This window comes from Anser cygnoides, chromosome 19 (assembly GCF_040182565.1).
Source record: "Anser cygnoides isolate HZ-2024a breed goose chromosome 19, Taihu_goose_T2T_genome, whole genome shotgun sequence".
NCBI classification, from domain to species: Eukaryota; Metazoa; Chordata; class Aves; order Anseriformes; family Anatidae; genus Anser; species Anser cygnoides.
Window position 1 is genome coordinate 6,812,104 of NC_089891.1, and position 59,307 is coordinate 6,871,410.

Below are 59,307 nucleotides of genomic sequence, written 5' to 3' on the forward strand. Positions count from 1 at the left end.
TTAGGGATGAATGGCAGAGCTAAAACTATTTTTTTAGGACTTAACAGCTCTGCAGCAATGCTGAGTTCTCTGTGTTTCTTCATTTCCGAGAACAAGACCTCTTGTTTTCAATGAGGCCTGATCGGTTTGTGTCAGAAAACCTGCTCTGTTACTGGGAACGTGGTTCAGAAAGCATGTTGTGCTTGGCAGGAGAGGTTGGTTTTCCTGGGGTTTGGAATGGCGATCGTGTGTTTTGTCAGGGGAATGAAGTCAGCTATTTCAGACACTGTAAATTTGAGAACATCTACAGAGATTCAAAAAAAAAAAAATTAGAGAAGCTTCACGTTCTTCATTTTTATCGTACTATCCACGTTTGGGGAAATCACCATTTTTCATTACATGAATGTAGTTCATGTGCAGTGGAGCTAAGGAACCAGGTGGCCTAGCAGCAGTACGGTAACAAAGAAATCAAAAAATGCAAAACCTTGAGAAGTGATGAAACTTCAACTGCAGTGACTGCAATAATTTCCACTGGAGTGCAGCAGAGGTTTGCACTGTATTCTCCCTCATTTGGGCTGATTCTAAGGCAGTAAATATGCTTAAATTCATATACTGCATTGTGTTTACATACTAAGCTAATGGCTCTGCACAGGAAGGACAAAGATAAACATTTCAGTCCCCTGTGTTGGGTTTACCTGTGAGTTCTGTTCAGATATAACTAATAGTTCATATTTAAACTAAGGTAATATTTAATATAGTGCAGCCAGTACAGCTAAACTACACATTTGTTTGTAAACATGGCAAAAGGAAAGAAAAGTTGTTTGCCTTTGAATTATGACCAAAAAATTAAGTCATTTTAGCTTAAAAAAAAAAGTATACTGTCCTACTCAAACCATCTCAAGTGAAGTTTTCATTTAAATTATTGGAAATGACCCCTATGAAAATATTATTTTGTATTTCTCTTTAGCAGTTGTCCAATGAGAGAAAAACTGCAACTTCCCCATGTTTACCAGCTGTCTGCCATGGATTACTGTCTTTACTTGATGCCGGGGTGTTGAGGGACAATGTCTTTCAGAATTTCTCTCTCCCTTTGTACCACAGTTTCACATTTGCCTCAGTTGTTTGTATTGAGGAAGACGCTGAAAGCCTTTGGGGTGGGGGTTGCTGGCTTGTGTTTGTTATTTTTCTTTAAGTGAGCCTGAATAAATATTGTAGGAAGAGTGCAGATATCCAAAGTAATTCCATTCTGCTCTCAGGACAAGGTTGGTAGGCCATATCTAATTGCATCTAGACCTTACTGCATTATTCATGTGTAATACTGAATGACGTGAGGACATCTGTAAACAACTGCAGATGATTATAAGGATAACAATACTGATCATCTTGAATTGTTGCAAATGCTCTTTTGTCTATATGGTTTTATAGTTATTGTCATCATGCTTGGCAAATTGCACAAATACATTAGCTCAAAAGACATTCCTTTTGGCAGTCAGCAAAAATGGGTCAAGGTGTCCGCTGACGGCCTTTAAGGGAAGGGGTCTCTAAGGATATACTATTTTTATCCTCTTTCTATTAGCAAAATTGATAGATGTGGTTTTCTTTCAAATAGCTGGAGCAAGTCCATCAGTGAATGGGCAGGCTGTTGCTTCTAGGGTTGCAGTCAGACTGAGTACAGGGGGAAGAGAGCTTGTGCTCCGTTTGCTCTGTTTGTGCTCCGTTGTGCTCCATTTGTGCTCATGTTTCATTTCTAGTAACCTGGAAGTTTTCTAGCATGGATAAATGAAGTATTTAAGAATATGAACATTAGAAAAACTACCTGGGACAAGTTTCAACTGGTATAAAGATGTATCCTGTGGGCAGTCTTACTATTCTGATCATGTTTTATCATGTGCACCTCACAGTCAGTGTGAGATCAGAAACTCAAGGTTGGATTAAAAATACAAGATAAGGAATTATATCCTAGTTGCTTGCAGAAAGATTAAGAAACCTTAATGGTCTGTCAATTTAGTAAACTAATCATGCATAAGAAACAGCACAAGAGACATAATAGTGTTGTCTGTGTTGCTTGAGAACAGTGGCTGTCTGTGGTGACAACTAGAGTAAAATACAATGCATACACATGGGGAAAGAACTACCTGAAAAACAAAGTAGTTTTCTGGATAATAAAAGTTATATTCTGCATTCCTATAAATATCAATTTATTTGAAAGTAAATTGATTTGTAATTTACCATTAGCCATTGAATCAGTTGGGGATGAGAAGAACTTAACTTGGGCTTTACCCAGAGGAAGAAATTAGTTAGTTCTGTAGTCCTTTATGTCTTAAAGCACAACAGAAATCAAGCCAGAAGAAGATGAAGGATCATGGTTACAATAATCAAATGGTAGCAATACATAGCTAAATGAGGAGTTGCATAGCCAAGAGCAACAAAGCGCGTCAGACTTCCCAGTCTGGTTATGAGCAGCAAGAGGTGCATAGCACAGAATACAAGTCCAGACGAGAACTCACCAGGTGTTTGTTCGGAGTGGTACAGATACAGGCTTTTATCTGAGATCTTCCTAAAGCTCAGGCCAAAATGTGAAAGCCAAGAGCTATGTTTAAATTCTCCTGAAGTTTGGAGACATTCACAGTCAGTCTGTTGCCTCAGGCCCATTTAAAAAAATCTCTGCTGGTTTTAAGTAATGGGTAAACGGCTTGAGCTCAGTAATGGCATTTCACTCATTCATTCACACTCTACATCAACTGAAGACTTTGAAGATTTTCTTTCTCTTCCCATGAACTCTCAACTTTTAGAAAATTATTTGTCTAGACTGTCTCAGACCTTGCATTTTAGGTGAACACGTAATTTCAATCTAATCAGTAATTTTGGTAGAATTTCTAAATATAGCAAAAAGATGCTCATTTATACATTAAAAATAACAAGCAAGTATACTTCTGTGGTGGTTTATGTACTATATAATGCACAACATGTTCTGCTAATCATGGATTAATCTCAAAAGTGACAAAGATGACCCTTATTTAATGAGGTTAAAAGACTTGGCAAAGATCACACGGCAGGCCTATGGTAAAGCTACAGACAGTTCTTGCCCACCTTACAGCAAGTCCTAAGCTTTAATCATTAAATAGCATGGTTTTAGCAAGGCTATAAATAGATGTCCTATTGCTGCTTTTGACTGAATATTTTTCTAAACATCCTGTTTCTGGGGACATTTTTCTATTTATAAATACTGTTTTGCCTTTGCGAGGATTATGCATTAGTATTTGCATTAGTAATGTGAAATATCTTAAATAAATGTGTATTGGAACAATGGAATATACCTGACAGAATTTCTGAGTATTCTCGTGATAAAGCTGAACTTACTCCTGATAAGTGGCAGCTAAGTCCTGCCCAGAAGGAAGGGGAGCCTACATTGTTTTGCTTTCAAGAAAACCCATGGAGTAAAGCCCAGGAAATTCATCCATCCCAGTTTCAGAACCAAGAACAGGGCAAGAATGGGTTTCCTCTCGACAGCACATGCACCGTGAAGATTAGGGCATTGCAGATGTTTTATCCTCACATCTGTCAAAGGACATAAAACCCTCAAGAAGAAACAGGTAAGTGTTGAATGGGGTTTTGCCTCTGAGAGCTGATATGTAAAATGCAATGCCTTCTTTAAAGGAGAAACATAAAGAAAAAGAGACGCTGTGATGATGAGGCTTATTGAAATAATTCCGTCACGGTTTATAAAGCAAAAAACGGAACTGAGCTGCAAAGACTCAATGCTTAACAAAGCATTTCCCTGGCGCCCCACTTTAAATAACCCGAAAAGCAGCAAGCAGGCAGGTGAAGGCACAACCCCCCCCCAAAATACCCCGGGCTTCGGAGGAAACGAGTGGGGATGTCCGGGGGTGAGGGGTCACGGCGGGCCAGGCCACCGGCGGGGGATGACACGGGAAGGCGGCACCAAATCCCCTGAGCGGATTAGGAGCCGGGGGCAGGCCTAAGGAGGCGCCGGGAAGGGTTAAGGGGCAGCCCGGCAGCGGCGCGGCCCCCGCGGGCGGCTCGGGGCTAAGCCGGGAGCGGCCGCCGGGGGAGCGCCGGGGCCAGGCGGGGCCGGACCAGGTGGGACGGGGCGGGGGGCACGGGGGGGATGGCCCGGCCGGGGAACCCTCCGCTCACACGGGGACGGGGCGAGGGGGCAGCCCGCAGCAGGCTGACCGCCGGCTGGTGTGAGTGTGCGCGGGGGGCGAGTGTGCACGGGGGTGTGCTGGTGAAGGCGGCTGTGCGTGTGCACGGGGCTGTGCGTGTGCACAGGGGTGTGCGTGTGCACAGGTGTGCGTGTGCACAGGGGTGCACATGAGCACAGGTGTGCGTGTGCGCAGGTGTGCGTGTGCACAAATGTGCAGTTGCACAAGTGTGTGAGTGCACTTGTGCATGAGCGCACTTGTGTGTGCACGGGTCGTGAGTGTGCACAGGTGTGTGACTGCAGTTGCGTGTGCGCACGCTGTACTTGCAGAAAACCCCGTGCCAAAAAATTGAGATCATAGCTGTTTCTAGATTAAAATGATGTTTATGGATTTATTCAACCTACTTTGTCCTAAATTGCCGGCAGCAGCCCCTTGCTGCACCTGCAGTAGCTCTTCGCTTTTGTTCCATTTAGAGCTTTTCTGATTTTAATATTTGCTAATTGCTTGGTTCTGTATTTGGCAAACCATTATTGTTTTAAAGTTATTTTTGTTGCGCTTGTAAAAACCCTGGTGGGGAGTGACTGATTTATCAAATCAGTGCAGATCACGGGGTGACAGCCTGCAGACACAGGCAATGCAGTCCTTACAATATCATAGCTGATGGCACACACGACTCGGGGCTGGGATCACGCTTGCCTGCTGGTCCTGGAATAACAACTCTTGTTCTTCCTCGCAAGGACGATGGCTGCTGTCGCAGAGCGCACCTTCATCGCCATCAAGCCTGACGGGGTCCAGCGGGGACTGGTGGGAGAGATCATCAAGCGGTTCGAGCAGAAGGGATTCAAACTGGTGGCCATGAAACTGATACACGTAAGCTGTCCTTAACTTGCACATCTCCTTTTCATAGAAACATCAACCTGAAAATAAAGTAGCAGACAATAATGAGAAATAGACCGTTCAGAAAATTTAAACCTGGAATTTTGATAAGTCTTTGGCTATTTTGGAAAACTTCCAATTCTCAGCTCTGGCTAAATGCTTTAGACATGCTAAGTATGCTAATTTTAGTAACTTGACGTCCTTAGTCCGAAGAGAATATTCTTTTAGGTGCATCCTATGCCTAATAAATACCTCCGGATATCTTCAACGAATACCAGTTCACATACCTGTGTTAGCAAAAGGTCTTTTTTGAGTTCAGGTGTGGTTAAAACAAACAGCTCAAATTCATGTTTACTATAAATACTTAAAGGAAGTTGCTAGAAATGATGCATTTTGAGGTGTATGCGTGTTTTAGGATTGATAGTGCTCTGCAGTTAATCTATCTGATTTCAGTATGCTCTTAAGTTCTTAAAGGAAGCTTGTTGTTGTGGTGTTTTTTCTTTTCGCTTGATTTTTAATGCAGGCCTCTGAAGACCTTCTGAGAGAACACTACATTGATCTAAAAGACCGTCCGTTCTATGATGGTCTGGTGCAGTACATGCACTCTGGACCTGTTGTAGCTATGGTGAGTTCTTAAAAACAAAGCTTAGCTAAGAAAAATACACTGTTTAGTTGTCTTACCTGCAAATAAGCTCGTGGTACCTAATGAATACTAGTTTACTTTTGAAAGGATTAAAATAATCAAATAATATAGTTTGAAAGATGTACTTCTGACTTGTTTTTTTTTTTATGTATCTTTTTATCACAATCTTTCTCTCCTTTGATCTTTTGAGTCAGTATGTTGAGGAAGAGGGCAGGGGGAAAGGGAGAGCTTAAGCTGAAACTTTGAGAAACAGTAAACCTGCACACAAAAAAACCACTGTGGAATGCCATGTATTAATCAAGTTGAGAAGTGATGATGAAATATTTTTACAATACTCTCACGTTAAAGTAACTTTGAAAATCTTGTTTAGTCTAATTTAATTAGAAGGAATTTTCCTTTTTTTTTTTTTTTCCTTTAACAGTGTGTTTGTAAAATAGTTGAGCTGGAGGTTTAGATCTTCACAGAGCAGAGAGCTTTGGAAGGCTGTTTACCATACTGAGATTTAAAATAGTTCTCTTTCCATCCTTGGGGAGGAAAGGTATGTTGCAGAAGGGGGGGAAGGGCAGAACTGCACTAAATGCTTCAAGAATTTGACAGAGAAATTGGAAATAAAATATGACTTGCTATTAGGAATATAGGGATGGTGACTTGTGCTATGATGGATAGCACTGCAAAATTCTGGAAGATGTTATAAATTCTTGCTACTTTGTCTGCTACTAAGATTTTATAATCTCAATGGATTTTTTTTTTTTTTACTAAGGTGTGGGAAGGTCTTAATGTGGTTAAAACTGGAAGGGTGATGCTGGGGGAAACTAATCCAGTGGATTCAAAGCCTGGCACTATTCGTGGTGACCTCTGTGTTCAAGTTGGAAGGTATATTTTGAAAGTACTGATTTAAACTGAAGCCCCTAAAGCTCCAGTGGTATGTCGTGATACACATAGGAAAAGTGCTCTAGTCTTCTTCATTTTACGCATGGAGCTGCCTTCCCCATGATAATGTAACAGGATCTAAAGGTGGAAGTAGAATTGCAGTCTTCCCATTGACAAAAATGATGAGCAAGGCTGTCATAGCCTACTCCATGTCTATTACTACTTTACAATTTCTTACAACTTCTTTCTGTAATGGAGACCACTTAACAATGAAGTTGACTTTGCTTTGCACTTGAGGATTGTATTAATTTTATATCCAACCTTTTCTTTTTGTAGGAACATCATTCATGGAAGTGATTCTGTAGAAAGTGCTGAGACAGAGATCAATCTGTGGTTCACTCCTGAAGAACTGGTTGATTACAGAAGCTGTGCTCATGAATGGATCTATGAGTAGAACTGAGCCTATACCTTTTGATATCCTTACTATCTGTTATCAGTTATTTTAAAGTCCTTCATATCAACTAGTAGAAACCTGTTTCAGAAACCTGTGATATACGCTGTTGTGCATATTAAATATAATCAGTGTTTGTTGCTGTTTTGGTTAAAAAGCTATCAACTTATGGATAGGATTGTATTTTTAAAAACTTTTTAGCTACGTATGGGAGTGAGAGAGGTGAGATTCAAACACAGAGAAGCAAAACATTCCTTGTTAATAATACAGAACGTATATTTTCTATCTGAAACACTCCCCAGTCAAAGAGGAGATTTTGGTAAGTACAAGCTAATGCAAATCTCTCAGTGTTAAAGGTGCATCGGTTTGTTAAAATGTTAGTGGACAACCAGTGATATGTAAATATATTGATTGTGTGCTCAGATGTAGCGGGTTGAGCTTGATATCAAATCAAGTGAATCCCCATGCCTAAAGCGGGTGCAGAAAATCTGTTTTATTTCTCTTTCCTAAAGGTGCTGTGCCTGTACACAGAGCATGATAAAATAATAACTTTTCTCTACATTGACATGGTTTTATTTTTTTTCTGCACAGGATTTATTTAGCATTTTAAGGAAGGATTAATAGGCCAGGCTTTTTGAAATGCTCTTTTATGTGAAAAGAAGATTAATGTGAGAATGGATGAGCGTGATCCATTTTCAGTCACTGTACTGTAGCAGTCCTCTAACATTGCATAGAGGAACAATGGAGTGATGTTTGCTTTCCTGACCAAACAGCTGATAATTTAGCTCCATCTGTACTTCTACATCCATACTTCCTTAATAGCTGGAACTCCAAAGCAAGGAGCAAGGTGATTTTGGATAAGGTATTTCAGAAGTGACTCCAGCATTATTTATTTATTTATTTAATCATGTCAACAAATACATTCGTAATAATGCTAAACCTATTTCAGTAGAGGCATCTGCTTCCATCACAGAAAACAGCCTCTTGCTGAAATATTTTGCCGCAAACACTCAACAGAGGTTTGGGATGTAGGAACAAAAAGTGCGTTGGAGTCAATGTAATGTATTTATTTACTTGTAACATTGTATTCATTAAAAGCAGGAGTTTTGTGAAACTAGTTGTTCAAACTCCTCTATTTTTTCCTACAGTGAGTTGTTGTTTCAAAGAGTAAACTGCAATAAATACTGAATTTGATGCTTATGATATGTTATGAAGATACCCAACTCCTAAAACGAGATGCTCCAAAATAAAACATTTGCTGTTTCTTAAGTTAAACAAAAGGTTTGTTCATTATATTGCCTTAGGGCTAATTAAGGAGTCTAAGGAGAGGGAACAAATTCCCTAACTACCAAACTGTAGATGAGGTTTGTAGCCTCTTTCCTAAAAATAGTCAGTACTACAGAAGGTAAATAATTAAGGTAAAGGTTGTCAGAACAAAGGGGACACGTAACAAACCTGTGCACTGGAAGAGTAGTAGTCTTGAGTTCCATTTTTGCCTGAAGGATTAGGTTTCTTTCTCTTGATTGCTTACGACAAAACAAAAATTTAGGATGAAATGTGGTTTACGTGGAGGTGTGGGGGGTTGTCAGAAAGCTACTGATTAGTATTTCTAGTGCATTTAGACTGAGAGGAGGTGGAAGTCGGCCACCTCTCGGAAGAAATGCAGTATTCCTCATGCACATCTGAGCTGTCTGACTCAGCGTTTCCAGTTTCACTAATTTAAGTTGCCTGTCAATAAGAGACCGCATATGTACTGCAGAGGGTATTGCTTTCATGTTACAGCTGCAGTGGTGGTATCAAATTATACCTAGTTTAGGAAAAGAAAATGTAGTTTGTAAATAATATCAACTAGTAAGCACTATAAAAAGTAATAACGTTTTTCATAATTCTCATTAAGGTGCAGGTTTGGGAACTGTTAAGTTTTACACGTATGTTTTGACACTTTGCAGCTTCACCTTCTAATATCCTAGCAAAAGAAATATCCCAGGTAACTTCCCTGGGTTACAGCTGCCACATTGCTTTTCTGTGGGAGACGTAGTGCCCAGGCGGCGCGAGGCATGCTGCTTCTGCTGAGCTAATTCGGCCACCATTTGATAGGAGACCGCAGGGTTGTCTGTGAAAACAGCAAAGCAAGGCCTCTTAGTAAAGAAAGGATTTAGCACGGTTCAACGTCCTTAATTGTCTCACTTTTCACTGTGAAAAACACGCATTTTGATGCCTGGTGTTAGCCGCTGTTTACCAAGCGTTCCATTTACAGCCCCATGCTCGTGTCAGCTCGGTTCTGCGCCCCTGGGGGGGGAAGAGTTGGGGCAGGAGGGGCAGCGGGAACCTTGAGGGGCTTCGAGGGCAGCTCTGGAGGAGGCCGGGTGCCTCCGGCTGGCACAGCGAGGCCCCGCCAGCTGCCTCCCTCCCGGGCGGGCGGCCAGGCGCTGAGGCAGCGCGGCCACCGCGAGGCCCGGCGGCTTCCCCTCAGCGGCCCGGCCCGGCCTCCCCTCAGCGGGCAGGGGCTGGCGGCGGCAGGCGGCAGGCGCAGACGAGCCCCCAGCCCCGCCGGGCCCGCCCCTAAGCGCCGCGGGGCGGCCGTGTGGGGAGGAGGAGCCGCCCGCCCGCCTCCTCCTCCTCTTCCTGCGGCGGCTGCGGAGCGGGAGGCTGCGGGGAGGTAGGCGGCGGCCGGGCCCTCCGTCAGGGGAGGCCGGAGGGGGGGCGGGATGCGCCGTGCCGGCACCCGGCGCCTCACGGGGGGCTCGGGGGGGTTCGTCTCGCCTCGGCCCCGGTGGCGGCGGAGGGGAAGGGGATGAGGGACGGGAGCGGGCCCGGCGCCACGTGGGCCCGGGCGGGGCGGGCAGGGCGCCGCCATGGACGTGGGGCTGCCGGCTGCCGGCCGACCTTGAGCCGCCCCTCGGCACGGGGGTGTGTGTAAGTGCGGGGCTGTACGTGTGGGTGTGTTCGTGTCCCGCAGCGCCATGGCTGCCAACTGCGAGCGCACCTTCATCGCCATCAAGCCCGACGGCGTCCAGCGGGGGCTGGTGGGGGAGATCATCAAGCGCTTCGAGCAGAAGGGATTCCGCCTGGTCGCCATGAAGTTCGTGCACGTAAGTCCCCGCGCTGCCGGCTCGCTTCTAAATGCCTTCTTTCAGCTGCCAGAATAGATAAAGGTGCAATTTTCCTATGCTATAATTTTCTTATGCTGCCGTTCTCATATTACAATGGGAATCTGGACAAGAGCTGGATGCCCGTCAGGCCGAGCCTTCTACCAGCCACGAACATCCGAGCTCTTTCTTCCCTTCCCTAAGGAAAGGGCTCTGCTAGCTTAATGCAGCCCCAGTGAGCCGAAGTGACCTTGACTGAAAGGTTGTAGCCAACAACATCCATCAGACACCTTGCCCGCAGCTTGTTGCCGAGGGTTACTGTAATGCACAAAAGTAATCTTGCCCACTTGAAACACTGAAGCCCCTAACCCCCCACCCCCATCCTGCACTCCTTTAATTTTATAGCAGGAACTCGTCTCCTGACAGTAGTAACATCTTTTGTGTTATGGTATTTTGAAAGCAATATATTTAATGTTACATCTGCTCTTTTAAAGGCCTCTGAAGACCTTCTCAAACAACATTACATTGACCTGAAAGATCGACCATTCTACCCTGGTTTGGTTAAATACATGAACTCTGGACCTATTGTGGCGATGGTATGTGGCTTGTTTTTTTGGTTTTTTTTTTTTTTTGAAACTGCTTTCTTGAATATGTTTGTCCCACACTACAAATTATTTTAAAATAGTAAGATGTACTGATTGTTACAGGAACACTACAAAACTACTCAGTTCTGATACTAATACAATTAAGACGGTTTAGTGTAAGTTCTTTATTAAAAAGAAGGAAAATGTGCATGTTTACAATGCTCGTTAAAATACTTGAAAATTCTTGACAGCATTTCCGCCCAAAAGAACCTTCTATTGGGGGGGATGGAAGGGAGAGAAGTTTAGTTACTGCTTTCTTCCATAGATATCAATCTTCTGTGTCATTCTTTATGCTTTCCCCAGAACAATAAAACTGCCCTAGAAGCATCTCCTTCTATTGTGACTAGAACACATACATTTAACTACACATTCCTGCAAGTCTTTGGGTTGTTCATTTTCTAACAAAAGAGAAGTGTTTTAAGGTTGGCTTTACATATCAAGTACTTTTAAGGCTTGTTAAAGTGTCTCACTTAACTGGAATGACAATGCTGATAAACTGGAATTTCTTATTTAAAAAAAAAAATGTTTTTCCTAGATGTTTTTTCCCCCTTTTTAAACAAGCTAAGGAGAGAATCTAGACTTTTTTGAGATAAAACCCTTATTTCTTTACAAAATGTAAATTATTGCTAAATATTAATCTTTGAAATTTTGTGTAAGCAAGAATTAATAGGTTTGGTTTGTCTTGTCTTTTTCTTGTTTTTTGTCACTGAAGGTATGGGAAGGTCTCAACGTGGTTAAAACTGGTAGAGTAATGCTAGGGGAAACCAACCCAGCAGACTCAAAGCCTGGTACCATCCGTGGTGACTTCTGCATTCAAGTAGGAAGGTTTGTGTGTTCAGTTTGTTATTGATAGAGATTAAACTTAATGGTGGTAGTCTTTTCTTCAAGAAAGTCAAATTACTGATAGATACGCTAGTCTGATTCTTTTTTATTTGCAGGTTGCATTTCATAACAGCTACTTAGGAAAATGGCTTGGTACAAAACACTTTATTTTTTGAAATATTCATCAGCTACTCATCAGAGCTTCATGTAAGATCAGTCAGTGGCATTGGCTGTTGTAGTCAAATAGCCCTAGTTGGCCCCTGCTAGGCTTAATTAGCTCTTAGAGTGGGGCTGTTTAAATACCGTAGCTGACATAGTAGCCCTGCAGCTCTTGGTGCTTCATCCAAGTTTTTCCATTTGGTGAACTACTGGGTTGCTAGACTTTTTTCTCTCTCCTATGAAACAATGTTTGTCTTCTTCCACAGAAACATCATTCACGGCAGTGACTCGGTAGAAAGTGCTCAGAAGGAGATCAACCTGTGGTTTAAACCTGCAGAGCTCATTGACTTCAAGTCTTGTGCACATGACTGGATCTATGAGTGAAATGAGCTTCCACAAGGAATTGTGCCTTCTTAACGTGTCATCTCATTCCAGCTATTGATCTGGGAGCAATTATCACCACGGTTAGCTTAGTCATTTTTCAGCACTATCAAATAAAAGGATGATACAAACTAACTCCTTGTGGTGCATTTACTCTGAAAGACTTGTCCTACTGAACTACTCAGTAAAGTGGAATGAATATTTCAGTATTTTCCCTGTGCAGAAGGTGGAGTGGTGTTAAAATACAGATTTCCTTATACAGGTATACGAGCATAAAACTTCAGTGACCGTTCACTGCAATGTTGCTTTGCAGGCTACTGAAATACCTTCAGTTGCAGTCCAAAGCCAACTTGCAGAGGGAAGGGGTGGGGGAGCTACTTCGAGCATGGAACTACACTGAAAAGAGTGACATTATCCCATGACAAGATTTCTATCCCCTTGCACAACTATTTATATCAGCTGTGAAATACAAGGCCGAGTACTAAGCTTGCACTGTATTAGATGCTTATCTAGTACCCCCTTCCCCTTTAAGAAAACAACATACAGGAAGAGATTTTTAACATTTTTATTTTGTGTAAAAAAAAGGCAAATTTAGTGAATTATTTTCATCTTGTACACAAAGTTATAATTTTAATGCTTTTCACATCCATGCTGAAAATCTGCGGTATCATAAAAATGAAAGGAACATTAATTTCTCCAAAAGCATTTTTTCACTTAGTTATGTACATTGCATGAGAAAGTTTTAATACTCTCTCATCGACCACACAAATTACCAAGAAAATAAAAGATTAAATTTGTACAGATATTGATTTATATATCAAATACATACAGAAATGATGTAAAAACCCCTATCTGTTTAATCTTGATTCCCGCCCCAACATTTTCCCGGGGGCCAGAGCTGATACCTTTTGTATAAATGGCTGTGGCTTTTTCTTTTAAATATGAAAATTAAAAGGAAGAAAAATTCAGTTTAAATCACAGTTTTTTTAAAATCCCTTCCCAATAAAGGATTGTTACCAAATATATTAGCACCATCGTACAAATATTGACGGGAGAGGGTATTCACATCACATAAAACAACAATCATAAAAAACAAACAAACACTGAAACCCGTGTTAGTATCCGTAGAACAAAGAATTGATAACTGCTTTAGCTTTCCTCAGATGCAGCAAGGAAACGGTTAAAGAGTTGTATTTAAAATAACAGATCAGCAGAAAGATTTTGAGCAACAGAAGGGCAGCTGCAAAGGTGCGTAACTTGTGCTACCTTATGGTTAAAAAAAAAAATCTGCTATGCCAAATAGTGAAGTTTGACCCCATTGAAGATTTCAGATGTCTAACACTGCTCTTCCGTTAGCCAAGTAACATGGCTTAAAGTGAAAATAAAAAAATACCTAGAGCCATGTTACTAACGAATGCTTTACAAATACAGTGAAGCCTGTACTATGGATACCATAGCCCATCTGTAACCCACTTTTTGGGGAATCCATTCTCAATACCCATAGAATTTTGCTCAGGCTTTCCTTAAGCCTATCCTGAGCAAATGACTTCAATTAATTCCTTACATGGTCTGCTTAGGACAGATTTCACTATACTTGACAAACAACATGGGTATATTCTGAATTCAGAAACAGAGGAGAGATTTCATCCATAAGTCTCAACAAGCAACTCCTAGCGAAGTCACCTGTATCTGAGAATGCAAGTCAACTCCTGTACTTTAGTGTTTTCATTAAAAGTATACCTGTTTTTAAAGAACATTATAAAGACTGACAGACTTCAAATCTGATTCTGTTATTCTTCCAACACAGGAAGTGTGTTCACGTTAAGTGCTATTTTTGCCTCTTCACATCTGAAGACTATAGCTCAAAAATCAGACGGGGAAACCAAGTTCTGAGTCTGGGCAATATACAGAAGTCCAAGGTTCCAGGTTTCCTGGCTTAGCAATATACCTTGCTCATTATAGCCCAAATTTTCACATTATGAAACACAAATTAATGCAAGTTTTTCTACTGTATTCAGAAGCTATCGATGAGAGAAGAATGCAAGACTGTGCCAACCTCATTCCAGCTGTGACAATTTGCAAGTTGTCACATTAAAAAAATATAAAATAAAAATAATAATCATAATAAAATTGAATAGTGATGTACTTACCAAACCAAATCAATGCTTGCAGAACTGGATTTTACAGCAGAATAAATGGAGAGCACAGGAAAATAAAAATCAAGGCTCACCAAAGTGTCATTAACAATGGTCTCTAATCCTACTTCTCCAATCCAGGCTGTTTAAAAGAAATGTCACATGTGGGTCAGAATCTGAGAGAACGTATTTGAAGTCTACCAACCGTGATAAAGTCCCTTCACTGTGGCTATTTTAGAGAGCAAAAGTGTCTTTACCACCTGAAGTTACAGAAACTTAATAGTCTGATAACCAGATTCTGTTAATGTAATAAGCTGTTAAAAGGGGGTCAGTATTAAAGAAATTTCACTAGTAAGGGAGAAGAAAATTCCAGACATTCCTACGCTATACGGGACGTTTTAAAATTCCAGTAGTAAATACAAAACTTTACATACTTAACCCCTCTTGCATAGAATGAGGTAAACCTGTGCATATTACCAATACTATGTACCCAAAGTTAGAGCAATATTTTAGAAAATAATCAAATTGCTGGTTTTCAACTTTCTATGCACTTTTTTTTTTTAAATTCAAACAACAATATACAAAAAAATGGTCTCCTGGGGCTCTGTGGGTTGATATCCTTAAAGCGTTTCTTAGACTGTAGGAACAAAAAAGTTATTTTTTAAGCCCTAACTTATAGTCAAGAGTCAGATGATCATTGTACTGCTCTGAAGGGGACCTACTAAGACCCAGAAGCACTTATAGAACATATGCAATTAATTCCTGAGAGTTTAGTTAATGAACCTTACTGGTAAAAGCTAAAGCTCTTGATGCACATTTTTCCAGTCACAGCTCTGCAGGGCTGATAAATAACTTTACTAATCAACTCCATAAATGAAGCCATCTAAATAAACATACAAAGTTTAAAAATATGGAAAGAAAATCCAAATAATTAAGAGTTCACGCAAAAGCACTTTGTATTTTACTATTAGTCATTTTCACCCTTCTGCATGACATTTGCCTTTAAAACCGCTGGACAGTTAAACAGGTGGGGTTAATGGGATACTTGACACAAAGATTCCAGGCAATAAACAAATCCAGTTTGTGAATTACATGCTAGATTGTATATTATTTATATACTTTTCAAATCTCAACTTCCACATTACACTGCTGCAGCAAGAAAGGAACACTGCAGGCTGTGCACGAGTGAACTTTTTTTTTTTTTAAATTTGCAATGCTTGGCTCATTTTAGCTCAACTGAAATCACATGGAACATCAGTTTTGAATGTTCAGAAATAAATATTTAAGATGGCAAGGAAACATCTAGGCCTTTCTGAATGGAAAAAAAAATAATCAGAAGAATACTCTGAAGTTCCTTCCCACTCCCAAGGGAAGGCCTGAGTTACTAAGTAAGTTTCTTTAGCCTAAATTCAGACTAAACTTAATCTTCCAAATGTGGGAATTTTCTGAAGTTCCAGTTTGGCGTAGGGCTCTGTAAACAGTTGCTGGAGCATTCCAAGACTACACACATCCACGTACAGACAGAAGCTTTATAGTCCCAATCCAATGCCCACTGCAGTCACTGAAGACAAGGCTACTGATATTAATGGGCACTGATTCAGACCCTAAGGAACTTTTTAAAATTACAAAACGTCTTATATAAAAAAAAGCGTTTAAAACTAAATAAAAACATCTTGAAAAGTTAAAAACCTCCTTCACGTGATGGCTCCATTGCAACTGGGGCTACTCACTGAGTAGAGCTTTACAGGACTATCTTCCATGTACAATTTATGCCTCTAAATCAGAGCTTAAATGCCTTATTTTCACCATAAGAAAACAGAGGCGTGACCAGTGCAGTTCGCAAGAGTCTGTAAGTCTCCCAACTTGTACCAAAAAGGTTCATTTGTCATGACAGTTCATCTGTACTTGCAACTATATCTTCCTCCAACCGCTTCCCACAATCGTGCTAATTAAACTTTAATCTTACCAAAAAAATTAGATTTTCAGTTCTTGTTAACAATGCACAATAAATCTGAACTTGAAAATATTACAAAATTCTTTCAAAAGCTTCAAATACAACACAAAAGTGTCCATTCTTGTTTTTAATAAATTGAAAAAATCTTTTTTTCACTAAAATAGTTTCCCCGCCCTTCCAAAAAATTCTGAACTGAGTCTAACTCATCTACAGTTAGCAAAGTGCCCCAGGTACAGTCATCCAAACTGTACCATCAAAGTGGGAACGAGATCAGTCAGTCTTGGAGAAAGGCTCTTTTCCTATCACCAATACTCTGCTCCTCACTTTTCTGAGCTGCCTTATGGTTCTTGTTTAATGTAGTAACTGGCAGATCCGTTGCTTTCCTGATCTGATGCTCCTTGAAGGAAGCTATATTCTTCTCCATCTAGCAACTCCTCCTTCAGCTGCAATGAAGACACTAAAAACAAAAGACGAACATTAAAGATCTGTAACATTCAAAAGAAGTACAACTTTATCTTAAATTTACTTAATATAATTTAAATTGGGAACAGACTCAAGATTTCCCATTTTCTTACATTCTGCATTTTAGCAGTTGTTCTTTTAACATGCAATATCCCACAGAAAACAGATCCTTTCTGACCTTACACTGAACCTTAAGTTATGCTATAATATTAATATATCTGAATGAGCAATTTACAATAATATATTCTCTATATAATTTTTCTTCCAAGAATTTACTATTTTAAAACTGTGGTTTAAGAGGGCAACAAAATGTTGCTAAGAAGAACTCTTTTTTTTACTGCTTACTTTTTTGTTTACTGTCTACTTCCAATTTAGTCTTTAGCCTAGTTACAATGAACTACTTGCCATTTACAATCTCTGAATCACATTACTTGCCTGATTACTGTAAGCAGTCTACACAAGACACGAAAAAATATTGATAAAGATTTCTCAATATATCATTAAATTTTTAAGATCCCAGGTTTCATTCAAGACATTTTTAGTAGTTGTAATCTTCTCCCCTTTCTTTTGTATAAAGAAAATAGAAATGAGATCTGAGACACAGAAAGAACAATGTTATGAATAGCAATAATGTCACAATTACTTCTCCAGTTTCATTAATGGGCAGTGGTAATTATCAAAATATGAGCACAATGAAAAGAACACTGAAAACAAAGTATGCCAGTACTTTCATTAAAGGTGCAGTACCCACATTAAAGGGTTGATTATACAATAAAAAATGATTTGCTGTGACCAAATGAATGAGAAGACTACTAAAGTTTATGATTACTGAATATAAAGTTTATATGCACATCGATGTATCTTGAAATGCAGAAATATTATGCAGTGAAGCTAAAAATAAATTCCATAACCTCTTACTATTTGTAGCCCTGCTATAACTTACAAGCCATTTGATAATTCTTTTATTATTTTTCTATGTCATCTTCCATATTGGAAACACTCGTGCTAAATAAAAATAAAATTTTAAAATGAAGATATTAAAAAAAGTCCAGAAGTTGCAGCATAATGCAAGCTCTCCTCATTTATTTAACAGATGCCCTCTCACCACCTATATAGCCCAAAATCTCTTGCCTTAAAAGACTAACAAACAAAACCAACAACACTTCTCCCTGCATTATGTCCAGCTCTCATCAAGAGCTCTAGTCTGTGGAGACAACAAAAGTGCTGTTTAAATTGCAAGACACACAATTGTATACTTGGGTATGCTGCTAGTACCTTAAGCAAAGGCTACACCCAAAACATCAATACAGCATGGAGCGATGGTCTATCTGTACACAAGAAATAGGGCGAGTCTCTCAGAGCAGTCTCCTGCAAAACACTGGCTACTGGCTCTTTTTAAAGTGAAGCCGTTCTACAATTGCATTTCAGTGCTTAAGGATCATTTCATATGACTCAAAGAGACAAAGTACTCATCTACATTCTAAAGAAGCAGCACAACTTTGCTAGAGAACAAAAGCACTTTGTACTGTAAATGAGATAAAGTACTACTGAAACCTTCTCCAACATGTGGCAGTAGGAAAGGGGAAAAAGACATTTAGCGAATCTTACCAAATTCTCTGATAGACAAGAAGTTTTACAGTAGGTATCTGTCTTGTCAGTAATCTTCCACTATTTTCATTCAAAGCCATATAGGTATTTCCTGCAAAGCGCCTACATCCTAGCTATGGCTACTAAAACATAAGGCAGTGTTAAATGTTACAGAATAGATATGCAATTTATTAATTATGGCTAACCTCCAATGTGTTTTGAGCTTACATGTTGTTGGGGTATACCTCCCTCTTCCCCAGACTTAAAAGGTGTGGTCCTTCTGGTTTCTATTTAAACACCTTTGGTCTACAACAAGGCTACACCACAAAACTCATTTTGTCTCAACACTTCAAAATTCAGAACTTTGGCATCTGAAAAGTTCCTGAAGATGTTAACGGAAAGCATCAGGTCCCCAAACCCAAAGAACACCAGGGTTTTGTAGTAATTCAGAGATCTAATGACACACAAAACTCAGCCTGTGCACATCTGTGCACTAAATAAACACTTGAGCTGTAGATTTGCAGTAAGAGAAGACAAGTTGTGCAAAAACACAATCCAGAAATCCTCTCTCCTACACCAGGCTTACAGCACCCTTGATGCAAAAGAGAAAAGAGACGTTTCTTTTTATTTCAGCTTGCTACTCTGGTGTATGTCAGTTACTGAGAAAAATTGAGGTGTACACAGAAGGGAGTCGAGATTTGTCCTCCGAGCCTCGAAAAGGCATGTAGGTTATAGCGTCCCATTCCACAGAAAGATACCACATGGACAAAGGAACTGTTCTGGATGTACTCTGCAGTCAATGAAAAGTGGCAACACTGCAGCATAATCAGACTAAAGGAAGTTTTAAAAACAGTAAATCAAGGAAATTCGAAGCTATATGTATTAACCTGGCAACTGTCCTGCACATAGAGCACAATCTGGTTTGTCTGATGAATTATACCGCTGCACTGTATTAGTTAGCGATAATTAGTTTATCTGCTATACTTCCATACATATTAAGAAAAGATGAAAGGAATAACTACCAGATCTTGTACAGTAATCTATAATCAAAAGATTGATTACATTACACAAGCTATCCTTAAATAAGCTCAAAATTTTAATATGCTTCCTCAATATCACTGATGATTTTAGTGTTTTTCTCTGCTCACTCATATAGATGCATAATTATACCACTGATATTTCAACCAAACAGATTTTATAGCAAAAACAGGGAAAAAGACTCATCTTAAAGGACAAACTCATTTCAGATATAATCCCTATATCAGTAACTCAAAAAATGTCAACTAACATCTCCACTCTATGCATCTTTTCTCAGATAACTGTCTTTTTCTGACACAGAGGCAAAAATCACTCCTCATCTACTACGTACTGCTATTTTCTCTACAAAAGATGATGCACACTAACTTCCTGCTGTCAAATATTCCCAAAACACACTGCCATTCAGTTAAGTTTAACGGAATGCACTTCTGTATTTTAAAACTTTGCAGAGCTCCTCTGTGCCTCAATAACCTTCAGTTGGACTGCTATGAAATTCTCAAACAATTAAAGTACTTCTTTCCTATGATTAATTCAGTGATGTGGTGCATCAGTGAGAATGAAAAGCTCTCTAAGGGTGGGGTGGGGGGATTAAAAATAAAAATAAAATTTAAAAAAAGAAAGAGAAAAAAAATATCGATGAGTCAGCATGTTCCATGCTAGCCCATGCTCAGTTCCCCACCCTGTCCATCACTTCCCTCTGCAGTAAGCAAGGCTGACATGTCTAGTTACCTGTTTTGAGGCTGGGACTGAAATCTTGGCTAGTCCTGGGAGGCCGGAAGGCCTCCGGGGCTGTCTGTGCAGGAAAGGTTCGATATGGAGGAGGAGTCAACTCGTCATCACCAGAGAAGCTCCTCCGCACCCCACCTGCCATGGGTAGGCTGGACAAACTGACAGGTTTCTTCCCAACTGGTATCTTCCTCTCTAAACATCAAGTCAAACTAAAATAAACGCTTGGGTTAAAGTGCATTAGGTAACTCAGACTCTTCAACTGAGAAATGCCTCTGCTTCATATTCACAGATTCTGGAAAACAAGGGCCTTCATATACAATGGTACCATTCCCTTATTAGTGGGAATATTCTTCCATTTCTCAACCACCACATTTTTACTTACTGAATTCTAGAGACTGCTTGGTAGGACTCTAAGCACATCACCTTAACAACGAAATACAACTGCTGTAAATTCCTACTGCTGCAGCTACACCACACAGTCACAATACAATCCTCTGGTCAGACACCCAAGTCATACAGTTTGAAACTGTAGTTGTTTCTGTGTGTGTACCTAGCAGAGATAGGAAATATGGTTCTTGGGAAATAAATCCAGTCGAGACAAGATTTATCCTCTCCTAAAGCCTAGGTTTAAAAACATATACTCATGATTACTTTAGAATGATGCTTACCATTTTTATAGTGCCTTACAAGCATTGATGAGCATTTTTGTGTTTAGAAAATTTCTTCTAAAATTCCTTCAAATTATTAAGCGTTGCTTTCATGAAAAAATGTTACGAAACCATTTTCCATGCCAGTTGTGAATCTGTTCCTCCTATGTTACCTAGGAGACACTCTGATTCCGTGACTGAGGAAACCTCTCATTACAATATCAGGGATGCAAACACTTTAATACATCATCTCCACTACTTTCAGCTATACCAAAATTACGGTTGGTAATGCTTAAGTATTCTCAGCACTGTCAAATAAAGACCATATCATTAACAAAAGCCTAGCCCTTAAAGTAAAAAGGTAATGAGACTATGCATAAGCTCAAGGTATCACACATACATTTTTCTTACTAGAAGACTTCAGTGTGGGGACCCCAACTGAGCTTTTTAGATAGCAGGAAGTTGGAACAGGCATAACTCAGTTTAGCTTCAGGTCCTACTCAGGTATCTTTTTTTTTTCCTGTCCCAGTCCAAGGGCCTCTTCCCTTATAGCTAGATCTGTGATGGAACAAAAATCAGTGGATGCAGCTTATTTCAATACATCATCTACTGGTCAAAGATTTAAAGATCTGAAATAAAGGAGGTTGGTGACAGGTGATTTCTTATTTTAGCTCAAACTTGTCTGACGATTTTTTTTCCAGTAACCTCAAGATTAATTGATTCCCTGAAAAAAATATTTAATAACTATTCTGATTTAAACCAAATTACTTTAAGATACATCAGCAGCTGTCTATAGACCCACTGTTCCATGTTTTATACGAGGATTTTCTCAGAGGCAGTTAGTTCACCTTGTACTTTACAATTGAGCGTTTGAACTATATGAGAGTCTTTTCTCCCTCACTGTGTTTAAAGCTGTATTTTTATGAAATTTTACCTTACCTTATTTTCCTCTCACACCTATTCTTTATCTAGGACCAGTGGCCAAAGGCACTTGATAATCCTTAGAAATCCACCTTTGGAAGTCTCTGATGACAGCACTGGCAGTATCATGGAAATCATCAAAATTCATACTTTGAGATAAGACTGGCCAGAAGTTAGAAAGACCACAAAAGAAAGCAGCTGTACTTCACATATATAGAATAGCATAGTTCAGATTTCAACAGCCTCTGTATTATAAGGTCAGTTTTAAAGGGATGGGGGAAAACGGTTCTGTCTTTCAGACTTCAAATTTTAGTTCTATTCTTGAATGAACTCAAGTCTCAGAGCAACAAAATTCTCTGGAAATAAGCCTAAAGAAGTCAAGATGATATGAATTCTAATGGTAAGAAAGGCCTAACTTTCTTGCCTAGAACAGGATTTTGTATAGTAAAATCTCTCCTGATGTCACCTTATGGACTATTAAAGATTTTTAGTTCAGTTTGCCAACTTGCAGGGGAATAAAAAAAAACTTTCAACATTATCAAAACTGTTTTTATTGTTTGCTAGGCTGTCACACTAGAAAATAGCTTGACCAAGAAGCAACGCCAAATGAAGATAACAGATTATAGAATTTTTCTGTAGCTGATCTGTCCATGTGTTGGCAATATAAAATACTGCACCTTCTTTTCAACACTCCACTCTTTCTAGGAAAACACCAGAAGAATGAGTCAGCATAAAGAGCTGATGCTCCAAATATAATAAACATAGTTAGGCTGTCCTGTACTAAGCCACTGACTTCTATCAAGACAAACCATTCTTATGTGGCAGAACTGGTTCTTCTTTCAGGACAGAAAGCAGATCTGATTTTCAGTCAACGATGGGAGAAGGCACAAGGTCCTCTTGCGACTGGCTATCTCTGCTCCATTTATTTTACTCATACAAAAAAGACTTTCTGCTTAAACAGTTAGTGTCATGGAAATAAATATGGAGGAATGCAAGATGTGCATTTGTGCAAAAGAAACTTCAAATTGGTTGTGATTTTAAAGAAAAATTGATCCCAAGGGAAACAATAACTACGGGAAGAACCTGAATAGTTCTGTTAAAAAGCTCAGATTCTTAAAAATCGTCATGTGACAAGAACAGTCACAAATTGCAATGCTATTTATTGTCTCTGAAAGTAGTCATGTAAAAGTAGTTTTATTTACATACTGCTTCCCACAGATGTCTCATCAAAAAAAAAAGTCACTTTTTCTTTTCAAAAGGATCCAGCTAGACAGTAATATCAATTTTCTACATGTAGTTCTTTTAGACCCAAGTAACTTGAATCTTATTTTTACATCTGTTTTACAAAAGCAGAGTCAAAACCGTATTAACGGATACCTCAGGATTTTGTATAAGGCACTCTTCCAACTTACTTAACGTATTCTTTAAAATAATGTCTGGATTCTGAAATTACTATAACATTTGTTCATCTACAATTCACAGATCATTAACAGTATCAATCCTGTTGCAAGTTACAAAAAAAATAAATATATATATTCTTAGTTATTTTAAGAGTTCCTTTTATGGCATACTGCACCTTTAAGCTTAACACCTGTTTTACACACAAACAGCACTTCCAAATAGAAAAGGGACTTAAGGAGAGACCACAAGCTTTTTAAACAACGAGAAAAGTGCAAATGCTATTTTGTCACCCACTTTTCTTATGTCCTTTGTACTGTTGCGATTTCGATTTTTTCTTCTGTTTTGATGAACTTGACTGGTTATCCCTTGATGCTGCAAAAAAAAAAAAATTAAGAGTACAAAATTAAAGTTTACTATTTTGGAAAAACACTTCAAAATGTGTCAAAGCTGCTACAGATTTCTCTGTAGTGACTGAATGAAGGCAGAATACCTTTATTGAGGAAAAAACCCTCTCATTAAACTACTAACAGTAACTAATACTACCTTCCCAATAAACAATTAACAGTTCTTGAAACACAATTATCATTTAACTTGACCTGACAGGCCACGTGTTGATGCAGTAAATGAATTGTAGTCTTCTTACATAAATACTTGTGCATGTGAATAGCTATGAACACACTGAGTATTTGCAAACTTCATGCAATATAAATTCCGTCTCCAGACCTTGTAAGTAAATAACAAGCTTTTTTTTCCTAGATTAAATAAGCACTTGGCAGGAAAAATAGAAAACTTAAGTAGCCACAGAAATGCTGAGAAGTACTTTGAAAGTCAATGTGGAAGAGATTAGAACTCTGCACTCCTGTGCATTAACAAGAGTTTGTTCCATTTTTGTTATGCCTGGTGACCTAACTTGGAAAGGATGCAGTTAGGAAAATCATCACATGTCGATAAGGACCAGTAAACTGTTTTTATTTACATGACAGAACTTACACTGTGGTGCTGGAGGCTGTAGTTGATATCCAGTTAGCTGACACCATCCCACTGGATACAGGTCTGGGGACTCGCAATCCACCCACTGATCATATTCATCTTCCCACCCATCAAAGTGTATCCTCAACAGACGATGGATAATGCGAGTTACTGTGGCCACACATACCAGGCGAGGTTCCATCAGATCAACAGCCTCCAGTTTCATTCCAACATGAAACCCATGGTTTGGAACTTCCTGGAAAAGTAAGCACATTGACAAGTCGAACATCAACAAACATGCTATATCAGTAAAGCACACTCACAAAGCAAATATCATTTATGAAGTTTCATGTAGCCCTGTATTTAACATTTCAGAAATATTCAAGCTTAATATACTCAAATGGTTCCTATTTCTAAAGAGTCCCTGGTGCCTTAGTTTTCCACAATTCTACTCAAAGAACTGGGTCAATCCCATGGAGTATGCAGACAAATCTAAAGAAAATACTAACTGCAATTCAAATACACATGCATAATATTTATTACCTTATTGAAGAGCTTTACAGGTGCTGCTATTGAGTCAGTTTCCCTGAGGTAGTCAAACCACTTGAAAGGGAGTTTTGCATACCCTGTGAATTTTAAACGACATTTTCATACATCAACTGCAAACTTCATGTATTGAAACATCAACAAGAACAGTATATTGGCACTGTGTTATGGCTAAAAAGACAACAAAGAAGCAAAATATTAACATCAGAAACTTCCACTCTCTTAGCTTTCGTCTAAGGGACAAGACAGTCAACCGGACACTGCCCGTTTGCAACAAAGATGAGTGAACTTCTAGATAATACAGAAAGTGTCATTTGATGTTAAGATTAATCATTCACACTTGAAGCTTTCTGTCCACGTAGATCCTTGATCTCTACAATGCCCCACACAAATGACCCAGAACAGATCATGTAATTAAGCACATCCAGTGTCTTTCCTGTGGGGAAAGAGCTCCACTATTGAAAAATTTTATGCGTTAGGAACAGACTTGTAAGAACATGTAGAGATATTTTAAAACTTAAATAATAAGGTTAAAGATAGCAAGAATAGGATAAATTACAGGATTTTTTTTCCAATCTTAAAAGCTATTGTAAAGGTAAGAACATTTATTTTATATTCAGCTTTTGTTTGTCTAATGAATATGCCTAAAAGATGTAGGACTTTTTTGTTTGGTTGGTTTTTTGTTTGTTTGCAACTCCTACAGCTGCTTAGGCTCGCAATTCTCAAATTCTAACTCCTAGAGCAACAACACCTTGAAAGATTTCTTTGTGATAGCATCCAATGTTGGACATTCTGAACAATCATGGTGCATTGGGTATAGCATGGGGAGAGAGCTATGGGAAATGTTTTCATCTCATTTGTGTGTGTGTAGAGAGCTCCCACTGAGTCACAGCTCAGTACTGAAGGGTCAGACTCAACAGGTAGCTGCCACTCACAGCTCAAAATACAATCTCAGCCTTAGAAGAATCTAAGCATCTTCAGCTTCTGCTGATTTCAGCAAGGGATCAAGATGTTTGGAAGGAATGAGCTTACAAACAAGAAGTCCAGTGACTTCATAGCAACTCATTTAAGTTATCCACATTGCTAATTGTAATTTGAAAAAGGGTGTTCACATCAGGTATGTGGTATCTGCGTGAACAGATGTAGCTGGATAGCTAGCAATTGTTAAGGGTAGTAATATACCACTTTTTGTGTACTAATACTTGCCTCATTTATGTACAGTTCCTCTGGCTAGACCAACATATTTGTATACGAGTCCTTTAATTTACTTTTCACCACACAGAGACATGCGCATGTGGTCTTTGTTAAAGTAGTCAGATTTAAGAAACTGTCCCTTTTCTAGCTCATAATGTGGAGAGTGGAATATACGTCATAAGAACTAAGAAACTTTAATCACTTCGATCCTATTAAATCAGTAACAAAATGTTTAAGTATGTTAATGCACATTATGGCCTATATTTTACTCCTAACTCCTCGTTCAAATGACATTTAGATTAATGCATGTGTGATTTTAAATCGTCTCTCAGAGGACGATACAGGACTGTTGTGGAAAACTGCAATAAAAGGGAAAAAATACATGTAGGTAAAAAGCTGCCATAATACAAAAAAAATAGTATGATAAAGGTGTTAATAATACAATTTGCACACTGTGTAAATAATGTTTGAAGAGTAAAAAGGAGGTCATCATAAAAGGGAATGTTTTCTATTCTGTATCATTTAATGCATTTATTCCTAAATTAGCTGATATTGATACACACACTTTTTCCCCATGCAACAATGATTATTATTGCAAGAGACTCCTCATTTTTTGAGGAGTGATCATGCCCATGAATTCCTATGCAATAAATTCACTAAATGAGCTGACTGTGAAAAATAGTAAATCTGTCTAACTGCAGTTTACAAATACTTAAGGAACCCTTTAGTGTGCAGTAATGAAAATGATATGAAATGATTTTCTTCATGTTGCATTACACTGTCTGTGTAGTTACCTAGAAAATCATTCAATAAATACAAGTAGAAGCCTGCAAAGAGGAAAATGAAGAAAAAAATCCATAAAAATCATCTGCTGTGACACACTTAATTGCAATCCTCTTTATAAATTGCTAGAGCAAGATAATAAAATGGAGAGATGAAGGCAGTAAGGTACTTCTATAGGCACATATGCTAGTGGACAGACAGCTTTTTCCTTACAGTAGGGATTATGAAGCATACAGCTTCCCTGAAGTTCAAGTTTGTGCATATTCCTAGAAATTTACTGTCATCATCATCAATTAACCTAAGCCTGAGATAATTCAACAATGTTTGTTACTCCTCTGGCAGTCAGGACTTCCCAAGCAATGACATATTACGAACTGTTCAGTGACCAGCATATTTACACTTCCCATTCACTTCATGGCTATACTATTCAAGTGGCTATCCTCAATTTATGACAGCAAAAGCAGATTTTAGTCAGTGATTCATACAGATGTTCAATTTCATTTCTTCTAAATGAAAAGTTTGTTATCTTTAAGATTACTTTGAAGTTACGCTGCTGTATTTGTTTCTGACTTGAGTCCTAAAAAGTGACATGAATTTTGTAGATTGAATTAAGAAACAAAGCATATGGCACATACAATATCACTGAAAAAATATTCAAAGTAAAATGTGGTCAGAATGCTATATGTACCTCTGGGTGGAGTTAGTTCAATCATGTTAATTTCACAGAAACCAACAGGGAAAATAGAAGGGGAAGTGGCATGGTAACAAAACCAATCAGACCCATCTGCTGCTTCTGAGCCATCAATCCCAATCATAAGATAGCCATCTGCTAAAACCTTTGTAAAGAAAAACAAAATTTTACATTAAATACCTTTAACTGTGTGATAAGGCTAGAAAGAAAGCATGCCATGTTTCAAGAGTGAAAAAATAACTGAGTAATAACGAAAATACTTAGAAGAACATTCAATTATAGTATAACGAACAAAAAAAATTCATACCTGTCTCCTCGATGGTGTGTGCTACTGTCAAATGTACCTTTGTTAACTGCAAAGTTATGAGATGAACATTTCCTTTCACTGAGCTCTAGTTTGTTTATTTTTCTGTGAACACTACTTGTACTTTTAAAGCTTTATAATTCAGTTTACTCTAGCCTGTAAGGATATTCTGTACACTATTAATAAAAAAAGATTCAAAATAATTACCACAATCATTGGTAAGGTTATGCTAGGATGCTAAGCTACTTTTTACATTTTTTTTCCCCTTTTAGTACGTATATCACATATATAGGGTCGTTTTCAACTAAGCTAGGAAGAAAAGATCATCCTTGAAGTGTCTTCGTAGACTTCAGAAAGTAAGCAAGATGAGGCTTTTTTTCTTTTCGGAACAGAATTGCAAAATATTTAAGATAGTTAGCAGAAGACTGTCCTGAAAATTAATCTCACAAGCTATTATATCCAAATTAAAGATAAGGCTGAATTTCCAGAGATCAAAAATCAAAAAGTTACATGAGTATATTCTTTTTCATAGTGCTTGCATATAAACAATTAATGGATGCATTCAATAAACAATGAATTTATTCTTTCTTTGTTTCAAACCTGAATAAAGGTAAATGAAAAACGGACTCCTGTCCATCTTCCCAATACATACGTTTGTTTTCTTACCTTTCTAATAGTTGCCACACATATTGCTGAAAGGTTTAAGGGGTCTATAGCTTCCAATTTCATTCCTTCTTTAAACCATTCTCCAGCTGTGTCAACCTCTTTTACCTAAAAAAAAAAAATCAGATAACAGCATCAGAAGCTAAGAATCTAATAAGCTTTGACCAATATAAAACCACACACAGTCAAAAGAACAGACTAAAATACTTGTACTGTCACCTCTGTTTATGTTAAGAAGGTCAAATTAGTTAACTGTATGAATAAAAAACACCAGTGATTTTGCTGGGCATATTTCCAGGACTTAAACAGAGTTTCAAATCTATTTTTATAAATACCAGGAACTAAAGGTCCTCAATTGACTCTGAGAAAAGACTGCTCTTGCTAGCAAGCTCACCTTCATAAATAAATGTGGGGGTGCATCAAAATGTGCATCCTGTTTCTTTGTAATATCTACAAGGAATAAGAGTACATGTTAATCGGAGGTTTTGTTAGTGGAGCAAGCAAACAGTATGTTTTTTCTGAATATGTAAACTACTAGAATGCAATCACCTTATTAGTGTGGGAGGCCCACAGTTTATGATAAGATCACCCTAAAAAAACTGGGGGACATACTCCACTTTCCTCATTGACTTCTACCTGAAACACCTCTAACACAACCTCATTTATGGAAAAAAAAAAAATCCAATCTTCACAAGACAGCTCAATTATGTCACCAAATTGCTACTAACACATAGACACTTTTGCAAAAAAAAAAAAAAAAAGGCAAGTTAACCTCTCTGCGCTATGTTATGATAGAAAATTACATTTATGTAATTACATATAAATTTGTATACAATTATGTCTAATCATTCTATATACATAACTGATTTTTGCCAGCTGTTGAATCCCTGAAACCCTGCTAGAGACATTATATATAGGAAACAGCACTGTTCTTGATTTCTCTAACTACTCTTATGTATAAACAGTTTCAGTGAAAGTTTAAGTGCTAAAACTGTCCTGAAGGGATGTCTTGTGAATTGTTTTTACAGAAATGCTCTTTCAGACAAGGGCCACAGTCACAGCGCAACAGGAAAAGATTCAAAAACAGACTCTTTTTTTCCATTTAGAAGCCTTAAATATTTCAAACTACAATCACTTTTGTGTTTTACATAATAAGGGTCTTAACCACGTATCATCTATTACACTGTCTTATCTTTCCTTCCCATGGATTTCTAAAACATATAAATCTTTCAAAAAAAATTATAGTCCTTAAACTTGAGGGGGGAAAAAAGAAATGCATCCCATACGATACTTGCTCATGTTGTACTGTATAAGAGACAAACACAAAGAAACTAGTGGAGCAGGACAGCGCAATTCCAGATATCAGCATGAAAAATGAAGTTTACCATGCTTGAATACTGCAGTTCAAGGTTTTCCTTCAGAGAATTTGTTAACCACTACTTAAGACTGAATCCCTCTAGATATTGATATACTACAACTCAACTAAAACTTATTACGGCTTTTTCAACACTGTAGAAAATGCTAGTTATACTTTTAACTGAAACTCTGGAATGACAGTATAATTGCTAAATGTCCCTATACCCCATTATATGTACTTTTAAAGATAACTGCTAAAGCTAGTTTTATTAGCTTTATAACGTGACAGTATTGCTTAAGTCAGGTCTCTCCAAGCCAATACTGCCCCAAAGACACCTCTGAAGTGCAAAAGGCTTACCAGATCTTTTGAATCTATGTCCTATACTTCGAGACCAACCAATGTGATGAATGAGTGGACTGTACATATGGCACCAGAAGTCATCGGTTTTGTCTTCGCTTTCTTCATATATCAATCTTAACCGTCCCCCAATGACACTCTCTACAACCGCTACCCTTGTTCGACAAAGGTGTGTTTTGTCAACAACTTCTACTCTCATGGAAGTTTTGAACGGATACTGCATACTTTCAGACACCTTAAAATAAGGGGAAAAAAGAAATTCTGTAAAAATGTTTCAGCTTAGTCATCTGTCTTCTACTGTTAAAGCACAGTATCAAAGCATTTTCCATTTAATTCAAGTACTTGTTAATCCACCTGGAGAAGTGACACAAATGATTTCTCTTGTATTTCATTGTCAAAATGTAACATTTTCACAAGACTAACTAGAATAGATCCTACAACGGTGTAACTTTTATCAAGTACAGCCCTAACACAACTCTCATAAAGGTTAAATGAATTTTCTTTTGACTTAGTGAAAGTTTGTTCAGTTAATAACAATGAATAAAATTACCTTGAGTAACAATTTTAACAACACAAACCCCTTTTGCTTTGGCATCTTTAAACACAAAATTAAAATTATTATGCGGCATGAAAAAGAATGTTCAAATATAATTAAAACTGACCACTCACAAACATATTTCATCATATACCAAAAAGAAAGGAACAGAATGGAAATAGATGTTATCCTGCCTCAAGACTTTGCCAACTTAATTTGGCTTCCAACAGAGCCAGTTTTTAAATACAAATGAACAGCTTCAGAAAAAAACGAGGCGGGTGAGGTTATTAGATGCAATGTTAAGACAACAAAAACAACACATCATATATTCCTACTAAAACCTATGTACCATCTCATAATAATTAATTTAACTTAGAGCATACCATACAGGCAGCTGCCATATGACTTAGACAGGAAATCTAATCTAGAGCAGATGAAAAATATTAAAAGCATCCTTTTTTTTGCATCTAGATACATGTTATATTAACTAATTTTGCTTAGTTTCTTGTAACAGTGCACAATAAAAATCATTGCTGAATTAGATCAGATTTAATTTTTCTTGTATCACAGGGTAGCTTATTAGCACTTTTTTAATTGGGGTATTTTAAAATTAAAGTAGACTAACTAGTTTTTAAAATAAAATTACTTCTGTTCTGAGGAAACCGTTTTCCAAACAGCATCACATTGACAAGTGTGGAGATAAACGAAGAATAGAGATTCTCAGGAAAACTGTTTCAAGGGAAGAAACTACTTTATCATCTTCACTACAAAAGGAGCTACTGTGCCATTGTAAAATATTTTGGCTCTTCACTCTGTGCTGCAATTTTGTTCACAGTACATCATTGATATTGCATCAGCCTTACCTTCTGAGAAAAGTCAGGAGGAAGTGTTTTGGCACCAGTAAGTCGTTTCACTAGAAAAGCTTTCCAGTTTGTGTATTTGTGTTGGATGGCTGTTGCAAATGAAGGGGACAAAATAAGCCACTGATTTTTAATTGTGTCCGTTAGAGACAATGTTATAGTCTGGAATATGTAAAGAAGAAATCCTAGACGACTGTTAAAAAGCCTGAATGAAAATAATGACAAAAACCTCTTTAGAGAATAAATGCTACCCAAGATTAAATGTATGGGTATGTCAGGGCGAAGAATTTAATAACAAAATATGAATATAAATCAGTGCATGTTCACATCACTGATTAGCTAACCGCTTCCACCTTGATCTTAAAAAGTAAGTTGTACCAGAGGGGCTACCACAAGAAACACTTCCAATGCAAGCCAAATCCTTATTTTTCCAACAGATCAAATGATTTATTTCTAACTGTTGAAATCATTGCTATGGTAAAAAAAAAAAAAGAAAAAAAGAAAAAAAAAGAAACACTTGGATATCAGAACCATAAGCAAATTTAGTAAGAAAACACTTTGTAATTATAGCAATCAGTGAGGCTACTATTTACATACTTCGAGGAGGGACTAGAGGCTTTCCACTGGTAGCACACCAACCAACCGGGTGGATATCAGACCCACAAACGTTGCACCAGAAGTCAAGGCTTGAATCATTTTCAAAGCCTTCATATCTTAGCAGAGCATTGTAGCCTGAAATAATTATAAAAAAAATCTATTAGTATTTCTTTACCCAGCATAAATTACATTGGATTTTCTAGACTGGAACTTTTTCTAGAACATTATTCTTAAGGCACATTGCTTTATGTTATCAGTGCACTTGAAATAAAATTAAAATTCTTGTACTATAAGCTTTTAGAGATTATCTATAGGGAAATAATTGTTTCTTTACCTGCAGTCTGCGCTTTTTCATATTTTAGATATATAACCCTCATTTTTTAACTTTATTTTTAATCAATAAAAGTGATTTTTTTTTTTTTAACAAGGCTTGTTATCATACAATTGCTTATCCTCTCATCCGGCACTGCTCTTAATGAATTCCAGCAATATAAAAAACAGATGCTCTCAACTCTCTTTGAAGCTACTGTAGAAGTGTGACAGGGGTAATGCTAAAACACATAACCTAGCAATACAGCACTGACACCCTAACTAGTGTTGATATTCTACTAACCAGGTGACTACTGACTATATTATCAGCTCCCTTCACAGAATTATTTTGAGTATTTCAATAATTTCAAGTAAAATATATTCACCTGCTAATTTTACAATTCCAGCTATCCAGAAGACTTTGGTAGGTAGGCTGCAGTCCGTGTTTGGAACCTCCACTCGTACTCCTTCTGAGATATCACCCCAGCATGTCCCCATAGGTGCCTAACGTTTAAGGTAGGGGGGGAAGCGAACAGTTCACCACTTTATTTACAGCACATGAAAATAACTATTTTTTTTTTTTAATCGTATTAGTGTTTTGTGAGTAACTTTCAAATAAAATATCAAAATCAATATACATAAGACAAACATGGTTAGAAAATAATCTATGAAAACCTAATTTGGATATTTATCTAAAGCTTACGTGTTGTTCTGCTACACTACAATTACTGTGTATTTCCTACCACAGCTTTAGGATTCCAAGTTTAAACACCTGTAAAGCATAAGCACGAACTGTATACGCTCAGAGGTCAGCTTTGTTCCATTATGTTTCAACTAGGTGCTACCTACTGATTTTAGTGAGAACAGTATAATTCCCTCTTCAACTCTATTAGCAGAAAATTACGGCACTTTAAATTCATACTTGTGCAACAGACATAAAAATCTTTATATTCTGTAAATCAGTAACGTGCCTGAAAAACGCTTACAAGTTATTTCTTGAATCTATTCTGAAGTTTTATTATGGTGGGTTTTATCACCCATTGGTTCAGATCCTCTCACAGGAACAGGCTTTCATATCATCTGTAAGTAATTATTCTATCAATAAATCAAAAAAACAGAAGGCTGAGTTTAATTTTTTAATGAATGCTAAAGGGAAACACATACGCTGTCCTTTGAGAGCTTAGACTAATGTGTTAATAACAAAGAGAAATAGAAGCTTGATGAATTCCTAAGGAGCCTGGGAAACTGGAAATAAAAACCAACATTTAGTTTGCTCTGTCAGGAAGAATGTTTTGTTGAACAGAGCATCATGAAAGATAGTCAAAGATGGTATAGTAGAGATATAAGAAATGCACAGTGCTAAAGATTTTAAAACCTCAGAAGTTACTCAGCTAAAGTTAACAGTAACAAAATATAAATTGAGTCAGTCTAAGCTAGAGACCACTAAGAACGGGAAGATTCAGATTTTGGCTATTTTAAAACAACAGGTATATCAAATGTAATGTATTCTGAGAAAAGTAAATTCTGATCAGTTCAGACAATGTCCATATACAGGGACAGTTAAAGGAACCCCCTGGTTATATATTGTATTCTAAGGCTGTGTTTCATTTACAAGGTCAAGGTTCTTTGCAAATGTAGAGAACTTCACAGCTCACTGGGAATAGCCTCTAACTTCACAGATTTTTGGCTGTGAGCCACAGGAGAGGAAAACTGGATTAATCCTGCCTGAATGATTGGAAATCACAATACTGGAATTTTGCTGGCAATCAGCAATGGCCAGCTAGTAGCTCTAAAGACTAAAGTTATCTTAAAAGGGGATACCATTCACTTGTAGAAATATTTGAGGCTAGGCATGCAAAACTTCAAACAAGTTTTAACTATTAAAGTTAGTCAGAGCAAATATGCTAATTTCTTATTCTTGAAGCCTGGTCTCTTCATGTTCTGCTATGTCCCATCTACACCAGTCTAGACTGTAGAGCTCTTTTCTGCCATCTGGCAGACAGAAAGAAAACTTGCAAGCTGATGATTTATTTTCATGTACGAAGTATGCAGATGCAGCTTCTTAATCAAGTCCTACTGCATATTCACTATCATCTCTAAATTGACATTTGTAGCTTTTTGAATTGAAATGGGGAAATAAACTTTTCAAATTGCATATTTTAGTAAATCTTGTTGCCTTGTATAGAGATACAGATGATCCAAACAATCAAAAATAGCAGTGCTGAATAACTTCCTAATCCAGCTGCACTACATTAAAATATATTTTACTGCCTGCTCATCTATTCAGTTGATTCAGAGAAAAAGTATAGAAAAGCACTTCTCCCATCAACTGATAATAGAAATGTCACAAATATTTTATTTCTAGAATGTGGATTGGTATAGAGGGAAATAGCAGAAAGTTAAATTTGTCCTTGTCTGTGAAAATATTGGTTCTGCTAGTTCTCCTACACCAATCCATATGGCTCACCCTTTAGAAGAAGGAAGCCATCCTGTGCAGCATCATTACTGAAAAGCCAGATAACATTACTGTCCTGAAGTGATGGTTTACAGTATACCTAGTATACTGCACACCTTTTCTTTTTTCACCCATAATATTCTGACGGGAGGAAGACTGGATAAACCAGGGCTATAGCAGCCATCTTCCTTATTGTCTTCTCTGTCTTTGTCCAATTAATTAATGTTTGCACAATGCTTTGAAAAATAAAAATCAAAGCACTATATAAGCGTCAAGTTTTATTTATCTGCTGGCTGGAAAGGTAACTCTGAAGTCTGGATTGGCATAGTAAGAACTAGCAGAACCATAATTTACAGGTAAGAACAAATTTACCTTTCAGACTCATGACGAAGAGATCCGCTTCACGTTACTCCCAAACAAGGAAGATCTGCTTCATCGCTTCCTGCTCCGGGAGATGACCTGGGAGGGTTTATCTGTGAGCGGCAGCTGCCTTTTCTGCAAGGTAAGTTGCAATCAGGAAGGTCCTGTTTGACAGGGTTTGAAAGGAATGCCTGAGCGCTCAGTATCCCCACATGCTTAGCTGAACAAAGAGCTCATAGGTTAAATTATTTGCTTCTAAAGGCTTTGGATGGCATCCATATTGCCATGATTTCAGATTTGAAACTGGAATCAGGATTTTAATGTCAGAGATGCTTCAGTTCCTGAAGCATAAGGATACAATGCTGCTACCGTGTGTAAACTGTAACCCCACAAAAGGTAATGCAGAGAAGACAATGTGTACAATGGTTTAAAAGCTAGAAGCAAAGCACTGCCACCTAGTGCAAAATCCTGGAAATGCTCCCAAATAATTCAAATATTTTTTGTTATTGTTGGTGGTTGTTTTTTTTTTAGTAACAAAAGAAACAAAGAGTAAAAATACTTCAGCTCAGAATAGAATTTAACTGGAATAAAGACTGATAAAATGCATAACTTCAGAAAATGTGTCTCAACAGCAGAGTGGGAAAAGAATAATTACTGTTAACGTACAACTTAATGCATCATTAAGTAGTACTGACACATGATTCAAATCACTATTTGCTTTCAGCTAATAAAAGCAAAAGCATAAAAAAGTAGAAACTTTAAGAAAATAATGAAACCAGAATGCAAGTTACCAATGGAGATAGCAAACAGAACACACTGTATATTGCTAAATTATAACAAAATACATAGTAAAAATTCAGCAATTATAAAAGAGGCAAGGTGCACAAACTGTAGTTCTGGCTCTGCCACAGTCTTCCTATACAAAAAACTAACAAACAAAACAGCTTCTCTGTTTCAGTTTACTGACCTAGAAAGTGGACATTGCAGCAGTATTGCTAGTGAATTTCGTTAGCGTTAGTCAACACTGAAACATCAAGGTGTCTGGAATGAAGGTAACAAGGAAGTGCAAAAGCCACATTAAGGGCATCAAAAAAACCTCTGAAATTAATTCCTCTCATACAGAAAAAGCCATAAAGAGAATTTCAATTATTTTGTTTCTAAAATGTGATAAATTGAAGAGTAAATAAATCCCCACATTAGGCAAGAAAATGGCAAATCTGGGAAAATTACACCAGACCTGAAATACTGAAGTATGCTGGGTTATGAAATGAATAAACAAACAAAAGGGAATAAGACATAGGATTTTGCTTAAGTTTTCTTTAACACTGATCCCAATGTTCCCTAATAAGTATCCAAGCAGATGAACGATCAGGTACACATATCATCTAATAATAAACTTAGGGGAAGATGTGTCATTATTTTACTGTAGTGTCAATTCTACACCTTTATCTTGGACAGGATAAACTTGATATACTCAGTCTTGTGGACACACACAAAATGTGCATGTAATCTATAATATGAATTGTAAACAAACAACAACTAATACACACTTTTACAAATTAAAGAATCTATCACATAGAAAAAATAGCAATGAGCTTTCCAGACAGACAAAAGGAATATTTTTTATTTTAATCATCAACAGAGAGAATGGGAGAGAGGGAAGGATCTACCAAGAAGAAGGTACTAATGTGTTTTCTGATTTTGACTGGTTTAAATATGCTTTTCATAGAAAACTACAGTAAGGGTAAATGTAAATCACACTATTCCAAAGCTAAATAATGTCCACCAAAAAAAAAGTTTCCAAATTAGACTGCAGCAGTTGCATTTTACTTCTACAAAAAAGGAAAATGTAGGGTGAAAAGAAACACCATTCTGGTTTAGTAGTACTGTTGCCATAAAGCTCGTGAAATTTTCCAAGGTAAACTCTGAACATTAACATTGTACCTGTTCACATTACTGGTATACTATTCAGGTCAATGAACGAAGCAGTAAGAAAGGAAGATCTGACTCCTTTTCATATGGAACATTACAGCTTAATGTACCAATGTATAACTACTGTAGATGTATCCTAATTAAGCATGAAGCATTTGCTGTTATAATTGTACAGGTCATTATCAAACAACACCTTTTGATACGTACTTATGAAATTACTTGTTACAACACATACATAATTGTGAAAGGAAAGGGCAAACATGCTTGCTTGCTTAAGCACATGGAATTTGATACAAATTCATGAATCTATACTAATACAAGGCTCTGTTCTGGGCAATACTTAAGGCCTCTAAGCATAAAGGGTACTATTCAGAAAGTGCCAACTGCCAAGAGCCCTCAACTCCTACTGATTTATGAATTGACAGGGCTCAGCATGAATTCCAAAACTGGCCAGAAAATGTGTCTCTCTTCCCCCTTATGAAGGGCTTCTATGAAGCAAAATGTTTATTTTGACTGAAATTTTCAGCAGATAATCTCGAGCAAAATAAAACTCTTGTAAGAAGCTGAAACGCTAGCTTCTGAAATAAAAAAAAATACAGCATGCTGAGAAAAGAGACGGTAAAAGTTTTTACTTAGAGATACCTTTACACCAGAAACTACTGGCAATATTTTAAACAACATATAATCAATGGATTTTAACAAACACATTAAAGACAGATGCTGATAAATATTTTCCTAATTCCCCAAGCTACATTCTGTCATGACAAGAATGACTGAGGACCTTTTGTTTGGAATCCTCATAATTATAACGCAAAGAAAAGCATGCTTTTTCATTTCAGATTTATGAAGAGGCTCAATTTTCCTTTATTTCTACACTACCTAGCAGCACAACTGATAGGAAGAATGACTAAAAACCAAGATTAAAAAAAATACCAAACCCAAATATGTAATGGAAAGATCAGTTCCTATGTACTGGAGCAAGCCTCAATCTAATAAGTATTTTATAACTTTATCTAGCATTGCATGACCTAGTTGGTTTGATACTCTACAGTGTATACCACAATTTTGTGCCCAGAACGTTTGAAAAATAATTTCACAAGTGTTTAAGACTCCTTTTATTTTTTTCTTTGTGAAAGCATGCACGATGAGTGTAACAGAGCATTCAGAATGATTTAAAGAACAAACAGAAACATACATATGTATTTAAAAGTGGTCATACTCATACAGTTTACAGGTTTCGCACTCCAAGGCTTGCAAACAAGTTTGGGTATGCATGTTTTGCAAAAACAAATTCAAGAATTAATGCAGATTCTCTCTCTCATGCATGCATGCAGATACACACACACAAAAGACTAACGCATTGAAAAATACTTACATGTTTAAAACAGGTGACAGGAGCTGCTGTAAAGCTATTGCTATTGATGTAGTTACCCCAGCTGAAACCTTCCACAGGGACAGCTGTTAAGAGAAAGTTATTTCATTTAGGAAGCTGCTAATGAAAGATAAATCTTGTATTGCTCAGAATTTGTTTTAGCTGTTTATGTGCCATTACCTGCTTTAGTCTTTGCCTGGTTTTGTAAAGTTGCTTGGTACTGAGCATATGCTGCTAATTTAGCCACCAATGGTTGTTTTTGTAGAACTTTAGCCTTTTTTGTTGGAGGTTTACCCTAAAACAACAACAAAAAGCTAAGTAAATAAAGCCTTTCCAAACTCCAACCCAAAAATTTCCATAGATCTGTAGCATATTTCTGATGCAACTTTTTTGAAAAAAGTCACTGTGGGGGGAAAAAAAAGAAAACACTTAAGTTTTAAAAATGATTTATCACGTATTTTTCTCTGGTAGATTTAACTAAAATTAACACAACATAGTATGAAAGTTGACCAAGCACCACAAAACTACATATAATATTAAAGACATTCAAACACCAACAGGAAAACAATTCCTAAAAGATTACTTTTGTACTAGTATTCCAACTTGAAGAACATATATACTCATTATTTTACCTGGAAAAAAAAAAAGATATCTTTGGAAAGCAGATTAGAAGAAAGATTTTTTTAAATCTAATTTAGATGAATGCAGTTTCTTGGCCTTTGTTGCATATGCAATGAATATGAGCTAAGATATAATATTTCTCTACATCTCCAGTTCTTTTATTCAATGTTACAGAAATGTTTTCCTGATTATTTGATTAATATTTTAAGTGAACAGATCAAACCCCATTTTGTAAGACTGTATAGTTAAGAAAACCCTCAAAAGCAAAACACGACAGTGCTAAATAAACCTTTATTCTCTCTAAAGCCTCAAAGTATCTTGGGGATGAGATGCATGGATTTTCAAATCACTACATATATAGACTAATTGTTGATTGCATGATCTTTTTCTTGCAGATAAAAGTGGGCCGCTGCAGCAGAAATAAGGAGTCAATATTCTGTGTAATTTGCTCTGCTGAGCAAAGCAATTTGCTCATTAGTGATATGGTTTTGAATTTCGGCTTAGAAATCATTTATGTGACAATTTTACTGTGTTTAGAAACTTGACTTAGTTGTTTTAAAAACATCATGCAAGTTTTACAAGTGCACACATTTTACAAAGACAGACTGACTATAATAAGTATATAAAGAAAATGGTGTCTGTACCGCTACCTGAAGTCTGGCCAGAATGCTGGCCTTCTTGGAGTTCGATGAATAGCTTCTGGAACATGATACACTGCAGAAGCGTTTCGTTTTAGAGTAAAAAGCGTCACGGACACCAACCATTCCACACATCTCGCATGTAGCTAACCAGAGGAGAGAAAGAACAAAATGTTTGGGGTGTAAAGAAAGCCACAGTAAAAATTCAGAACAAAGACAGCATGAGAAAGGTCCTGTAGGTGGCACCAAACTGATCCATTTCTACCAAATCCAAAATTCTACCCAGAGAAATCTCTGCTAAACACTAATAAACGTGTCCAAAACATTCTTCCCCATTGGCAAAAACAATCTTTCCCCTCCTCCCTGCCCTTTTATTTTTCTGGAAAACTGCAGTTCATAGCTAGGTAATAGTGAACAGGGACACACTGACAGGCTTTATACAGCAGTGGTAATGAAGTTTTCCTAGTATTGGAAGAAATATTTTTATAGATTGTATATATAAACAAGATAAAGGGTAGAGAGATATACTTCCAAGTGTAAGAGAACAGAATGACACTTTCAAAAAAGCTCAAAGCACAAAAACAATGTGCATGAGAACATACACTTGTGTGTATATTATACACAATAAATATTATAAGGGGGGAAATGTTCATAAACTATTTCTTTCCTGACAGCAAGATTCACATTCTTTCTTATTACAGTTTTGCAAAACCCAAACAATCCACTTCCCTTCAACTATTTTGGTCAATTTTCAAGGGGAACAAACACTTGGGACTGGACACTCACAAATCACAGCAGAGGTTGAAAAACAGTCTGGGTACTCACACACCACTTACTTACCCATGCCAGATTTACCGTCTGGATAAGTATAGACCTGTCCATTGTTCTTTATGATTGGGAGACTGGATGGCAAAGGAGCAACCTCTTCTTCACTCTCATCTGAACTGGAGCTGCTGCTGGTGTCCTCACTACAACTATCATAACCGTCAAACATCCCGAATGAATCACGTCTTTTCCTTTCTGTTCGTGAAGTATGTTCTGTCTAAAAATAATAATAATAAAAAAGAAATAAAAAAATAAAAGCAAACAAAACAAAGAATACCAGAGCATTCTGTATACAAAAAATATCAAAGGCAAACTTAAAAAGTTTCAAAGGTCAAAGTCAACCTTTAAATGTAGAACTACTACAAACTGCTCAATCAGCACAGAAATATGAGCCACATATTGCCAATTGAATTAGTATTAGTAGAGCCAAAACTAGCCAATTTTTGGTATTATGATAAACAGGAAGAAAAATCTCTCTTGGTCCACTGAGAATACACAGTATCAGCCCATACGTTCCTTTTTCTTGGTATCTTCAGAGTTCATTAATCTTGATGTGCTGATTAATGACAGCCACACGGATCTTACACGTAAATGAGCACCTTCCAGATGGCTGCAGCCAATTTCACCTGAATTCATTCATTTGAGAAAGCTGGGCAGAGAAAAGACAGTTCAATGAGGAGGGCACTATTCCACCGAGCAGGAATGAGGCTCGCTCTCTCTCTCTCTGCTACTACTGGCTTGCAGGGTTACAGATAAATCACTCAGCTTCCCTAGGATTCAGTTTCTCATGGGCGAACCAGGAATACTTCTCTACCTCACGGGGATGTTCTGAGGATTAATACATTAACAATTATGAAGAGCTCAGTTACTATGGCAATAGGGTCTGAATAAATACTAAAAGATAGAAAGGTGACTAATTTGCCACTGTCATCTACAAAACCCTGTTACATAATAGCTTTGCTATAACCTATAAATCTGAGGTCAAGTGAAAACATACAGATTTGAAGAATGCAAAGGAGTTGAGCAATTTCCGAAGACATTAAAGAAGCATAAACAACAGATTAACTGGTCTTTTTCTGATGCATATCCACTACATGCATTGTAATAGTCACATCTTTCACTTGATCACTATTTTAAACAGCTCTACTGAAACAAGGTTACTGCTACATAAGTGAGCTGCCCTCATCAAGCTAAAAAAAAAAAAAATTCAAAGTATTTCTATTACTCTTAACAATATCTACTAAGAATGAGAGGTATTAATAAAACAAAGACAAAAATTCTACAATGGAAGCACAAGTTAGGGAAATGAAGTACAGCAAGAAAACAGAAAAATAAATAAGAAAGCCTTTGCTTCTACTTCCTTCCCGCTCCCATCCAAGAGCTAGTTTTATTTAAAAATCACTGTAGACAAAAAGAAATGTGACTGGATTTTTCCTTCTTAAATTGCATTTGGATTCATAGCTTTAAGATTTCATCACAGTAATTCCCCAAATCCCTTTCCTAGAGAGTATATGCCTGAACATCTTTATTGTTGGATTTTATCCAAGCCTTTTTCTGCCATGCTATCCTTTTATTATAATATTCTCTATTCTCCTTTTCGATCTAAGTCCTATTATAGAAGGATTTCTTCACAGTTAAAAGGGAAAACTGATTCCCACACTGACTCAATCCTAGCATCCAACTAACAAAAAACCAAACCCCACATCCTGTAAGCGTAAAAGATTATAAAATAAGATACACAAATCACTTAAAGCACTTTGAAACTTAAACAAATTCAATGTAATGTTAACTGTGCACACATCCCGCAGCCAACCACACAAAGTTATATTAAAACCAACCAAAACTTAGGACAGGGCATAACTCCACATCTCCTTGAAGAAACTGAGAGCTGCTTGAAGCAGCTAGGACAACAGCTACAATCATCAGAGGAAATGCAGGGAGAGGGCAGGACAAAACCTCGTCCTAAGCTGCGCTGGTAGCAAGCCTTACCTGTACACTATCACTGATACTAGTACCAGCAAGATGCAAGATCAGTTATTCGTTTGTGTGCACGTGTGCGTAGATTAAGACAGAAGTTGAACACGTTGCCATGGATACAGTGTTCTGCAAAAAGTGGCAGTAATTTACAGATCAGAACGTGAAGACTCGTTACCTTCCCCAGAATCTCAAACTCTGTCATGCCCCGGTTTGGCTTTCCTTGACCATTGCCTCCACCAGGAAATAAGACACAGCACCATCCTAACCATTCACAGCAGTAACACTGCGTTGCCTCCTGGTATTACGGACAGATTTTGGTGGTGTACCAGAGCCCATGGACAGGAAATCCAGCCTCATCCATGCATCCTCCGTCAATCGGCTGACCTCATTTCAACTTAGGGACCAAGGCCCTATCCTACACAAAGGAGGGCTTCGACCTTCCGTAGTGGAACCTGCAGCACAGGGTGGTCTCAGCACACTTCTTTTTCTTTTTAAACCAGAGACCTCTGGACACACAGGGCCCTTCTGTTTCACCCAGTGCTTTGCTGCCAGGGGTGTGAAATGCTGGAGGAGCTCAGGAGGAAGAAGAGAAGCACAGCCCGCTCCCAGTCCCACCAACTCCCAGCACCACAGCAGAGAAACCCCAAAGCCAGCACGGCTCCCACTGCGAGGGCAGGAGCAGAAATGGAAAGCTGTAGGCAAGCTGAAGCTCCAGTGGCACAGAAGGGAAGGAAGAAAGGCTGCTGTAGGCAAGCTGAAGCATGGTGCAAGATTACAATCACACATACCACAACAGAACGGTTGGCTCTTTTTAATTTTTTTTTATTTATTTTTCCTATCACATAAATTTAGAACTTTAGCATCACTGCCAAGCCCTCTCTGCCAAAATATTCACAGATGAGAAAGAAAACATTTCCAATTTCTCTAGAGAAATTGGGACCTCTAAAAAAATCGTTCTTCAGCATTACAGAGGTTTCTAAGAAGCAATCATCAAGAGCTAGTTACGCTTAACTAAAATGTCAAAAGAAGTCTCATATTCCACCTTTCCATTTACTTTATATTTGGTCAAATTGTCTCAGCTCAAGTTATGAGCAACTCCAAATAGCAGCTTTACTGATTAAAATAATACTATAGTTTTTATATAACATTTTCATCCAGGCTTTTGCCAGAAGATAAGCATGCTTGCCAGATAATTTGCATAGGACATTCCTAATGTTAATTTATAGTTATTATCTGGATTGTAATTCTTGGGAAATTACTCAAAATACATTTTGGGTAACTTGGAAAGCATACAGTTTTTCAACAGAAAAAATACAAACTACTTTGTTTATAGAACTAGGTGGAAGCTAGGGAAGAAAATATGCAAATACCTATGCTGGAATTTTGCTAGAGCACATCAAAACACTTTTATTTTGATAATAAACACCTCTAAGGTTCTTTTCAACCCATGTTGAGACAGCATTTATAGAAACAAGTGAATAATGTGTGGAATCTCTGACAGCCCTTCCTGCTGAAATGAAAGGTCCTATTATTTTCCAAGCTCTAATATCTGAAACAGAAAATAGTTAGGGTACAACTCTGAACTCAAAGGTCAAAAATTGCATCCTTATATAAAGGGCAACGTATACCTCCAACAGAACCATAATTGAGGAAAAGGCATCTGCTTCGGTAACAGCAGCAGCTTGCAACTCCTGCTGCGTTCTTGCAAGTGCCGAGCAGCAGCGTGCCTTACCAGCTGACTAGCCACACCGTCTGACAGAGGAGCACTTAGCTGCTATCTGCAGCACCTCTGTGAATGGAAGCCTCGGAGAGAGCAGCTTACACTGTACCAGGTGCTCCCACTGGATTTTGAGACACACTGTCCATGAGAATGCAGTCCTCCACCCAAATAAGTAGCATGTTAAGTTACAGCGCCAAAGTGGTCTGTCATAACCACAGAACTGTGGGTCACCACTGTCAGCAGAGGGGGAGTAAGCTTAAATTTTATATTTACAGGTTTTAATAATCAACATTTGGTAATCTTTCTCCTAAAATTCATTTTCTGGCTGCTAGAGACAGTATCAGGAACTCGATCCAACAATTACAACCGTAACAAGATCAATGAACATGTTTCAAAATATAGACATAAAAGAAAAGGATGGATCCAGGAGCTTGGATTTAGCATGAAAAATGACATTGAGGAGGAAAATTACCTTTCCCTCAAAACTGAAACAGATTAGTGCTCTTCACCTCCTAACGTGAGGGAATGCACCCTGCCTATCTGCAAAGCTTGCTCCGAGCAGGAGAGGAGGCCTGGCTCGCCATAAGCCTCAGAGCCGCGCAACCGGTCATTAGCCAAAGAGCAGTAGCTGTTGCACTACAGGATAACCCAGTAGGTCAGCAAGCAGAAGCAATACGCATACGGGCCAAACATTTAGGTATACTGGCTAAGCTTATTTTCCTAGTAAGATTACCAGTTCCTCAACAGGAAAGGTTTTTAGACAGAGCGACACAAGATCTAGGCGAAGCGGGACTGGCAAATCCAAGTCTGCACGATTATTTGCTTGGGGGTTTCTTGCATAGTTCTTACTGAAGGGGTGGGTGGAGAAAGGAACCCTAAAAAACTGCTTTCTTATTCTGCCCAACTTCCCATTTTCCTGTTCTTCCTCTCCCCTCTGTGAGTACTTGGCAACGATGTATTTTTAAGAAATACTCTTAATTAACTATTACATAAGGCAAATGGCATGATAAAAGAATATAGTTAAGGAAACCGGTTTCCCTAAAAGCAGGAAGGCAACTCTAAACAAATATGATTAATAACTAATTTCTCACTCCTTTAGCATATAGTTACACAGTTGATTTTAGTCAGCACATTATAGCATACGCTCTCGGAGAATGGCAACTACTTTTTCAGCACAAAAAGCTGGTCACAAAGGGTGGACAATGCAGGGCCAAATCACAAAATAAAACCATTTAATGTTAATTAGACATCAAATACTTACTCAGGAGATTGCTTTAGTGGTTCAATGAAAACTATGCTCGAGTATCAGCAAAATTTATGAGAAAGTGTTTTTGAAGGCGAGAACTTGCTATAGAAATTTTACCCCGTTATTAAGTGACCAACCCCCTTGCCTCCAAGTAAGCACACCTTGGCAAAAGGAGACTGATACAAAATCACAGAAAGGTCTCAACCTGCTCAAAACGTTTGTCAGTACTTCTGAATCAATTTGGTGCTTGAATTCAGAAAGGCAGCAATTTAGAACTGAGTAGGAGAGCTGTAGCTTAACAGAAGCCTGCCGGCACCTACACAGATAGGCATCTCTTTCAATACTCAGATCTGACTCTCAGAAACGTGACAGAAGTTGGAGCAGATGGTATTTGAGGCCAAGGTCAACAATGAGGTCATTATAACCTTCAGGCCATGGGCCTGTGATAAGTCACGTTTACTTTAATCACATATCCTTAACAGATCATACGTTTCCCATAGTATACTTCGAAGTCGGTATTAAATTTGATGCGTGGTTTTAAAATTCATTCATTAACGTTTTATGCCACAAGCTCAGTTTTAGCTCTGGATGTCAGCATTAAGGCACCAAGACGACAGAACTTATTTATTACAACTCTTCTGAACTTAAGTTGGCCAGAGTACTTTAGTGCAGTAATACTAGCTCACCCCTGACAGAACTGAAGATCTACTTGTGCCTGAGCGTGACAAAAAAGGAAAATTCAAACACAGTACCAATTTAAAGAAAACACACTTTCAGCTTTCATTAAAAATAAACAAACAGAAAACTCCGAAGCTAAACATCTCGGGATTCCTGGAAATCAGAACCAACCAAACTTACTTTTTTTATATAAGCAACTCACCTCTATCTGGAAATGTGCCTTCCACTCTTATTATAAGTAAAATCTCAGCTGGAAAATTACAGAAATGTTTTTCCTGTCTCTTCATTTGCTATGTATGACAGCATTTTGTCTGAAGCCAGTTTCTGCTGTTTGCCAATGGTTTTGTCCATAGCCTCTTCCCCAGGGGGTTTCACACAAGAAGAGGGGAGACTCTTTTACAAAAAAATATATCAAATTAGCAGGCAATTTGGAGGGGGAGGGGTGATGTAAATATGTGAAATATCTGAGTTTTGAAAAAAAAAAATGAAAATCGGTTACAAATTCCATTATGTGTTTACAAAGCTCTTATATACAGGAATACCCGGAAGAGGCAAAGTCTAGAAGGCAAATACTTTGTTTTAACCATCCTGTTAACATTAAAAAACAAAAACAAACCAAAAACCCAACACCAACCCAAAACCATGGTGTGCTACACCTGAATTCCTTCTATGTGCTCAGAGCTGGATTCAGCAAAACATTGCACATGTCTGATGTGTGCCAACTTACCTGAGAAGTGAAGGTATGTTGTAGTAGTTTGCAGAAGGTATCAAGAACCTTGCAAAATTAAATCAAATTTTAGAAGGTAAGAGAACTGAAAGCTAATGAGGAGGAACTTCTTTTGTAAACATTATTAGCACCGCTAACGTCGTCCAGCTCTTTAGGGAGCAAAAATGAAGATAATTCTTATTTTCAGGCTACAAGCATTTCGTATGCGTACAGGTCTCCACGCTCTCAAGAACACCTGAACCATTCTTGTGGCATCCACCTAGGGGAGTTTTTACCTCAGCTGCGCTGCCCTATAGCTTAGGTTACACGCTTCCTCAAACCCATCCCTAGGCAGAACTAACAATCAAAGACAACTGCACACACCTATCAACTTTGTTGGCTTTTGTGAAGAATACACTTTTAGTTCCCATTTAAAGCTCCAGATTAGTCTCTCCCATACGCTTTTTACTCCGCTCCCTACAAGTCAGGACCGGACTGCTCTAAGCAGCTGTAACGAGCAAACAAATAAACGCAGCTCCTCACACATGCAAAGCAATCTGCATTTAAACCACAGAGAATTGCCCTGCAGCTTTCACAGTGTTGACTGGGACTGGAAGTTAAGGATCCCAGCGGCTGCAACCCAGGTTTTAAACTTTTTTGTTGTTGTTAAAGGAGTCGCTTTTTCACACGCGGCCGCTCCTCCCAGGACCTGACAGAACCGGGCTGACAGAACCCTTGCGAACCCTTCCAGCACCGACCTGAAAGCGAAACTGGTCGCACGGGTTTGCGGCACGGGTCGGGAACAAAGCCGCAACAACAACACAGCCGCGACCTGGGGGGCATCGCGCCACAGAGAGGGTCCCGACAGAAGAGGGGGCCACAGCGTGTGGGCGGTCACAGCAGAGAAGGGAATCGCGACGAAGGGGGAGGATCACGACAGAGGAGGGGGATCACGACGGAGGGGAAGTCTCCCCCTCCTCCCCCGCTGCTCCCCTCTCTCACAGCCCCCCCGGAGCCCCCCTCTCCCCACCACCCCGTTCCCCAGCCCCGCTCCGCACCCCGCGGACCACGGGGGCTCCCCGCGTCGCCTCTCCCCCCGCCAGCCCCCGGCGCTCACCAGCTCCTTTGTGTCTTCCATCAGGCCCTGGCGGGCAGCAGGCAGCGGCCGCCACGGCCCCCTCGGCTGGGCTCGGCCCTCAGGGCGCCCCCAGCCCCAGCCCCCGCCGCCTGCCCCTGCCGGGGCCCCGGGGCGGCCCCGCAGAGTTCAGCGCCGCGCCGGGGGAGCGGGGCCCCGCGCCCTGCGCCGGGACGGCAACAACATGAGCGGGCGCGCACTGCGCAGGCGCCGAGCCCCGCCCCCCGCGCGCCCTCATTGGGCGCCCCGCGGGATGGGGCTGCCTCGCTCGCCGTACCCCCTCCCGCCTGTGGGGGAGACCATTTGGAAGCTGGGAGGGAGAGAAAACGAAAAAGAGATGAAAAGGAGGAGCAGCCCAGACTAGGACTGTTTTAGTTTTAGGATGGCTGCTGGGGAATGCGGAATCGCTGCTGAGCTGGGGAGGAAAGCTGCTCGTTGTCACGCCCCGGGGTGCAGCACCCCCCCCGCGCACGCAGTGGTGCGGCCCGACCGCCTCTGCGTCACGTGGGACGCGGGGCAGGCGGGGCGAAAGGGAGGCAAAGAAAGAAGGCCACGTGACCACGCCTCGCAGCCGGACTCACGTGGGCCGAGAGAGGGGAGAGGGGGGCGCAGCGGCGGGGGCCTATCGGGAGAGGGAGGCGGTCACGTGGGCGGTCCGTACGTGAGCAGCCAGCAGGGCTTCCGCTTCCGGTCGGTGCGCGCGGTGGCCCCGTGAGGAGCGATGCGGCCGGGGCCGGGGGCGGCCAGCGGGCGGGAGGCCGGGCCGCGGCGGACGGGTCTGCTGAAGCCCTCGCTGAGGAAAATGCAAGTCGGCAGCGGTAAAAAGAAGAAGAAGATGGCGAAGCAGCTCCAGCGACGCGCGGAGGAGGAGGAGGCGGCGGCGCTGGAGGCGGAGGAAGCGGCGCAGCGCGGCCGGCACCTGCGGGCCCTATCCGGAGCCACGGGCGCGGAGCGGGAGCTGGAGGAGCTGCTCTTCGGGGACTGCCTCGCCGCCGAGGAGGGCGAGCTGCTGCAGCGCCTGGCCGGCCCGCGGCAGGTAGGGCCGGGGGGCGGGCGGGAGCTGCGGCGGTGGCACCCTTCTGCCTGCGGGTCCCCCCGAGGGACGGTCGTCGCCCCGCGGCTGGGCTAAAAGGGCCCGCTCGGTTGTTTCCAGCACGCTGCTACAGAGGGAGGAAGCCTTCTCAGAGACTCCAGTGATTCGGAGGTGGAGAACGAAGCGAAAAGCACTTTTGTGTCTAAAGCGCCGGCCTGGGTGGATGAGGATGATGAAGCTGAGGAAAAGTAAGTTCAAGCTCGCAGGTAGGAGTGGCTATAAGGGGCTTCAGTGGGAATGATCTTCGTGTTTTGTGTGTTTTTGTTCCCTAGGATTGATATGACACACAGGTACAGGAGAGATCTGATGAAAAGTGATGCTGAGAAAATTCTTACCAAGAAAAAGCTGAAAATAAGACTTGAAGAGCAGTGAGTATCATTAACACTTCTCTGGCAAGCTTTATTAAATTAAGAGTGTGTGGTTTTCCAAGTCCCGTTGTGGACTGCTCTCCATGGAAATGTTATCGTGTTAATGTGAGTTGTTTAGAGCTGGTGCTTCTGGTATTTTTATATCCAAAAATAATACTGAGAGTAGTAGTAAATAAAATGTGAATTGGGTTTTTCTTCATTAAGTTGTTTAATGCTTGTTTTTGTAGAGATAAACTAATTCTTCTAATAAATTATACCAAAAGCTATTTGTAGAGATTTATTGTGTTTTAATTAGGATGACAAAATACCTGAATTGAGTAAGGAATATAAGAAAGAATAGCAGTAGCATAATGATGTAGAAATTCAGATGGGCTTCAGCTGAAGCGTGCATCACTCTGAAGACCAGTGCCTTAATGATTGGTATCAATTTTGCTTTACAATCACATTCTATAAGTTAGCATTAATAAAGGAAGCTATTTTATTATGTTATTTTATTATATTAGTTACACGAATAAAGGAAGCTGAATGAAATTTGAGGAGAACTTTGCATAGCATTTTAAGTGAAAGTAATCTTGCAAATTTTTGACTGTGTGTGTTGCAAGACATACATTTATCTAATGCGCAGAGAGAAATAATTGTGTTAAAAGATTTCTTCCTTCTCTCCCCTTATCATTATCTTGCTAGATTTCAGCGAGCTATGGGAGGAGTTCCTGCCTGGGCTGACAGAGAAAACAGGAAAAAATCCAAGAGGACTACAAGCGATAGTAAAGAAACCCATTACAACCCTAACATGCCTTTCTGTGCTTTCCTATTCAGCTGCTTAAAAAATGATTGTTTGATGTTTGGTCGATTTCTGTGGTGTGTTGATATGCTGGCTTAATCAGCTTTGTTTCCTTTAGCATGCTTTGATTTGTTTTATTGTTTCTGTAAGGAATTTATAGATTGTGATCTGTGAGTGTTTGGCGAATTAACCTTTTCAATATGCTTCGTTTTAATTAGGTGGCAGTGATGATGATGATGATCTGCTGTGCAGAACTGGTAATTTCATATCAACCTCGGAATCCCTGCCAAGAGGTATTTTGGAGGTAAAGGCAAGCCTTAGTCCGAGGTGCAAAATATACACGCTTTGCTTTATTGCTGTTTGGGCAGTGATTGCATGAGTTTGTTTTTCTGTAATTGTAATGTTTCAGTATTTACACAACTTGATAGGTCACCTTATGAAAGCATGAAACAAATTGAGGTGTATTGTTTGCTGCAGGGATTACTTTGTGTTCTTAAATAACATCTGGTAGTGGGATTTCAGTCTGTGTGGGAAGGATAGAAGTCTCTCGTAACTTTGAGGTTATTGAAGTGGTTTTTGAAAAGTGAGCATTAAGATTTTCTTACATGATTTCATTTACAATTATTTTCTTTGTCATCTCATTTGCAATTATTTCAGGTGAGTGAGAATGAAGAGTTTTACATAGGCTTTCTACTACAACCAATAGTCCAACTAGCTTTTCATATCTACCATGTGGAAACAGCTTACCAAGCTTACTGTGTGTGTGAGTTCTGCTTGTATCTGTTGCCTAAATGTCAGCATAGGGTTTGAGATCTCTTGTAGAACAAAGGATAATTAAGCTGACTGTTCATCAGCATAAATAAATGCATAAACTTTGTTTTTTTTAAACTGCTTGATCTGTTTCCTAGATGAAGAGCTGCTTGCCTGCTAATCAGGAACGTCTTGCTGATGGAAAACTGTCAACTGTGCAGTTCCATCCTTCTGCTCAAGTTGTTATGACTGCTGGACGTGATCGGTCCGTGTCACTCTTTCAGGTGAAGAATTTCAATTTACATGATGTAGATGACCACTAGTACCAAATACTCCTTTGTTCAATGTACCTGAAATAGCCTGGGATGATAAACTTGCTTTTCATTCTTCCTATGGTGGCATGCACAGAGTGGTTGTAATGTCTGTGATTAGAATGGAATTGGATTTTTTGGGAAGATTTCAGTGGAAGATTTCAATCAGTGGCTTCATACCAACTATTTGCAGAGTATAAGTAAATTAGTTCTATGAGGCTTTTTAGTTGATGAGTAACAAGGGCTGGTGAGGTTGTGGTGTTTGTTTTTTCTAAAGTTGTTTGTAAAACCTGTATTGTGAGGAGCAATCCACTTACATCTACAATTGTAATGTTGCTGAGAAATTATATTGGGGATGGAGATGCTGTACTGCAGGAGGAAGTCCTGGGACACTCCTGTCTTGCTCCTCTGAACACTAAAAATCATAACTGTTAAGAACTTTCTGCGCGGCCCAGCATTAGGGAAGTGTTCAAACACACAAGTTGAATTTGACTTCCACAACTCTGCAGGAGAGGAGAATGCAAAGCAAATGTTTCCATTTGGAAAAGTGTGTTAGAAATTACAGTTTGAACAAAGCATGGGCTAGGCAGGAAGGCTAAGAAGTAATCCAGGAAGGCTGGGAGTGCCTAGTGTATAGGGTGAGGGGTGAGACGTGGGCTATTTGTAAATTTGGAAGAAAGGGAGAGACTCATTTCCAACTGGTGTATTTTTACTTTCTCTTATACTGGTGAGTCAATAAGAATTTACTCTGTCAATAAGAATTTACTATTTGGTATGTTCCTTAATGTGATGATGTTTTTATTGAAGGTTGATGGTATAAGGAATCCAAAAATACAGAGCATCTATTTAGAGAGTTTTCCGATCTATAAAGCTCGTTTCAGTGCTGATGGAGAACAAGTTATAGCCACTGGTACTCACCATAAAATGTTTTACGTGTACGACATGATGGGTGGAAGCATTATTCCTGTACATCAAGTAAGAGGTATGTTTGTTAGTCCTTTAAGTGTTTTCAGTATTGTTAAATTGACATAACTGTCATTTAGATGGCACATGAATTTGCTTTATAAGGAAGTGTAGTGAATTGTTGGAGGTAGTGATGCTTAGAGTATGTTTAGCTTTAGTTTGTCAAGGATATAACCCTAGGTTTGTGTGATATCTAACTAATAACGTTATTTATGGGGGCAGTATATTACAGAACCAAAAAGCTGAAGTACAATCAGGTCTTGCTCCTATTCATTGTAGGTGTGAAACTTAAGGAGAAAGAATAAATTGTGCCAGCATGATGATCTAATTCTCTTTTTAAAGGCATGGAGGACAAATTTGTCAAAAACTTTGAAGTCTCTCCAGATGGATCATTTATGCTTCTAACTGGAACTTCGGGTTATCTTCACTTGCTGTCAATGAAGGTGGTTTTTATTTCCGTAATGCATGTAACTTCAGTTTCTTGGTACCCTTTTCCTTTCAAGTCTGCTTGCAATCTAGCTTTTTAGTTAAAACAGGTATGATGTACTGTGACAGCCTTTGTGAGTGAGCTATTAACTACCTGTAGCATTAGAAAATGATTTGGGGATGTTTAGAATTTTCTCAGTGAAGTTGTCTTTTGGACTGGTGATGTAGTTAAATCCAGAGTATCATGGATTTTTTTGTTGCTGTTCTGTTAAAAAAAAAAAGTTATGTCAATGACGTGCTTCGTCTGATTGCATGAACACTGTTAACAAAATTAATGGCCTCAGTATGGAAACAGGAATCTGAGGGTGGATGATAATAGGACTTTTTTTTTTTTTGGAATAGCACTAGCATGTGTTGGTGTACTTTTGTCATGAATTATTCTGTCTGCTGTGATTCATAATGAATCTAGAACTTTTTTCAGTTATATTTTAAAATGCCATATCATAGCACCTGGAAATTGCTATATGATAGCAACTTGGAAATAACTAGGAAAAATACCTTTATAAAATAAAGCTCATTTCCCTTATGTAGTAAGATCCCTCTGTGAGGGAGCAAAAAAAGTGTTGAAATGCCAGATTCATAGTCGTCACTGTTAATTTCATCCTACAGACAAAGGAACTGATCAACACCATGAAGGTAAATGGAAGATCCACTGCATCTGCTTTCACTTCAGACGGCAGTAAAATATATAGCTATTCAAGTAAGTGTTCTCTCTAATAGCACTGATTATAATTCCATTTATATTATTTTCTGTAAGTCAACTGTTTTGCCAAGTTAATTGGCAAATTAAGTGATCAATCATGTAAAAAATGAATCGCTTTAGTATATTCTTAGATTAAAGAAATCCTATATTTGATACTTATTTAAATAAGTTAACAGCTGTCTTTTTCTGAAATTTATTTTATCAAGACAGACAAATCAATGTGTCTTCTGTATACGTGGCTTCTATAATCTTGTATTTCATTCTGCAGAGGAAGGTGAAGTTTTCATTTGGGATGTAAGAAGCAGAAAGTGTCTACACAAATTTGAAGATGAAGGCTCTTTGGAAGGAAAGTGTATTGCTGTTTCAAAAAATAACCAATATGTGGCATGTGGGTGAGTAACGTGGATGTTTCAGTTTCTTTCTATCTCATTTCAAAGCTCTTCAGTAAGTTCATTCGGGGCTAGTAGGAGTGTAGGAATACAGAAAAAGTTCACTTTTAATGAAGCTCCAGTAGAGGTGAATGGATGAACCATTGCCTTTTCTATGAGAATCATTTATTTTGTTCCATGTATATATAAGATACCATACACACTGAATACTGGTATCACTCTTAATATATTACTATTCCCTTGCAATAGGTCTAGCAGTTAATTTTAAAATCATACTGAGTGAAATTGCATAACATGTAGTACAAATGTCAGTTTGGTGCCCCATTTCTTTCACCTTTTTTTCTAGTTTACTCTTACACTTCTGATTTGGTTGCTGTAAGAGAACATGTTATCACTTTAAAAGATGTCTTAACTCGGCTGCACCAACAGAGTCTTAATGTTGCTTGAAAGTGTTTCTGAAATAAGCTTGCTGAGATGCAACTTCAGCTAGTGGTATCAATTCATTGCAATGAGACTGCAAAATATTTAAATACAGCACGTGTTTTAGCCCACTGCAGAAGAGCATTTTTAAGTAGAGTTGCTCTGCACAGAGGGTGTTTTTAGTTGTTGTATTTTGTATAAAAGCAAACACAAAAGAACTCTAAATGATTTCTGAATCTTTGATAGCGAGCTCTCACTGCTTTGAATTCGTATAAGAGACCAGTTAATGAAGTATCTCCAGTTAAGTGTCTCAGATACCCCACTAGCCCCTTGCAACCCTCCACTAAATACTGTTGCAAACTTTAAAGCAAACTGCAAGCTTCAAACAAAATACTACAAACTGTGCTAAATAATTGCCAGTGATCTTTTTAAGTTGAATGTTGGCTATAGATAACAAATGAATATGTACTGTAAATGCTATTTCTTGATATAGTCTTTGTTAATTTCTCTTTTTAGTTCAGTTTCTGGAGTTGTAAACTTATATACTACTGATGTCTGTCTCAAAGAAAATAATCCTAAACCGGTTAAAGCGATAATGAATCTAGTTACATCTGCTACATCTGTGACCTTCAATCCCACCACGGAAATCTTGGCTGTGGCTTCCAATGAAGCTGATGAGGCTGTCAAATTGGTATGTTCAGCTTCTTGCATGGTATCTTGGTGGAAAAATTTTCCTGCTGATGTAATAAAACTGATACTGAGTAGATACGTGTACTGCAGAATTTGATAGAGCAAATCAGGATGTGTACAAGGCACTGTACATCTAAGAAAATTTTTTTCTTTGAAGCACATTCTGAATGTAGTCTAATTCACCTAATTCACCTGTTATTTTTCTCTCTTTAAAATGCCTTTTTTTACAGTGCTGTAAATACAACAACTTAGCAACAAATCTGATTTTTCAGTATCTGTTAACTGTTCCAGTCCTACTGTGTGGTACTAGCTCATTCAGAATTCTGCCAGCCTTGTCAGAATTCTGGTCAACAGTAGATCTATTCAATTAATCTGAGGATTTGGAGGCCTATTTTTACTCTTTAGATGTAATTACTCAAAAATAAATTAGGTGCAATAAATGATTTCTTAGTGTGTTCCCTGCACCTTGTTTCTTCAGTAGAACACTACCTAGGGTGGGGTAGGATAGGAATAGAACTGATCATTTGAAATCAGTGTTGAACTTAAACGTTTAATTTTTACTTTAATGTGATTTTTTTGTTCCTAACTGATGAGTTACATATTTCTTAATAGATACACATTCCGTCGTATACTGTATTCTCAAACTTTCCAGTGTTCAGAAGAAAACAAATTTATCTTACTCAGTCTATGGACTTTTCTCCTAGAAGTGGATTTTTCTCTATAGCAAACAACAAAGGCAAAGCTTTATTATATAGGTATGTACTAAATTAAGCTGATAAATGCTAGGTAGCACACCCACCTTTGGTAAGGTGGGGCAGATGACTGGTAAATTATAAATTGGTCTACTTGATCTGATTTTTACTTAAGAGAGTATGATGCTGACTTCCTATTCTGGGGAATAAACGTAGTTGTTTTCTGATTATAAACTATACTTTGCTGCGGACATCTCTGTCAAAAATTTTATTGTTTCTTGCTGAAATAACTAGGAAAGAAAAAGGCAGATACTGGATGTTCTTCCCATTTTTTTCCATTTTAAAATAGTTTGGAAGACTAAAACAAGATACGAGTTTCCATACTAGCATCCACATCTGCCATGGGTTTGTTCTAGCTGTGAAGGCAGGATGAAGAGCATCCTTGGGGGGGGGTGCACTGGCACAGGTTGTCCAGAGAGGTTGTTCAATCTCTATCCTTTCAGATACTCAAGGAATCTGGATGTCTGTTGAGTAGCTTAAGATAAACTTGATTTTAATGTGAGATCTGATTTATGAGGTCTGACAGGGAGAACTTATGAAAAAACCTCCTAAGGAAGAATGTAAAAATGAGAATAAATCTTGTAATGCAATTGTCCTTTATTTAAATTTGAACTGCATATTGTAATGGCACTTCAGGTAAATCTATTAAGCTGACGATTGCTGTCTTTTACTACATACATATTTCAGCTACTGTATAGTTGTCATTTCTTACGTTGTTTGCTCAACAGGTTACTGAAGTTTTAAACCTGTCTCAACTTTGTTTTTTTCTTCAGGCTGAAACATTATTCAGATTTTTAAAAGATAGAGGAGAAAATGGGCTCGTAACTCAGGTAAGAGTAGCACTAGAACTATTGATAAGATTCTCTTGAGGAATCTTGGTTTTGTTTTGCTGTTTCCACCACTTCATAGGTGGCAACAAGAAGTTCTTAGTGTGTAATCTGAAATGGTCTTGTTTGGATCATTTGTACACAGAGTGGGCTACTTTAATGGCCAAGATTTATACTTGTCTTGTTAATCTCAGCTTTTCTAATAATACTCTTAATACTCTTAAAGGCAGTAGGTAGTTTAACGAAACTTGCCCAGTCCTGTTGACAGCAATTTAAAGAAAATCTGAATATATTTAAATCACACTCCTGGGCAGTGGTAAAAGCAACTGTGGGTGGCTGGCTTAGCTTGATCCTGTTGTGAAGTCATGTTAAGCCTGCATAATTGAAAATTTAGGTTACATAAATAAGCTTGAAGTACAGCTTGTGTGCAGGCATCTTATTGTAGACTTTAACGTCTTCCTGGGAAAGGAGAATGTCCTGTAGCCTTGTCAGTAACATAGTAGTGCTATTTGACCCAAAATGTGGTAATGATTGAAAGCTCAGCCTATTCAAACTGGAGGCAGATTAATCTTCTGCATGTTAAGCTTGCGTAAAACTTTGTGATGGCTAAATATTCTGAAGATACTAACAAAATTCTCTGTACTGATCTTTCTGCAGGTGTTGTAACCTGGAACTACAAGAATGGAACTACACAATCAAGCACATTTTTTATATGGAAGTTGAAAAATAATATAACTTTTATGGTTTTTGAATGTTTTTACTTAATAAATGTACCTGATAAGTTTCCAGGCATGTTATTTCAACTTTTTCAATGTTTTGCGTAAGCAAATGACTATAGATTTTAATGGTTGATACTCAAGTTAATGTCTTCAAAAAATGCTTAATGTCTTCAGTTATTATGAGAATGTAAACTATTGCACTGTTAATACAAGTATTGGCTTTATGTGAAGTACGAGCTCTGCTTTGTGCATTTGGCTTGAGCTTTGCCACCAGCCAGATCCCTCTGTGGCTGGAAACACGGTTTTGCTGACTGGGGGGCGCAAAGAAGTAACCTGAAGAACCCCGTTGGTGCAGTGGGCCAGCTGTGGCTTAGGAGGAATGCCAGTCACCATCATTTGTGCTTAATGTCTTACAAATATCACAAAATATCACAAAACCACAGTACAACAGTTGGCTTTAATTCTTCAGGAAGGCTCCATTCTTACCTTTCTGTGGAAGTAAAGCATCCTGAATCACCCTGAGTGTCACTTCATTTGATTTTTCAATCAGTTGCAAAATCCTGACCTCATTAGGGTCACCTAGCAAGGATTACTTTACAGCTGCTGTTGCTGGTTCTTTCTGATATGCGTCTGATCATTGTTTTCCTGAATTGGCCACATATTTTAAAATACATAGAGGACAAAGTTGGCTAGGAGTATGCTACAACATAAGTAAAGTCTCTGTTTTGAGAATAAATTGTGACTAATGACATCTGTCCACTTCACAGGAGGGAGCTTTTGGAGCAGTAATATCAAGAGCAAGGTATTCCAGTAAGCGTTAGTGAAGGTCAATATTAAGCAGTCAGTGAAAGTCTTACTACAAAGAAGGTACACAGAGCATGAGGAAAAGCTAATTCTAGAAAGCTGTCAAAGGTATGAGTTTATTGCTAAATACTTGTCATAACTGTTTTCAAAAACAGGATAGTGTTCTCTGAAGTACTGTTTTTTAACACAGCTTTATCAGTGATGCATTTTTACAAATCATGAAAAAGCAGATTATGCTATGAAGGTGTTAAACTGACTAGAGTATTTAAACTTATTGCAGTGTTAAACCTAAATATCTTTGGAAGAGGAAAAATAAGCACACTTTATTAAGATGCTTGATGTAGGAGTCTTCTGTTACAACCAAATCTAGTTTAAAATCTAGATGGGACTAAAAATTTGCTGAATTTCAGAAAACCAGAAGCTGAAACTGGTTGATACTCCACTAGAGGGCAGCACTTAATCACTTATTTGGACATTTGATTGCTTTATGCAATGTATCAGTTTGTCCTGTGACAGTCCTGCTCCCGAGTAGCATTGTGGTTCTCAACATGACTCAGCTTCTTTTTTTTTATAATTTCTGTATTTCTCCACTAGGTTTAAATAGCGTGACCTAATCCACAAAACTGTTACATCTTTTTTCAGATAGGTCCAATGACTTCTAGAAAGGTAGGTTTTTAATAAGTTAGATTGACTAATCTCATTTAAATAGCTGTGAAGTATTTCAGTATGCTTAATCCACTTGACTCTCTGCCCCTCTTCTTCCAGTGTGTGTCTCCCCTCTTTCCATAAGGAAATAATTCTCAACCTAGTGTTTCAAAGCCATATAGCAAGTCCTGAACAGATCTCAAACTAGGAATTAAGGGATTCCTGGCCTTGTTAAGTTAACAAGACCAACAGTTTCTAATGCTCTTCCCTGCACATCCTGCAGATTTGTGGTTAAGGTAAGATCCCCAGATTGGATGGGACAGGAAAGCGAATGGAAAAGGTGTTATATAACGTGGTGTGGTGCTGTATACTATCATGTCACTGCAAATGCTTCTAAATAGCACCAGAAAGGAAGGAGAGATTAATCTAAACATTTTAAACAAATTCTGTGATGTAGTTAGCAAATATTAAGCTTTATAATGAGTTAACAGGAACGCTGAAGAACAAGCAAGTTTAACCTTTGTACTAAATATCTTAGTTCTTGCTGTTGCATTTTGTCTTTTGCAAAACATAGCTTACAGCTCCATTCAACATAGAATAATGAAGACTTTTGCCTTATGAGAAATGAAGAAAACCTCCGTGTATTTGTGGCATTTTGTAATGTGTTTTCAGTAATGACTCTTTCAGGTACTGACCAGGTTTAAAAAGTTGGATGTTGATAAGTATTGCAAGAAGTTGACATTGTTACTAATGTGTCCAGGATATTTATTTGCAATTCATTTGTGGTTCATTTGTGGATGAATTACCACATTTTAGATATAC

The 59,307-nt window shown here is 38.5% G+C and overlaps 4 protein-coding genes across 11 annotated transcripts; 3 read left to right on the plus strand and 1 right to left on the minus strand.

Annotated features, from left to right (window-relative positions):
* Nucleotides 1–2,908: 2,908 nt before the first annotated feature.
* LOC106034733 (nucleoside diphosphate kinase-like) lies at nucleotides 2,909–8,102 on the plus strand. Of its 4 annotated transcripts, none has more exons than XM_013179062.3 (5): nucleotides 2,909–3,572; nucleotides 4,883–5,015; nucleotides 5,545–5,646; nucleotides 6,425–6,537; nucleotides 6,871–8,102. In XM_013179062.3, the coding sequence occupies exons 2-5, from the start codon at nucleotides 4,887–4,889 to the stop codon at nucleotides 6,986–6,988; spliced, it is 462 nt and encodes a 153-aa protein (XP_013034516.1). In that variant the 5' UTR covers nucleotides 2,909–3,572; nucleotides 4,883–4,886; the 3' UTR covers nucleotides 6,989–8,102. The 4 variants fall into 4 exon arrangements, with proteins under 4 accessions (XP_013034516.1, XP_013034517.1, XP_013034515.1 ...); XM_013179063.3 differs by lacking the exon at nucleotides 2,909–3,572 and adding an exon at nucleotides 3,693–3,801; XM_013179061.3 differs by lacking the exon at nucleotides 2,909–3,572 and adding an exon at nucleotides 3,886–4,080.
* Nucleotides 8,103–9,231: 1,129 nt separating this feature from the next.
* On the plus strand, nucleotides 9,232–12,215 carry LOC106034732 (nucleoside diphosphate kinase). Its single transcript, XM_048064494.2, has 5 exons — nucleotides 9,232–9,644; nucleotides 9,945–10,077; nucleotides 10,569–10,670; nucleotides 11,431–11,543; nucleotides 11,966–12,215. The coding sequence occupies exons 1-5, from the start codon at nucleotides 9,247–9,249 to the stop codon at nucleotides 12,081–12,083; spliced, it is 864 nt and encodes a 287-aa protein (XP_047920451.2). The 5' UTR covers nucleotides 9,232–9,246; the 3' UTR covers nucleotides 12,084–12,215.
* Nucleotides 12,216–12,631: 416 nt separating this feature from the next.
* Nucleotides 12,632–47,979, minus strand: MBTD1 (mbt domain containing 1). Of its 5 annotated transcripts, XM_048064492.2 has the most exons (17): nucleotides 47,767–47,978; nucleotides 46,146–46,336; nucleotides 40,338–40,539; nucleotides 39,504–39,643; nucleotides 38,419–38,533; nucleotides 38,242–38,324; nucleotides 32,506–32,623; nucleotides 31,811–31,945; nucleotides 31,217–31,305; nucleotides 29,819–30,053; nucleotides 28,499–28,554; nucleotides 28,108–28,212; nucleotides 27,135–27,282; nucleotides 24,467–24,549; nucleotides 23,945–24,179; nucleotides 23,249–23,326; nucleotides 12,632–16,626 (listed from the first exon to the last, which is right to left on the minus strand). In XM_048064492.2, exons 3-17 carry the CDS (start codon nucleotides 40,489–40,491, stop codon nucleotides 16,508–16,510), a joined length of 1,893 nt encoding a protein of 630 aa, XP_047920449.1. In that variant the 5' UTR covers nucleotides 40,492–40,539; nucleotides 46,146–46,336; nucleotides 47,767–47,978; the 3' UTR covers nucleotides 12,632–16,507. The 5 variants fall into 5 exon arrangements, with proteins under 5 accessions (XP_047920449.1, XP_047920445.1, XP_047920444.1 ...); XM_048064488.2 differs by lacking the exon at nucleotides 46,146–46,336 and having other exon boundaries at nucleotides 39,507–39,643; nucleotides 47,767–47,979; XM_048064487.2 differs by lacking the exon at nucleotides 46,146–46,336 and having other exon boundaries at nucleotides 47,767–47,979.
* A 384-nt stretch (nucleotides 47,980–48,363) lies between these two features.
* UTP18 (UTP18 small subunit processome component) lies at nucleotides 48,364–57,109 on the plus strand. The gene is made up of 14 exons (XM_048064448.2): nucleotides 48,364–48,820; nucleotides 48,938–49,065; nucleotides 49,150–49,245; nucleotides 49,930–50,009; nucleotides 50,245–50,330; nucleotides 50,935–51,060; nucleotides 51,895–52,069; nucleotides 52,393–52,493; nucleotides 53,146–53,236; nucleotides 53,508–53,631; nucleotides 54,565–54,739; nucleotides 55,351–55,493; nucleotides 56,264–56,320; nucleotides 56,975–57,109. The coding sequence occupies exons 1-13, from the start codon at nucleotides 48,506–48,508 to the stop codon at nucleotides 56,286–56,288; spliced, it is 1,665 nt and encodes a 554-aa protein (XP_047920405.1). The 5' UTR covers nucleotides 48,364–48,505; the 3' UTR covers nucleotides 56,289–56,320; nucleotides 56,975–57,109.
* Nucleotides 57,110–59,307: the final 2,198 nt, after the last annotated feature.

Bases quoted from the DNA above. Each gene is read 5' to 3' on its own strand.
- MBTD1 (XM_048064487.2), bottom strand. From the start codon at position 47,787: ATGGAAGACACAAAGGAGCTG. The intron at 40,540-47,766 runs GTGAGCGCCGGG...TATTATTTTTAG, and splicing joins TGGAAGACACAAAGGAGCTG to ACAGAACATACTTCACGAAC. The intron at 28,213-28,498 runs GTGAGCTTGCTA...TTTTTTTTTTAG, and splicing joins CCCCACATTTATTTATGAAG to GTAAAAGAGGTTGACACAGC.
- LOC106034733 (XM_013179062.3), top strand. From the start codon at position 4,887: ATGGCTGCTGTCGCAGAGCGCACCTTCATCGCCATCAAGCCTGACGGG. The intron at 5,016-5,544 runs GTAAGCTGTCCT...TTTTTAATGCAG, and splicing joins TGGCCATGAAACTGATACAC to GCCTCTGAAGACCTTCTGAG. The intron at 6,538-6,870 runs GTATATTTTGAA...TTCTTTTTGTAG, and splicing joins CTCTGTGTTCAAGTTGGAAG to GAACATCATTCATGGAAGTG.
- UTP18 (XM_048064448.2), top strand. From the start codon at position 48,506: ATGCGGCCGGGGCCGGGGGCGGCCAGCGGGCGGGAGGCCGGGCCGCGG. The intron at 50,010-50,244 runs GTAAAGAAACCC...CGTTTTAATTAG, and splicing joins CAAGAGGACTACAAGCGATA to GTGGCAGTGATGATGATGAT. The intron at 53,237-53,507 runs GTAAGTGTTCTC...TTCATTCTGCAG, and splicing joins TAAAATATATAGCTATTCAA to AGGAAGGTGAAGTTTTCATT.
- LOC106034732 (XM_048064494.2), top strand. From the start codon at position 9,247: ATGCTCGTGTCAGCTCGGTTCTGCGCCCCTGGGGGGGGAAGAGTTGGG. The intron at 9,645-9,944 runs GTAGGCGGCGGC...CGTGTCCCGCAG, and splicing joins GAGCGGGAGGCTGCGGGGAG to CGCCATGGCTGCCAACTGCG. The intron at 10,671-11,430 runs GTATGTGGCTTG...TTGTCACTGAAG, and splicing joins CTGGACCTATTGTGGCGATG to GTATGGGAAGGTCTCAACGT.